We start from the raw sequence: 72,089 nt of genomic DNA, 5'->3' as shown, positions 1-72,089 counted from the left end.
TCAAATACGGTATAAGAAACTATTTGCACCCACTCGAAATGACCACATTATATTTTTTGGCATTTTACAGCCATAAAACTGCAAATCCGCGCGAGTCCCAAATTTTTGTGTGCTATAGCCCATGCCTTCCGCCTTGGGCCGGTTGGATTCGTCGTGGAATCGCCTAATATTTGTCCCGGACATCAAATACGGCATAAGAAACAATTTCCACCCACTCGAAATGACCACATTATATTTTTTGGCATTTTACAGCCATAAAACTGCAAATCCGCGCGAGTCCCAAATTTTTGTGTGCTATAGCCTATGCCTTCCGCCTTGGGCCCGGATGGATCCGTCGTGGAATCGCCTAATATTTGTCTCGGACATCAAATACGGCATAAGAAACAATTTCCACCCACTCGAAATGACCACATTATATTTTTTGGCATTTTACAGCCATAAAACTGCAAATCCGCGCGAGTCCCAAATTTTTGTGTGCTATAGCCCATGCCTTCCGCCTTGGGCCCGGATGGATCCATCGTGGAATCGCCTAATATTTGTCCCGGACATCAAATACGGCCTAAGAAACAATTTCCACCCACTCGAAATGACCACATTATATTTTTTGGCATTTTACAGCCATAAAACTGCAAATTCGCGCGAGTCCCAAATTTTGTGTGCGCCCATGCCTTCCGCCTTGGGCCCGGATGGATCCGTCGTGGAATCGCCTAATATTTGTCCCGGACATCAAATACGGCATAAGAAACAATTTCCACCCACTCGAAATGACCACATTATATTTTTTGGCATTTTACAGCCATAAAACTGCAAATTCGCGCGAGTCCCAAATTTTGTGTGCGCCCATGCCTTCCGCCTTGGGCCCGGATGGATCCGTCGTGGAATCGCCTAATATTTGTCCCGGACATCCAATACGGCATAAGAAACAATTTCCACCCACCCGAAATGACCACATTATATTTTTTGGCATTTTACAGCCATAAAACTGCAAATCCGCGCGAGTCCCAAATTTTTGTGTGCTATAGCCCATGCCTTCCGCCTTGGGCCTGGATGGATCCGTCGTGGAATCGCCTAATATTTGTTCCGGACATCAAATACGGTATAAGAAACTATTTGCACCCACTCGAAATGACCACATTATATTTTTTGGCATTTTACAGCCATAAAACTGCAAATCCGCGCGAGTCCCAAATTTTTGTGTGCTATAGCCTATGCCTTCCGCCTTGGGCCGGATGGATCCGTCGTGGAATCGCCTAATATTTGTCCCGGACATCAAATACGGCATAAGAAACAATTTCCACCCACTCGAAATGACCACATTATATTTTTTGGCATTTTACAGCCATAAAACTGCAAATTCGCGCGAGTCCCAAATTTTGTGTGCGCCCATGCCTTCCGCCTTGGGCCCGGATGGATCCGTCGTGGAATCGCCTAATATTTGTCCCGGACATCAAATACGGCATAAGAAACAATTTCCACCCACTCGAAATGACCACATTATATTTTTTGGCATTTTACAGCCATAAAACTGCAAATTCGCGCGAGTCCCAAATTTTGTGTGCGCCCATGCCTTCCGCCTTGGGCCCGGATGGATCCGTCGTGGAATCGCCTAATATTTGTCCCGGACATCCAATACGGCATAAGAAACAATTTCCACCCACCCGAAATGACCACATTATATTTTTTGGCATTTTACAGCCATAAAACTGCAAATTCGCGCGAGTCCCAAATTTTGTGTGCGCCCATGCCTTCCGCCTTGGGCCCGGATGGATCCGTCGTGGAATCGCCTAATATTTGTCCCGGACATCCAATACGGCATAAGAAATAATTTCCACCCACCCGAAATGACCACATTATATTTTTTGGCATTTTACAGCCATAAAACTGCAAATTCGCGCGAGTCCCAAATTTTTGTGTGCTATAGCCCATGCCTTTCGCCTTGGGCCCGGATGGATCTGTCGTGGAATCGCCTAATATTTGTCCCGGACATCAAATACGGCCTAAGAAACAATTTCCACCCACTCGAAATGACCACATTATATTTTTTGGCATTTTACAGCCATAAAACTGCAAATTCGCGCGAGTCCCAAATTTTGTGTGCGCCCATGCCTTCCGCCTTGGGCCCGGATGGATCCGTCGTGGAATCGCCTAATATTTGTCCCGGACATCAAATACGGCATAAGAAACAATTTCCACCCACTCGAAATGACCACATTATATTTTTTGGCATTTTACAGCCATAAAACTGCAAATTCGCGCGAGTCCCAAATTTTGTGTGCGCCCATGCCTTCCGCCTTGGGCCCGGATGGATCCGTCGTGGAATCGCCTAATATTTGTCCCGGACATCCAATACGGCATAAGAAACAATTTCCACCCACTCGAAATGACCACATTATATTTTTTGGCATTTTACAGCCATAAAAACTGCAAATCCGCGCGAGTCCCAAATTTTGTGTGCTATAGCCCATGCCTTTCGCCTTGGGCCCGGATGGATCTGTCGTGGAATCGCCTAATATTTGTCCCGGACATCAAATACGGCCTAAGAAACAATTTCCACCCACTCGAAATGACCACATTATATTTTTTGGCATTTTACAGCCATAAAACTGCAAATTCGCGCGAGTCCCAAATTTTGTGTGCGCCCATGCCTTCCGCCTTGGGCCCGGATGGATCCGTCGTGGAATCGCCTAATATTTGTCCCGGACATCCAATACGGCATAAGAAATAATTTCCACCCACCCGAAATGACCACATTATATTTTTTGGCATTTTACAGCCATAAAACTGCAAATTCGCGCGAGTCCCAAATTTTTGTGTGCTATAGCCCATGCCTTTCGCCTTGGGCCCGGATGGATCTGTCGTGGAATCGCCTAATATTTGTCCCGGACATCAAATACGGCCTAAGAAACAATTTCCACCCACTCGAAATGACCACATTATATTTTTTGGCATTTTACAGCCATAAAACTGCAAATTCGCGCGAGTCCCAAATTTTGTGTGCGCCCATGCCTTCCGCCTTGGGCCCGGATGGATCCGTCGTGGAATCGCCTAATATTTGTCCCGGACATCAAATACGGCATAAGAAACAATTTCCACCCACTCGAAATGACCACATTATATTTTTTGGCATTTTACAGCCATAAAACTGCAAATTCGCGCGAGTCCCAAATTTTGTGTGCGCCCATGCCTTCCGCCTTGGGCCCGGATGGATCCGTCGTGGAATCGCCTAATATTTGTCCCGGACATCCAATACGGCATAAGAAACAATTTCCACCCACCCGAAATGACCACATTATATTTTTTGGCATTTTACAGCCATAAAACTGCAAATCCGCGCGAGTCCCAAATTTTTGTGTGCTATAGCCCATGCCTTCCGCCTTGGGCCTGGATGGATCCGTCGTGGAATCGCCTAATATTTGTTCCGGACATCAAATACGGTATAAGAAACTATTTGCACCCACTCGAAATGACCACATTATATTTTTTGGCATTTTACAGCCATAAAACTGCAAATCCGCGCGAGTCCCAAATTTTTGTGTGCTATAGCCTATGCCTTCCGCCTTGGGCCGGATGGATCCGTCGTGGAATCGCCTAATATTTGTCCCGGACATCAAATACGGCATAAGAAACAATTTCCACCCACTCGAAATGACCACATTATATTTTTTGGCATTTTACAGCCATAAAACTGCAAATTCGCGCGAGTCCCAAATTTTGTGTGCGCCCATGCCTTCCGCCTTGGGCCCGGATGGATCCGTCGTGGAATCGCCTAATATTTGTCCCGGACATCAAATACGGCATAAGAAACAATTTCCACCCACTCGAAATGACCACATTATATTTTTTGGCATTTTACAGCCATAAAACTGCAAATTCGCGCGAGTCCCAAATTTTGTGTGCGCCCATGCCTTCCGCCTTGGGCCCGGATGGATCCGTCGTGGAATCGCCTAATATTTGTCCCGGACATCCAATACGGCATAAGAAACAATTTCCACCCACCCGAAATGACCACATTATATTTTTTGGCATTTTACAGCCATAAAACTGCAAATTCGCGCGAGTCCCAAATTTTGTGTGCGCCCATGCCTTCCGCCTTGGGCCCGGATGGATCCATCGTGGAATCGCCTAATATTTGTCCCGGACATCCAATACGGCATAAGAAATAATTTCCACCCACCCGAAATGACCACATTATATTTTTTGGCATTTTACAGCCATAAAACTGCAAATTCGCGCGAGTCCCAAATTTTTGTGTGCTATAGCCCATGCCTTTCGCCTTGGGCCCGGATGGATCTGTCGTGGAATCGCCTAATATTTGTCCCGGACATCAAATACGGCCTAAGAAACAATTTCCACCCACTCGAAATGACCACATTATATTTTTTGGCATTTTACAGCCATAAAACTGCAAATTCGCGCGAGTCCCAAATTTTGTGTGCGCCCATGCCTTCCGCCTTGGGCCCGGATGGATCCGTCGTGGAATCGCCTAATATTTGTCCCGGACATCAAATACGGCATAAGAAACAATTTCCACCCACTCGAAATGACCACATTATATTTTTTGGCATTTTACAGCCATAAAACTGCAAATTCGCGCGAGTCCCAAATTTTGTGTGCGCCCATGCCTTCCGCCTTGGGCCCGGATGGATCCGTCGTGGAATCGCCTAATATTTGTCCCGGACATCCAATACGGCATAAGAAACAATTTCCACCCACTCGAAATGACCACATTATATTTTTTGGCATTTTACAGCCATAAAAATGCAAATCCGCGCGAGTCCCAAATTTTTGTGTGCTATAGCCCATGCCTTCCGCCTTGGGCCTGGATGGATCCGTCGTGGAATCGCCTAATATTTGTCCCGGACATCAAATACGGCCTAAGAAACAATTTCCACCCACTCGAAATGACCACATTATATTTTTTGGCATTTTACAGCCATAAAACTGCAAATTCGCGCGAGTCCCAAATTTTGTGTGCGCCCATGCCTTCCGCCTTGGGCCCGGATGGATCCGTCGTGGAATCGCCTAATATTTGTCCCGGACATCCAATACGGCATAAGAAATAATTTCCACCCACCCGAAATGACCACATTATATTTTTTGGCATTTTACAGCCATAAAACTGCAAATTCGCGCGAGTCCCAAATTTTTGTGTGCTATAGCCCATGCCTTTCGCCTTGGGCCCGGATGGATCTGTCGTGGAATCGCCTAATATTTGTCCCGGACATCAAATACGGCCTAAGAAACAATTTCCACCCACTCGAAATGACCACATTATATTTTTTGGCATTTTACAGCCATAAAACTGCAAATTCGCGCGAGTCCCAAATTTTGTGTGCGCCCATGCCTTCCGCCTTGGGCCCGGATGGATCCGTCGTGGAATCGCCTAATATTTGTCCCGGACATCAAATACGGCATAAGAAACAATTTCCACCCACTCGAAATGACCACATTATATTTTTTGGCATTTTACAGCCATAAAACTGCAAATTCGCGCGAGTCCCAAATTTTGTGTGCGCCCATGCCTTCCGCCTTGGGCCCGGATGGATCCGTCGTGGAATCGCCTAATATTTGTCCCGGACATCCAATACGGCATAAGAAACAATTTCCACCCACCCGAAATGACCACATTATATTTTTTGGCATTTTACAGCCATAAAACTGCAAATCCGCGCGAGTCCCAAATTTTTGTGTGCTATAGCCCATGCCTTCCGCCTTGGGCCTGGATGGATCCGTCGTGGAATCGCCTAATATTTGTTCCGGACATCAAATACGGTATAAGAAACTATTTGCACCCACTCGAAATGACCACATTATATTTTTTGGCATTTTACAGCCATAAAACTGCAAATCCGCGCGAGTCCCAAATTTTTGTGTGCTATAGCCCATGCCTTCCGCCTTGGGCCGGTTGGATTCGTCGTGGAATCGCCTAATATTTGTCCCGGACATCAAATACGGCATAAGAAACAATTTCCACCCACTCGAAATGACCACATTATATTTTTTGGCATTTTACAGCCATAAAACTGCAAATCCGCGCGAGTCCCAAATTTTTGTGTGCTATAGCCTATGCCTTCCGCCTTGGGCCCGGATGGATCCGTCGTGGAATCGCCTAATATTTGTCTCGGACATCAAATACGGCATAAGAAACAATTTCCACCCACTCGAAATGACCACATTATATTTTTTGGCATTTTACAGCCATAAAAACTGCAAATCCGCGCGAGTCCCAAATTTTGTGTGCTATAGCCCATGCCTTTCGCCTTGGGCCCGGATGGATCTGTCGTGGAATCGCCTAATATTTGTCCCGGACATCAAATACGGCCTAAGAAACAATTTCCACCCACTCGAAATGACCACATTATATTTTTTGGCATTTTACAGCCATAAAACTGCAAATTCGCGCGAGTCCCAAATTTTGTGTGCGCCCATGCCTTCCGCCTTGGGCCCGGATGGATCCGTCGTGGAATCGCCTAATATTTGTCCCGGACATCAAATACGGCATAAGAAACAATTTCCACCCACTCGAAATGACCACATTATATTTTTTGGCATTTTACAGCCATAAAACTGCAAATTCGCGCGAGTCCCAAATTTTGTGTGCGCCCATGCCTTCCGCCTTGGGCCCGGATGGATCCGTCGTGGAATCGCCTAATATTTGTCCCGGACATCCAATACGGCATAAGAAACAATTTCCACCCACCCGAAATGACCACATTATATTTTTTGGCATTTTACAGCCATAAAACTGCAAATCCGCGCGAGTCCCAAATTTTTGTGTGCTATAGCCCATGCCTTCCGCCTTGGGCCTGGATGGATCCGTCGTGGAATCGCCTAATATTTGTTCCGGACATCAAATACGGTATAAGAAACTATTTGCACCCACTCGAAATGACCACATTATATTTTTTGGCATTTTACAGCCATAAAACTGCAAATCCGCGCGAGTCCCAAATTTTTGTGTGCTATAGCCTATGCCTTCCGCCTTGGGCCGGATGGATCCGTCGTGGAATCGCCTAATATTTGTCCCGGACATCAAATACGGCATAAGAAACAATTTCCACCCACTCGAAATGACCACATTATATTTTTTGGCATTTTACAGCCATAAAACTGCAAATTCGCGCGAGTCCCAAATTTTGTGTGCGCCCATGCCTTCCGCCTTGGGCCCGGATGGATCCGTCGTGGAATCGCCTAATATTTGTCCCGGACATCAAATACGGCATAAGAAACAATTTCCACCCACTCGAAATGACCACATTATATTTTTTGGCATTTTACAGCCATAAAACTGCAAATTCGCGCGAGTCCCAAATTTTGTGTGCGCCCATGCCTTCCGCCTTGGGCCCGGATGGATCCGTCGTGGAATCGCCTAATATTTGTCCCGGACATCCAATACGGCATAAGAAACAATTTCCACCCACCCGAAATGACCACATTATATTTTTTGGCATTTTACAGCCATAAAACTGCAAATTCGCGCGAGTCCCAAATTTTGTGTGCGCCCATGCCTTCCGCCTTGGGCCCGGATGGATCCGTCGTGGAATCGCCTAATATTTGTCCCGGACATCCAATACGGCATAAGAAATAATTTCCACCCACCCGAAATGACCACATTATATTTTTTGGCATTTTACAGCCATAAAACTGCAAATTCGCGCGAGTCCCAAATTTTTGTGTGCTATAGCCCATGCCTTTCGCCTTGGGCCCGGATGGATCTGTCGTGGAATCGCCTAATATTTGTCCCGGACATCAAATACGGCCTAAGAAACAATTTCCACCCACTCGAAATGACCACATTATATTTTTTGGCATTTTACAGCCATAAAACTGCAAATTCGCGCGAGTCCCAAATTTTGTGTGCGCCCATGCCTTCCGCCTTGGGCCCGGATGGATCCATCGTGGAATCGCCTAATATTTGTCCCGGACATCAAATACGGCATAAGAAACAATTTCCACCCACTCGAAATGACCACATTATATTTTTTGGCATTTTACAGCCATAAAACTGCAAATTCGCGCGAGTCCCAAATTTTGTGTGCGCCCATGCCTTCCGCCTTGGGCCCGGATGGATCCGTCGTGGAATCGCCTAATATTTGTCCCGGACATCCAATACGGCATAAGAAACAATTTCCACCCACCCGAAATGACCACATTATATTTTTTGGCATTTTACAGCCATAAAACTGCAAATCCGCGCGAGTCCCAAATTTTTGTGTGCTATAGCCCATGCCTTCCGCCTTGGGCCTGGATGGATCCGTCGTGGAATCGCCTAATATTTGTTCCGGACATCAAATACGGTATAAGAAACTATTTGCACCCACTCGAAATGACCACATTATATTTTTTGGCATTTTACAGCCATAAAACTGCAAATCCGCGCGAGTCCCAAATTTTTGTGTGCTATAGCCTATGCCTTCCGCCTTGGGCCGGATGGATCCGTCGTGGAATCGCCTAATATTTGTCCCGGACATCAAATACGGCAATAAGAAACAATTTCCACCCACTCGAAATGACCACATTATATTTTTTGGCATTTTACAGCCATAAAACTGCAAATTCGCGCGAGTCCCAAATTTTTGTGTGCGCCCATGCCTTCCGCCTTGGGCCCGGATGGATCCGTCGTGGAATCGCCTAATATTTGTCCCGGACATCCAATACGGCATAAGAAACAATTTCCACCCACCCGAAATGACCACATTATATTTTTTGGCATTTTACAGCCATAAAACTGCAAATCCGCGCGAGTCCCAAATTTTTGTGTGCTATAGCCCATGCCTTCCGCCTTGGGCCTGGATGGATCCGTCGTGGAATCGCCTAATATTTGTTCCGGACATCAAATACGGTATAAGAAACTATTTGCACCCACTCGAAATGACCACATTATATTTTTTGGCATTTTACAGCCATAAAACTGCAAATCCGCGCGAGTCCCAAATTTTTGTGTGCTATAGCCTATGCCTTCCGCCTTGGGCCCGGATGGATCCGTCGTGGAATCGCCTAATATTTGTCCAGGACATCAAATATGGCATAAGAAACAATTTCCACCCACTCGAAATGACCACATTATATTTTTTGGCATTTTACAGCCATAAACATGCAAATCCGCGCGAGTCCCAAATTTTTGTGTGCTATCGCCCATGCCTTCCGCCTTGGGCCCGGATGGATCCGTCGTGGAATCGCCTAATATTTGTCCAGGACATCAAGTATGGCCTAAGAAACCATTGTCGCCGCTTCGAAATGACCAAATTACATTTTTTGGCATTTTACAGCCATAAACCTGCAAATCCGCGCGAGTCCCAAATTTTTGTGTGCTATAGCCCATGCCTTCCGCCTTGGGCCCGGATGGATCCGTCATGGAATCGCCTAATATTTGTCCCGGACATCAAATACGGCAAAAGAAACAATTTCCACCCAATCGAAATGACCACATTATATTTTTTGGCATTTTACAGCCATAAAACTGCAAATCCGCGCGAGTCCCAAATTTTTGTGTGTTATAGCCCATGCCTTCTGCCTTGGGCCCGGATGGATCCGTTGTGGAATCGCCTAAAATTTGTCCCGGACATCAAATATGGCATAAGAAACAATTTCCACCCACTCGAAATGACCACATTATATTTTTTGGCATTTTACAGCCATAAAACTGCAAATCCGCGCGAGTCCCAAATTTTTGTGTGCTATAGCCCATGCCTTCCGCCTTGGGCCGGGATGGATCCGTCGTGGAATCGCCTAATATTTGTCCCGGACATCAAATATGGCATAAGAAACAATTTCCACCCACTCGAAATGACCACATTATATTTTTTGGCATTTTACAGCCATAAAACTGCAAATCCGCGCGAGTCCCAAATTTTTGTGTGCTATAGCCCATGCCTTCCACCTTGGGCCCGGATGGATCCGTCGTGGAATCGCCTAATATTTGTCCCGGACATCAAATATGGCATAAGAAACAATTTCCACCCACTCGAAATGACCACATTATATTTTTTGGCATTTTACAGCCATAAAACTGCAAATCCGCGCGAGTCCCAAATTTTTGTGTGCTATAGCCCGTGCCTTCCGCCTAGGGCCCGGATGGATCCGTCGTGGAATCGCCTAATATTTGTCCCGGACATCAAATATAGCATAAGAAACAATTTCCACCCACTCGAAATGACCACATTATATTTTTTGGCATTTTACATCCATAAAACTGCAAATCCGCGCGAGTCCCAAATTTTTGTGTGCTATAGCCCATGCCTTCCGCCTAGGGCCCGGATGGATCCGTCGTGGAATCGCCTAATATTTGTCTCGGACATCAAATACGGCATAAGAAACAATTTCCACCCACTCGAAATGACCACATTATATTTTTTGGCATTTTACAGCCATAAAACTGCAAATCTGCGCGAGTCCCAAATTTTTGTGTGCTATAGCCCATGCCTTCCGCCTTGGGCCCGGATGGATCCGTCGTGGAATCGCCTAATATTTGTCCCGGACATCAAATACGGCATAAGAAACAATTTCCACCCACTCGAAATGACCACATTATATTTTTTGGCATTTTACATCCTTAAAACTGCAAATCCGCGCGAGTCCCAAATTTTTGTGTGATATAGCCCATGCCTTCCGCCTTGGGCCCGGATGGATCCGTCGTGGAATCGCCTAATATTTGTCCCGGACATCAAATACGGCATAAGAAACAATTTCCACCCACTCGAAATGACCACATTATATTTTTTGGCATTTTACAGCCATAAAACTGCAAATCCGCGCGAGTCCCAAATTTTTGTGTGCTATAGCCCATGCCTTCCGCCTTGGGCCCGGATGGATCCGTCGTGGAATCGCCTAACATTTGTCCCGGACATCAAATATGGCATAAGAAACAATTTCCACCCACTCGAAATGACCACATTATATTTTTTGGCATTTTACAGCCATAAAACTGCAAATCCGCGCGAGTCCCAAATTTTTGTGTGCTATAGCCCGTGCCTTCCGCCTAGGGCCCGGATGGATCCGTCGTGGAATCGCCTAATATTTGTCCCGGACATCAAATATGGCATAAGAAACAATTTCCACCCACTCGAAATGACCACATTATATTTTTTGGCATTTTACAGCCATAAAACTGCAAATCCGCGCGAGTCCCAAATTTTTGTGTGCTATAGCCCATGCCTTCCGCCTTGGGCCGGGATGGATCCGTCATGGAATCGCCTAATATTTGTCCCGGACATCAAATACGGCAAAAGAAACAATTTCCACCCAATCGAAATGACCACATTATATTTTTTGGCATTTTACATCCATAAAACTGCAAATCCGCGCGAGTCCCAAATTTTTGTGTGCTATAGCCCATGCCTTCCGCCTTGGGCCCGGATGGATCCGTCGTGGAATCGCCTAATATTTGTCCCGGACATCAAATACGGCATAAGAAACAATTTCCACACACTCGAAATGACCACATTATATTTTTTGGCATTTTACAGCCATAAAACTGCAAATCCGCGCGAGTCCCAAATTTTTGTGTGCTATAGCCCATGCCTTCCGCCTTGGGCCCGGATGGATCCGTCGTGGAATCGCCTAATATTTGTCCCGGACATCAAATACGGCCTAATAAACCATTGTCGCCGCTTCAAAATGACCAAATAACATTTTTTGGCATTTTACATCCATAAACATGCAAATCCGCGCGAGTCCCAAATTTTTGTGTGCTATCGCCCATGCCTTCCGCCTTGGGCCCGGATGGATCAGTCGTGGAATCGCCTAATATTTGTCCAGGACATCAAGTACGGCCTAAGAAACCATTGTTGCCGCTTCGAAATGACCAAATTACATTTTACAGCCATAAACATGCAAATCCGCGCGAGTCCCAAATTTTTGTGTGTTATAGCCCATGCCTTCCGCCTTGGGCCCGGATGGATCCGTCGTGGAATCGCCTAATATTTGTCCCGGACATCAAATATGGCATAAGAAACAATTTCCACCCACTCGAAATGACCACATTATATTTTTTGGCATTTTACAGCCATAAAACTGCAAATCCGCGCGAGTCCCAAATTTTTGTGTGCTATAGCCCATGCCTTCCGCCTTGGGCCGGGATGGATCCGTCGTGGAATCGCCTAATATTGTCCCGGACATCAAATACGGCATAAGAAACAATTTCCACACACTCGAAATGACCACATTATATTTTTTGGCATTTTACAGCCATAAAACTGCAAATCCGCGCGAGTCCCAAATTTTTGTGTGCATAGCCCATGCCTTCCGCCTTGGGCCCGGATGGATCCGTCGTGAAATCGCCTAATATTTGTCCCGGACATCAAATACGGCCTAATAAACCATTGTCGCCGCTTCAAAATGACCAAATAACATTTTTTGGCATTTTACATCCATAAACATGCAAATCCGCGCGAGTCCCAAATTTTTGTGTGCTATCGCCCATGCCTTCCGCCTTGGGCCCGGATGGATCAGTCGTGGAATCGCCTAATATTTGTCCAGGACATCAAGTACGGCCTAAGAAACCATTGTTGCCGCTTCGAAATGACCAAATTACATTTTACAGCCATAAACATGCAAATCCGCGCGAGTCCCAAATTTTTGTGTGTTATAGCCCATGCCTTCCGCCTTGGGCCCGGATGGATCCGTCGTGGACTCGCCTAATATTTGTCCCGGACATCAAATATGGCATAAGAAACAATTTCCACCCACTCGAAATGACCACATTATATATTTTGGCATTTTACAGCCATAAAACTGCAAATCCGCGCGAGTCCCAAATTTTTGTGTGCTATAGCCCATGCCTTCCACCTTGGGCCCGGATGGATCCGTCGTGGAATCGCCTAATATTTGTCCCGGACATCAAATATGGCATAAGAAACAATTTCCACCCACTCGAAATGACCACATTATATTTTTTGGCATTTTACAGCCATAAAACTGCAAATCCGCGCGAGTCCCAAATTTTTGTGTGCTATAGCCCGTGCCTTCCGCCTAGGGCCCGGATGGATCCGTCGTGGAATCGCCTAATATTTGTCCCGGACATCAAATATGGCATAAGAAACAATTTCCACCCACTCGAAATGACCACATTATATTTTTTGGCATTTTACAGCCATAAAACTGCAAATCCGCGCGAGTCCCAAATTTTTGTGTGCTATAGCCCATGCCTTCCGCCTTGGGCCGGGATGGATCCGTCATGGAATCGCCTAATATTTGTCCCGGACATCAAATACGGCAAAAGAAACAATTTCCACCCAATCGAAATGACCACATTATATTTTTTGGCATTTTACATCCATAAAACTGCAAATCCGCGCGAGTCCCAAATTTTTGTGTGCATAGCCCATGCCTTCCGCCTTGGGCCGGGATGGATCCGTCGTGGAATCGCCTAATATTTGTCCCGGACATCAAATATGGCATAAGAAACAATTTCCACACACTCGAAATGACCACATTATATTTTTTGGCATTTTACAGCCATAAAACTGCAAATCCGCGCGAGTCCCAAATTTTTGTGTGCTATAGCCCGTGCCTTCCGCCTAGGGCCCGGATGGATCCGTCGTGGAATCGCCTAATATTTGTCCCGGACATCAAATATGGCATAAGAAACAATTTCCACCCACTCGAAATGACCACATTATATTTTTTGGCATTTTACAGCCATAAAACTGCAAATCCGCGCGAGTCCCAAATTTTTGTGTGCTATAGCCCATGCCTTCCACCTTGGGCCCGGATGGATCCGTCGTGGAATCGCCTAATATTTGTCCCGGACATCAAATACGGCATAAGAAACAATTTCCACCCACTCGAAATGACCACATTATATTTTTTGGCATTTTACAGCCATAAACATGCAAATCCGCGCGAGTCCCAAATTTTTGTGTGCTATCGCCCATGCCTTCCGCCTTGGGCCCGGATGGATCCGTCGTGGAATCGCCTAATATTTGTCCAGGACATCAAGTATGGCCTAAGAAACCATTGTCGCCGCTTCGAAATGACCAAATTACATTTTTTGGCATTTTACAGCCATAAACCTGCAAATCCGCGCGAGTCCCAAATTTTTGTGTGCTATAGCCCATGCCTTCCGCCTTGGGCCCGGATGGATCCGTCATGGAATCGCCTAATATTTGTCCCGGACATCAAATACGGCAAAAGAAACAATTTCCACCCAATCGAAATGACCACATTATATTTTTTGGCATTTTACAGCCATAAAACTGCAAATCCGCGCGAGTCCCAAATTTTTGTGTGTTATAGCCCATGCCTTCTGCCTTGGGCCCGGATGGATCCGTTGTGGAATCGCCTAAAATTTGTCCCGGACATCAAATATGGCATAAGAAACAATTTCCACCCACTCGAAATGACCACATTATATTTTTTGGCATTTTACAGCCATAAAACTGCAAATCCGCGCGAGTCCCAAATTTTTGTGTGCTATAGCCCATGCCTTCCGCCTTGGGCCGGGATGGATCCGTCGTGGAATCGCCTAATATTTGTCCCGGACATCAAATATGGCATAAGAAACAATTTCCACCCACTCGAAATGACCACATTATATTTTTTGGCATTTTACAGCCATAAAACTGCAAATCCGCGCGAGTCCCAAATTTTTGTGTGCTATAGCCCATGCCTTCCACCTTGGGCCCGGATGGATCCGTCGTGGAATCGCCTAATATTTGTCCCGGACATCAAATATGGCATAAGAAACAATTTCCACCCACTCGAAATGACCACATTATATTTTTTGGCATTTTACAGCCATAAAACTGCAAATCCGCGCGAGTCCCAAATTTTTGTGTGCTATAGCCCGTGCCTTCCGCCTAGGGCCCGGATGGATCCGTCGTGGAATCGCCTAATATTTGTCCCGGACATCAAATATAGCATAAGAAACAATTTCCACCCACTCGAAATGACCACATTATATTTTTTGGCATTTTACATCCATAAAACTGCAAATCCGCGCGAGTCCCAAATTTTTGTGTGCTATAGCCCATGCCTTCCGCCTAGGGCCCGGATGGATCCGTCGTGGAATCGCCTAATATTTGTCTCGGACATCAAATACGGCATAAGAAACAATTTCCACCCACTCGAAATGACCACATTATATTTTTTGGCATTTTACAGCCATAAAACTGCAAATCTGCGCGAGTCCCAAATTTTTGTGTGCTATAGCCCATGCCTTCCGCCTTGGGCCCGGATGGATCCGTCGTGGAATCGCCTAATATTTGTCCCGGACATCAAATACGGCATAAGAAACAATTTCCACCCACTCGAAATGACCACATTATATTTTTTGGCATTTTACATCCTTAAAACTGCAAATCCGCGCGAGTCCCAAATTTTTGTGTGATATAGCCCATGCCTTCCGCCTTGGGCCCGGATGGATCCGTCGTGGAATCGCCTAATATTTGTCCCGGACATCAAATACGGCATAAGAAACAATTTCCACCCACTCGAAATGACCACATTATATTTTTTGGCATTTTACAGCCATAAAACTGCAAATCCGCGCGAGTCCCAAATTTTTGTGTGCTATAGCCCATGCCTTCCGCCTTGGGCCCGGATGGATCCGTCGTGGAATCGCCTAACATTTGTCCCGGACATCAAATATGGCATAAGAAACAATTTCCACCCACTCGAAATGACCACATTATATTTTTTGGCATTTTACAGCCATAAAACTGCAAATCCGCGCGAGTCCCAAATTTTTGTGTGCTATAGCCCATGCCTTCCGCCTTGGGCCCGGATGGATCCGTCGTGGAATCGCCTAATATTTGTCCCGGACATCAAATATGGCATAAGAAACAATTTCCACCCACTCGAAATGACCACATTATATATTTTGGCATTTTACAGCCATAAAACTGCAAATCCGCGCGAGTCCCAAATTTTTGTGTGCTATAGCCCATGCCTTCCACCTTGGGCCCGGATGGATCCGTCGTGGAATCGCCTAATATTTGTCCCGGACATCAAATATGGCATAAGAAACAATTTCCACCCACTCGAAATGACCACATTATATTTTTTGGCATTTTACAGCCATAAAACTGCAAATCCGCGCGAGTCCCAAATTTTTGTGTGCTATAGCCCGTGCCTTCCGCCTAGGGCCCGGATGGATCCGTCGTGGAATCGCCTAATATTTGTCCCGGACATCAAATATGGCATAAGAAACAATTTCCACCCACTCGAAATGACCACATTATATTTTTTGGCATTTTACAGCCATAAAACTGCAAATCCGCGCGAGTCCCAAATTTTTGTGTGCTATAGCCCATGCCTTCCGCCTTGGGCCGGGATGGATCCGTCATGGAATCGCCTAATATTTGTCCCGGACATCAAATACGGCAAAAGAAACAATTTCCACCCAATCGAAATGACCACATTATATTTTTTGGCATTTTACATCCATAAAACTGCAAATCCGCGCGAGTCCCAAATTTTTGTGTGCATAGCCCATGCCTTCCGCCTTGGGCCGGGATGGATCCGTCGTGGAATCGCCTAATATTTGTCCCGGACATCAAATATGGCATAAGAAACAATTTCCACACACTCGAAATGACCACATTATATTTTTTGGCATTTTACAGCCATAAAACTGCAAATCCGCGCGAGTCCCAAATTTTTGTGTGCTATAGCCCGTGCCTTCCGCCTAGGGCCCGGATGGATCCGTCGTGGAATCGCCTAATATTTGTCCCGGACATCAAATATGGCATAAGAAACAATTTCCACCCACTCGAAATGACCACATTATATTTTTTGGCATTTTACAGCCATAAAACTGCAAATCCGCGCGAGTCCCAAATTTTTGTGTGCTATAGCCCATGCCTTCCACCTTGGGCCCGGATGGATCCGTCGTGGAATCGCCTAATATTTGTCCCGGACATCAAATACGGCATAAGAAACAATTTCCACCCACTCGAAATGACCACATTATATTTTTTGGCATTTTACAGCCATAAACATGCAAATCCGCGCGAGTCCCAAATTTTTGTGTGCTATCGCCCATGCCTTCCGCCTTGGGCCCGGATGGATCCGTCGTGGAATCGCCTAATATTTGTCCAGGACATCAAGTATGGCCTAAGAAACCATTGTCGCCGCTTCGAAATGACCAAATTACATTTTTTGGCATTTTACAGCCATAAACCTGCAAATCCGCGCGAGTCCCAAATTTTTGTGTGCTATAGCCCATGCCTTCCGCCTTGGGCCCGGATGGATCCGTCATGGAATCGCCTAATATTTGTCCCGGACATCAAATACGGCAAAAGAAACAATTTCCACCCAATCGAAATGACCACATTATATTTTTTGGCATTTTACAGCCATAAAACTGCAAATCCGCGCGAGTCCCAAATTTTTGTGTGTTATAGCCCATGCCTTCTGCCTTGGGCCCGGATGGATCCGTTGTGGAATCGCCTAAAATTTGTCCCGGACATCAAATATGGCATAAGAAACAATTTCCACCCACTCGAAATGACCACATTATATTTTTTGGCATTTTACAGCCATAAAACTGCAAATCCGCGCGAGTCCCAAATTTTTGTGTGCTATAGCCCATGCCTTCCGCCTTGGGCCGGGATGGATCCGTCGTGGAATCGCCTAATATTTGTCCCGGACATCAAATATGGCATAAGAAACAATTTCCACCCACTCGAAATGACCACATTATATTTTTTGGCATTTTACAGCCATAAAACTGCAAATCCGCGCGAGTCCCAAATTTTTGTGTGCTATAGCCCATGCCTTCCACCTTGGGCCCGGATGGATCCGTCGTGGAATCGCCTAATATTTGTCCCGGACATCAAATATGGCATAAGAAACAATTTCCACCCACTCGAAATGACCACATTATATTTTTTGGCATTTTACAGCCATAAAACTGCAAATCCGCGCGAGTCCCAAATTTTTGTGTGCTATAGCCCGTGCCTTCCGCCTAGGGCCCGGATGGATCCGTCGTGGAATCGCCTAATATTTGTCCCGGACATCAAATATAGCATAAGAAACAATTTCCACCCACTCGAAATGACCACATTATATTTTTTGGCATTTTACATCCATAAAACTGCAAATCCGCGCGAGTCCCAAATTTTTGTGTGCTATAGCCCATGCCTTCCGCCTAGGGCCCGGATGGATCCGTCGTGGAATCGCCTAATATTTGTCTCGGACATCAAATACGGCATAAGAAACAATTTCCACCCACTCGAAATGACCACATTATATTTTTTGGCATTTTACAGCCATAAAACTGCAAATCTGCGCGAGTCCCAAATTTTTGTGTGCTATAGCCCATGCCTTCCGCCTTGGGCCCGGATGGATCCGTCGTGGAATCGCCTAATATTTGTCCCGGACATCAAATACGGCATAAGAAACAATTTCCACCCACTCGAAATGACCACATTATATTTTTTGGCATTTTACATCCTTAAAACTGCAAATCCGCGCGAGTCCCAAATTTTTGTGTGATATAGCCCATGCCTTCCGCCTTGGGCCCGGATGGATCCGTCGTGGAATCGCCTAATATTTGTCCCGGACATCAAATACGGCATAAGAAACAATTTCCACCCACTCGAAATGACCACATTATATTTTTTGGCATTTTACAGCCATAAAACTGCAAATCCGCGCGAGTCCCAAATTTTTGTGTGCTATAGCCCATGCCTTCCGCCTTGGGCCCGGATGGATCCGTCGTGGAATCGCCTAACATTTGTCCCGGACATCAAATATGGCATAAGAAACAATTTCCACCCACTCGAAATGACCACATTATATTTTTTGGCATTTTACAGCCATAAAACTGCAAATCCGCGCGAGTCCCAAATTTTTGTGTGCTATAGCCCGTGCCTTCCGCCTAGGGCCCGGATGGATCCGTCGTGGAATCGCCTAATATTTGTCCCGGACATCAAATATGGCATAAGAAACAATTTCCACCCACTCGAAATGACCACATTATATTTTTTGGCATTTTACAGCCATAAAACTGCAAATCCGCGCGAGTCCCAAATTTTTGTGTGCTATAGCCCATGCCTTCCGCCTTGGGCCGGGATGGATCCGTCATGGAATCGCCTAATATTTGTCCCGGACATCAAATACGGCAAAAGAAACAATTTCCACCCAATCGAAATGACCACATTATATTTTTTGGCATTTTACATCCATAAAACTGCAAATCCGCGCGAGTCCCAAATTTTTGTGTGCTATAGCCCATGCCTTCCGCCTTGGGCCCGGATGGATCCGTCGTGGAATCGCCTAATATTTGTCCCGGACATCAAATACGGCATAAGAAACAATTTCCACACACTCGAAATGACCACATTATATTTTTTGGCATTTTACAGCCATAAAACTGCAAATCCGCGCGAGTCCCAAATTTTTGTGTGCTATAGCCCATGCCTTCCGCCTTGGGCCCGGATGGATCCGTCGTGGAATCGCCTAATATTTGTCCCGGACATCAAATACGGCCTAATAAACCATTGTCGCCGCTTCAAAATGACCAAATAACATTTTTTGGCATTTTACATCCATAAACATGCAAATCCGCGCGAGTCCCAAATTTTTGTGTGCTATCGCCCATGCCTTCCGCCTTGGGCCCGGATGGATCAGTCGTGGAATCGCCTAATATTTGTCCAGGACATCAAGTACGGCCTAAGAAACCATTGTTGCCGCTTCGAAATGACCAAATTACATTTTACAGCCATAAACATGCAAATCCGCGCGAGTCCCAAATTTTTGTGTGTTATAGCCCATGCCTTCCGCCTTGGGCCCGGATGGATCCGTCGTGGAATCGCCTAATATTTGTCCCGGACATCAAATATGGCATAAGAAACAATTTCCACCCACTCGAAATGACCACATTATATTTTTTGGCATTTTACAGCCATAAAACTGCAAATCCGCGCGAGTCCCAAATTTTTGTGTGCTATAGCCCATGCCTTCCGCCTTGGGCCGGGATGGATCCGTCGTGGAATCGCCTAATATTGTCCCGGACATCAAATACGGCATAAGAAACAATTTCCACACACTCGAAATGACCACATTATATTTTTTGGCATTTTACAGCCATAAAACTGCAAATCCGCGCGAGTCCCAAATTTTTGTGTGCATAGCCCATGCCTTCCGCCTTGGGCCCGGATGGATCCGTCGTGAAATCGCCTAATATTTGTCCCGGACATCAAATACGGCCTAATAAACCATTGTCGCCGCTTCAAAATGACCAAATAACATTTTTTGGCATTTTACATCCATAAACATGCAAATCCGCGCGAGTCCCAAATTTTTGTGTGCTATCGCCCATGCCTTCCGCCTTGGGCCCGGATGGATCAGTCGTGGAATCGCCTAATATTTGTCCAGGACATCAAGTACGGCCTAAGAAACCATTGTTGCCGCTTCGAAATGACCAAATTACATTTTACAGCCATAAACATGCAAATCCGCGCGAGTCCCAAATTTTTGTGTGTTATAGCCCATGCCTTCCGCCTTGGGCCCGGATGGATCCGTCGTGGACTCGCCTAATATTTGTCCCGGACATCAAATATGGCATAAGAAACAATTTCCACCCACTCGAAATGACCACATTATATATTTTGGCATTTTACAGCCATAAAACTGCAAATCCGCGCGAGTCCCAAATTTTTGTGTGCTATAGCCCATGCCTTCCACCTTGGGCCCGGATGGATCCGTCGTGGAATCGCCTAATATTTGTCCCGGACATCAAATATGGCATAAGAAACAATTTCCACCCACTCGAAATGACCACATTATATTTTTTGGCATTTTACAGCCATAAAACTGCAAATCCGCGCGAGTCCCAAATTTTTGTGTGCTATAGCCCGTGCCTTCCGCCTAGGGCCCGGATGGATCCGTCGTGGAATCGCCTAATATTTGTCCCGGACATCAAATATGGCATAAGAAACAATTTCCACCCACTCGAAATGACCACATTATATTTTTTGGCATTTTACAGCCATAAAACTGCAAATCCGCGCGAGTCCCAAATTTTTGTGTGCTATAGCCCATGCCTTCCGCCTTGGGCCGGGATGGATCCGTCATGGAATCGCCTAATATTTGTCCCGGACATCAAATACGGCAAAAGAAACAATTTCCACCCAATCGAAATGACCACATTATATTTTTTGGCATTTTACATCCATAAAACTGCAAATCCGCGCGAGTCCCAAATTTTTGTGTGCTATAGCCCATGCCTTCCGCCTTGGGCCCGGATGGATCCGTCGTGGAATCGCCTAATATTTGTCCCGGACATCAAATACGGCATAAGAAACAATTTCCACACACTCGAAATGACCACATTATATTTTTTGGCATTTTACAGCCATAAAACTGCAAATCCGCGCGAGTCCCAAATTTTTGTGTGCTATAGCCCATGCCTTCCGCCTTGGGCCCGGATGGATCCATCGTGGAATCGCCTAATATTTGTCCCGGACATCAAATACGGCCTAAGAAACAATTTCCACCCACTTCAAAATGACCAAATAACATTTTTTGGCATTTTACATCCATAAACATGCAAATCCGCGCGAGTCCCAAATTTTTGTGTGCTATCGCCCATGCCTTCCGCCTTGGGCCCGGATGGATCAGTCGTGGAATCGCCTAATATTTGTCCAGGACATCAAGTACGGCCTAAGAAACCATTGTTGCCGCTTCGAAATGACCAAATTACATTTTACAGCCATAAACATGCAAATCCGCGCGAGTCCCAAATTTTTGTGTGTTATAGCCCATGCCTTCCGCCTTGGGCCCGGATGGATCCGTCGTGGAATCGCCTAATATTTGTCCCGGACATCAAATATGGCATAAGAAACAATTTCCACCCACTCGAAATGACCACATTATATTTTTTGGCATTTTACAGCCATAAAACTGCAAATCCGCGCGAGTCCCAAATTTTTGTGTGCTATAGCCCATGCCTTCCGCCTTGGGCCGGGATGGATCCGTCGTGGAATCGCCTAATATTGTCCCGGACATCAAATACGGCATAAGAAACAATTTCCACACACTCGAAATGACCACATTATATTTTTTGGCATTTTACAGCCATAAAACTGCAAATCCGCGCGAGTCCCAAATTTTTGTGTGCATAGCCCATGCCTTCCGCCTTGGGCCCGGATGGATCCGTCGTGAAATCGCCTAATATTTGTCCCGGACATCAAATACGGCCTAATAAACCATTGTCGCCGCTTCAAAATGACCAAATAACATTTTTTGGCATTTTACATCCATAAACATGCAAATCCGCGCGAGTCCCAAATTTTTGTGTGCTATCGCCCATGCCTTCCGCCTTGGGCCCGGATGGATCAGTCGTGGAATCGCCTAATATTTGTCCAGGACATCAAGTACGGCCTAAGAAACCATTGTTGCCGCTTCGAAATGACCAAATTACATTTTACAGCCATAAACATGCAAATCCGCGCGAGTCCCAAATTTTTGTGTGTTATAGCCCATGCCTTCCGCCTTGGGCCCGGATGGATCCGTCGTGGAATCGCCTAATATTTGTCCCGGACATCAAATATGGCATAAGAAACAATTTCCACCCACTCGAAATGACCACATTATATTTTTTGGCATTTTACAGCCATAAAACTGCAAATCCGCGCGAGTCCCAAATTTTTGTGTGCTATAGCCCATGCCTTCCGCCTTGGGCCGGGATGGATCCGTCGTGGAATCGCCTAATATTGTCCCGGACATCAAATACGGCATAAGAAACAATTTCCACACACTCGAAATGACCACATTATATTTTTTGGCATTTTACAGCCATAAAACTGCAAATCCGCGCGAGTCCCAAATTTTTGTGTGCATAGCCCATGCCTTCCGCCTTGGGCCCGGATGGATCCGTCGTGAAATCGCCTAATATTTGTCCCGGACATCAAATACGGCCTAATAAACCATTGTCGCCGCTTCAAAATGACCAAATAACATTTTTTGGCATTTTACATCCATAAACATGCAAATCCGCGCGAGTCCCAAATTTTTGTGTGCTATCGCCCATGCCTTCCGCCTTGGGCCCGGATGGATCAGTCGTGGAATCGCCTAATATTTGTCCAGGACATCAAGTACGGCCTAAGAAACCATTGTTGCCGCTTCGAAATGACCAAATTACATTTTACAGCCATAAACATGCAAATCCGCGCGAGTCCCAAATTTTTGTGTGTTATAGCCCATGCCTTCCGCCTTGGGCCCGGATGGATCCGTCGTGGACTCGCCTAATATTTGTCCCGGACATCAAATATGGCATAAGAAACAATTTCCACCCACTCGAAATGACCACATTATATATTTTGGCATTTTACAGCCATAAAACTGCAAATCCGCGCGAGTCCCAAATTTTTGTGTGCTATAGCCCATGCCTTCCACCTTGGGCCCGGATGGATCCGTCGTGGAATCGCCTAATATTTGTCCCGGACATCAAATATGGCATAAGAAACAATTTCCACCCACTCGAAATGACCACATTATATTTTTTGGCATTTTACAGCCATAAAACTGCAAATCCGCGCGAGTCCCAAATTTTTGTGTGCTATAGCCCGTGCCTTCCGCCTAGGGCCCGGATGGATCCGTCGTGGAATCGCCTAATATTTGTCCCGGACATCAAATATGGCATAAGAAACAATTTCCACCCACTCGAAATGACCACATTATATTTTTTGGCATTTTACAGCCATAAACATGCAAATCCGCGCGAGTCCCAAATTTTTGTGTGCTATCGCCCATGCCTTCCGCCTTGGGCCCGGATGGATCCGTCGTGGAATCGCCTAATATTTGTCCAGGACATCAAGTATGGCCTAAGAAACCATTGTCGCCGCTTCGAAATGACCAAATTACATTTTTTGGCATTTTACAGCCATAAACCTGCAAATCCGCGCGAGTCCCAAATTTTTGTGTGCTATAGCCCATGCCTTCCGCCTTGGGCCCGGATGGATCCGTCATGGAATCGCCTAATATTTGTCCCGGACATCAAATACGGCAAAAGAAACAATTTCCACCCAATCGAAATGACCACATTATATTTTTTGGCATTTTACAGCCATAAAACTGCAAATCCGCGCGAGTCCCAAATTTTTGTGTGCTATCGCCCATTCTTTCCGCCTTGGGCCCAGATGGATCCGTCGTGGAATCACCTAATATTTGTCCCGGACATCAAATACGGCCTAAGAAACCATTGTCGCCGCTTCGAAATGATCAAATTACATTTGTTGGCATTTTACAGCCATAAACATGCAAATCCGTGCGACTCCCAAATTTTTGTGTGCTATCGCCCATGCCTTCCGCCTTAGGCCCGGATGGATCCGTCGTGAAATCGCCTAATATTTGTACAGGACATCAAGTACGGCCTAAGAAACTATTGTCGCCGCTTCGAAATGACCAAATTATATTTTACAGCCATAAACATGCAAATCCGCAAGGTTCCAAAATTTTTGTGCGCTATCGCCCATGCCTTCCCCCTTGGGCCTGGATGGATCCGTCGTGGAATCGCCTAATATTTGTCCAGGACAACAAGTACGGCCTAAGAAACCATTGTCGCCGCTTCAAAATGACCAAATTACATTTGTTGGCATTTTACAGCCATAAACATGCAAATCCGCGCGGTTACCAAATTTTTGTGTGCTATCGCCCATGCCTTCCGCCTTGGGCCCGGATGGATCCGTCGTGAAATCGCCTAATATTTGTCCAGGACATCAAGTACGGCCTAAGAAACCATTGTCGCCGCTTCGAAATGACCAAATTACATTTTATAGCCATAAACATGCAAATTCGCGCGGTTCCCAAATTTTTGTATGCTATCGCCCATTCTTTCCGCCTTGGGCCCGGATGGATCCGTCGTGGAATCACCTAATATTTGTCCTGGACATCAAATACGGCCTAAGAAACCATTGTCGCCGCTTCAAAATGACCAAATTACATTTTTTGGCATTTTACAGCCATAAACATGCAAATCCGCGCGAGTCCCAAATTTTTGTGTGCGAACCTTCCGCCTTGGACCCGGATGGATCCATCGTGGAATCGCCTAATATTTGTCTAGGACATCAAGTACGGCCTAAGAAACCATTGTTACCGCTTCGAAATGACCAAATTACATTTTTTGGCATTTTACATCCATAAACATGCAAATCCGCGCGAGTCCCAAATTTTTGTGTGCTATCGCCCATTCTTTCCGCCTTGGGCCCAGATGGATCCGTCGTGGAATCACCTAATATTTGTCCCGGACATCAAATACGGCCTAAGAAACCATTGTCGCCGCTTCGAAATGATCAAATTACATTTGTTGGCATTTTACAGCCATAAACATGCAAATCCGTGCGACTCCCAAATTTTTGTGTGCTATCGCCCATGCCTTCCGCCTTAGGCCCGGATGGATCCGTCGTGAAATCGCCTAATATTTGTACAGGACATCAAGTACGGCCTAAGAAACTATTGTCGCCGCTTCGAAATGACCAAATTATATTTTACAGCCATAAACATGCAAATCCGCAAGGTTCCAAAATTTTTGTGCGCTATCGCCCATGCCTTCCCCCTTGGGCCTGGATGGATCCGTCGTGGAATCGCCTAATATTTGTCCAGGACAACAAGTACGGCCTAAGAAACCATTGTCGCCGCTTCAAAATGACCAAATTACATTTGTTGGCATTTTACAGCCATAAACATGCAAATCCGCGCGGTTACCAAATTTTTGTGTGCTATCGCCCATGCCTTCCGCCTTGGGCCCGGATGGATCCGTCGTGAAATCGCCTAATATTTGTCCAGGACATCAAGTACGGCCTAAGAAACCATTGTCGCCGCTTCGAAATGACCAAATTACATTTTATAGCCATAAACATGCAAATTCGCGCGGTTCCCAAATTTTTGTATGCTATCGCCCATTCTTTCCGCCTTGGGCCCGGATGGATCCGTCGTGGAATCACCTAATATTTGTCCTGGACATCAAATACGGCCTAAGAAACCATTGTCGCCGCTTCAAAATGACCAAATTACATTTTTTGGCATTTTACAGCCATAAACATGCAAATCCGCGCGAGTCCCAAATTTTTGTGTGCGAACCTTCCGCCTTGGACCCGGATGGATCCATCGTGGAATCGCCTAATATTTGTCTAGGACATCAAGTACGGCCTAAGAAACCATTGTTACCGCTTCGAAATGACCAAATTACATTTGTTGGCATTTTACAGCCATAAACCTGCAAATCCGCGCGAGTCCCAAATTTTTGTGTGCTATCGCCCATTCTTTCCGCCTTGGGCCCGGATGGATCCGTCGTGGAATCACCTAATATTTGTCCCGGACATCAAATACGGCCTAAGAAACCATTGTCGCCGCTTCGAAATGATCAAATTACATTTGTTGGCATTTTACAGCCATAAACATGCAAATCCGCGCGGTTCCCAAATTTTTGTGTGCTATCGCCCATTCTTTCCGCCTTGGGCCCGGATGGATCCGTCGTGGAATCACCTAATATTTGTCCCGGACATCAAATACGGCCTAAGAAACCATTGTCGCCGCTTCAAAATGACCAAATTACATTTTTTGGCATTTTACAGCCATAAACATGCAAATCCGCGCGAGTTCCAAATTTTTGTGTGCTATCGCCCATGCCTTCCGCCTTGGGCCCGGATGGATCCGTCGTGGAATCGCCTAATATTTGTCCAGGACATCAAGTACGGCCTAAGAAACCATTGTCGCCGCTTCGAAATGACCAAATTACATTTTTTGGCATTTTACAGCCATAAACCTGGTCGATCCGCGCGAGTCCCAAATTTTTGTGTGCGAACCTTCCGCCTTGGACCCGGATGGATCCATCGTGGAATCGCCTAATATTTGTCCAGGACATCAAGTACGGCCTAAGAAACCATTGTTGCCGCTTCGAAATGACCAAATTACATTTGTTGGCATTTTACAGCCATAAACCTGCAAATCCGCGCGAGTCCCAAATTTTTGTGTGCTATCGCCCATTCTTTCCGCCTTGGGCCCGGATGGATCCGTCGTGGAATCACCTAATATTTGTCCCGGACATCAAATACGGCCTAAGAAACCATTGTCGCCGCTTCGAAATGATCAAATTACATTTGTTGGCATTTTACAGCCATAAACATGCAAATCCGTGCGACTCCCAAATTTTTGTGTGCTATCGCCCATGCCTTCCGCCTTGGGCCCGGATGGATCCGTCGTGGAATCGCCTAATATTTGTCCAGGACATCAAGTACGGCCTAAGAAACCATTGTCGCCGCTTCGAAATGACCAAATTACATTTTATAGCCATAAACATGCAAATCCGCGCGGTTCCCAAATTTTTGTATGCTATCGCCCATTCTTTCCGCCTTGGGCCCGGATGGATCCGTCGTGGAATCACCTAATATTTGTCCTGGACATCAAATACGGCCTAAGAAACCATTGTCGCCGCTTCAAAATGACCAAATTACATTTTTTGGCATTTTACAGCCATAAACATGCAAATCCGCGCGAGTCCCAAATTTTTGTGTGCTATCGCCCATGCCTTCCGCCTTGGACCCGGATGGATCCATCGTGGAAACGCGTAATATTTGTCCAGGACATCAAGTACGGCCTAAGAAACCATTGTTGCCGCTTCGAAATGTCCAAATTACATTTGTTGGCATTTTACAGCCATAAACATGCAAATCCGCGCGGTTACCAAATTTTTGTGTGCTATCGCCCATGCCTTCCGCCTTGGGCCCGGATGGATCCGTCGTGAAATCGCCTAATATTTGTCCAGGACATCAAGTACGGCCTAAGAAACCATTGTCGCCGCTTCGAAATGACCAAATTACATTTTATAGCCATAAACATGCAAATCCGCGCGGTTCCCAAATTTTTGTATGCTATCGCCCATTCTTTCCGCCTTGGGCCCGGATGGATCCGTCGTGGAATCACCTAATATTTGTCCCTGACATCAAATACGGCCTAAGAAACCATTGTCGCCGCTTCAAAATGACCAAATTACATTTTTTGGCATTTTACAGCCATAAATATGCAAATCCGCGCGAGTCCCAAATTTTTGTGTGCTATCGCCCATGCCTTCCGCCTTGGGCCCGGATGGATCCGTCGTGGAATCGCCTAATATTTGTCCAGGACATCAAGTACGGCCTAAGAAACCATTGTCGCCGCTTCGAAATGACCAAATTACATTTTTTGGCATTTTACAGCCATAAACCTGCAAATCCGCGCGAGTCCCAAATTTTTGTGTGCTATCGCCCATGCCTTCCGCCTTGGGCCCGGATGGATCCGTCGTGGAATCGCCTAATATTTGTCCAGGACATCAAGTGCGGCCTAAGAAACCATTGTTTCCGCTTCGAAATGACCAAATTACATTTTATAGCCATAAACATGCAAATCCGCGCGGTTCCCAAATTTTTGTATGCTATCGCCCATTCTTTCCGCCTTGGGCCCGGATGGATTCGTCGTGGAATCACCTAATATTTGTCCCGGACATCAAATACGGCCTAAGAAACCATTGTCGCCGCTTCGAAATGATCAAATTACATTTGTTGGCATTTTACAGCCATAAACATGCAAATCCGTGCGACTCCCAAATTTTTGTGTGCTATCGCCCATGCCTTCCGCCTTGGGCCCGGATGGATCCGTCGTGGAATCGCCTAATATTTGTCCAGGACATCAAGTACGGCCTAAGAAACCATTGTCGCCGCTTCGAAATGACCAAATTACATTTTATAGCCATAAACATGCAAATCCGCGCGGTTCCCAAATTTTTGTATGCTATCGCCCATTCTTTCCGCCTTGGGCCCGGATGGATCCGTCGTGGAATCACCTAATATTTGTCCTGGACATCAAATACGGCCTAAGAAACCATTGTCGCCGCTTCAAAATGACCAAATTACATTTTTTGGCATTTTACAGCCATAAACATGCAAATCCGCGCGAGTCCCAAATTTTTGTGTGCGAACCTTCCGCCTTGGACCCGGATGGATCCATCGTGGAATCGCCTAATATTTGTCCAGGACATCAAGTACGGCCTAAGAAACCATTGTTGCCGCTTCAAAATGACCAAATTACATTTGTTGGCATTTTACAGCCATAAACCTGCAAATCCGCGCGAGTCCCAAATTTTTGTGTGCTATCGCCCATTCTTTCCGCCTTGGGCCCGGATGGATCCGTCGTGGAATCACCTAATATTTGTCCCGGACATCAAATACGGCCTAAGAAACCATTGTCGCCGCTTCGAAATGATCAAATTACATTTGTTGGCATTTTACAGCCATAAACATGCAAATCCGTGCGACTCCCAAATTTTTGTGTGCTATCGCCCATGCCTTCCGCCTTGGGCCCGGATGGATCCGTCGTGGAATCGCCTAATATTTGTCCAGGACATCAAGTACGGCCTAAGAAACCATTGTCGCCACTTCGAAATGACCAAATTACATTTTACAGCCATAAACATGCAAATCCGCGCGGTTCCCAAATTTTTGTGTGCTATCGCCCATTCTTTCCGCCTTGGGCCCGGATGGATCCGTCGTGGAATCACCTAATATTTGTCCCTGACATCAAATACGGCCTAAGAAACCATTGTTGCCGCTTCAAAATGACCAAATTACATTTTTTGGCATTTTACAGCCATAAACATGCAAATCCGCGCGAGTCCCAAATTTTTGTGTGCTATCGCCCATGCCTTCCGCCTTGGGCCCGGATGGATCCGTCGTGGAATCGCCTAATATTTGTCCAGGACATCAAGTACGGCCTAAGAAACCATTGTCGCCGCTTCGAAATGACCAAATTACATTTTTTGGCATTTTACAGCCATAAACCTGCAAATCCGCGCGAGTCCCAAATTTTTGTGTGCGAACCTTCCGCCTTGGACCCGGATGGATCCATCGTGGAATCGCCTAATATTTGTCCAGGACATCAAGTACGGCCTAAGAAACCATTGTCGCCGCTTCAAAATGACCAAATTACATTTGTTGGCATTTTACAGCCATAAACATGCAAATCCGCGCGGTTCCCAAATTTTTGTATGCTATCGCCCATTCTTTCCGCCTTGGGCCCGGATGGATCCGTCGTGGAATCACCTAATATTTGTCCTGGACATCAAATACGGCCTAAGAAACCATTGTCGCCGCTTCAAAATGACCAAATTACATTTTTTGGCATTTTACAGCCATAAACATGCAAATCCGCGCGAGTCCCAAATTTTTGTGTGCGAACCTTCCGCCTTGGACCCGGATGGATCCATCGTGGAATCGCCTAATATTTGTCCAGGACATCAAGTACGGCCTAAGAAACCATTGTTGCCGCTTCAAAATGACCAAATTACATTTGTTGGCATTTTACAGCCATAAACCTGCAAATCCGCGCGAGTCCCAAATTTTTGTGTGCTATCGCCCATTCTTTCCGCCTTGGGCCCGGATGGATCCGTCGTGGAATCACCTAATATTTGTCCCGGACATCAAATACGGCCTAAGAAACCATTGTCGCCGCTTCGAAATGATCAAATTACATTTGTTGGCATTTTACAGCCATAAACATGCAAATCCGTGCGACTCCCAAATTTTTGTGTGCTATCGCCCATGCCTTCCGCCTTGGGCCCGGATGGATCCGTCGTGGAATCGCCTAATATTTGTCCAGGACATCAAGTACGGCCTAAGAAACCATTGTCGCCGCTTCGAAATGACCAAATTACATTTTACAGCCATAAACATGCAAATCCGCGCGGTTCCCAAATTTTTGTGTGCTATCGCCCATTCTTTCCGCCTTGGGCCCGGATGGATCCGTCGTGGAATCACCTAATATTTGTCCCTGACATCAAATACGGCCTAAGAAACCATTGTTGCCGCTTCAAAACGACCAAATTACATTTTTTGGCATTTTACAGCCATAAACATGCAAATCCGCGCGAGTCCCAAATTTTTGTGTGCTATCGCCCATGCCTTCCGCCTTGGGCCCGGATGGATCCGTCGTGGAATCGCCTAATATTTGTCCAGGACATCAAGTACGGCCTAAGAAACCATTGTCGCCGCTTCGAAATGACCAAATTACATTTTTTGGCATTTTACAGCCATAAACCTGCAAATCCGCGCGAGTCCCAAATTTTTGTGTGCGAACCTTCCGCCTTGGACCCGGATGGATCCATCGTGGAATCGCCTAATATTTGTCCAGGACATCAAGTACGGCCTAAGAAACCATTGTCGCCGCTTCAAAATGACCAAATTACATTTGTTGGCATTTTACAGCCATAAACATGCAAATCCGCGCGGTTCCCAAATTTTTGTATGTTATCGCCCATTCTTTCCGCCTTGGGCCCGGATGGATCCGTCGTGGAATCACCTAATATTTGTCCTGGACATCAAATACGGCCTAAGAAACCATTGTCACCGCTTCAAAATGACCAAATTACATTTTTTGGCATTTTACAGCCATAAACATGCAAATCCGCGCGAGTCCCAAATTTTTGTGTGCGAACCTTCCGCCTTGGACCCGGATGGATCCATCGTGGAATCGCCTAATATTTGTCCAGGACATCAAGTACGGCCTAAGAAACCATTGTTGCCGCTTCAAAATGACCAAATTACATTTGTTGGCATTTTACAGCCATAAACCTGCAAATCCGCGCGAGTCCCAAATTTTTGTGTGCTATCGCCCATTCTTTCCGCCTTGGGCCCGGATGGATCCGTCGTGGAATCACCTAATATTTGTCCCGGACATCAAATACGGCCTAAGAAACCATTGTCGCCGCTTCGAAATGATCAAATTACATTTGTTGGCATTTTACAGCCATAAACATGCAAATCCGTGCGACTCCCAAATTTTTGTGTGCTATCGCCCATGCCTTCCGCCTTGGGCCCGGATGGATCCGTCGTGGAATCGCCTAATATTTGTCCAGGACATCAAGTACGGCCTAAGAAACCATTGTCGCCGCTTCGAAATGACCAAATTACATTTTACAGCCATAAACATGCAAATCCGCGCGGTTCCCAAATTTTTGTGTGCTATCGCCCATTCTTTCCGCCTTGGGCCCGGATGGATCCGTCGTGGAATCACCTAATATTTGTCCCTGACATCAAATACGGCCTAAGAAACCATTGTCGCCGCTTCAAAATGACCAAATTACATTTTTTGGCATTTTACAGCCATAAACATGCAAATCCGCGCGAGTCCCAAATTTTTGTGTGCTATCGCCCATGCCTTCCGCCTTGGGCCCGGATGGATCCGTCGTGGAATCGCCTAATATTTGTCCAGGACATCAAGTACGGCCTAAGAAACCATTGTCGCCGCTTCGAAATGACCAAATTACATTTTTTGGCATTTTACAGCCATAAACCTGCAAATCCGCGCGAGTCCCAAATTTTTGTGTGCTAACCTTCCGCCTTGGACCCGGATGGATCCATCGTGGAATCGCCTAATATTTGTCCAGGACATCAAGTACGGCCTAAGAAACCATTGTCGCCGCTTCAAAATGACCAAATTACATTTGTTGGCATTTTACAGCCATAAACATGCAAATCCGTGCGGTTACCAAATTTTTGTGTGCTATCGCCCATGCCTTCCGCCTTGGGCCCGGATGGATCCGTCGTGAAATCGCCTAATATTTGTCCAGGACATCAAGTACGGCCTAAGAAACCATTGTCGCCGCTTCGAAATGACCAAATTACATTTTATAGCCATAAACATGCAAATCCGCGCGGTTCCCAAATTTTTGTATGCTATCGCCCATTCTTTCCGCCTTGGGCCCGGATGGATCCGTCGTGGAATCACCTAATATTTGTCCCTGACATCAAATACGGCCTAAGAAACCATTGTCGCCGCTTCAAAATGACCAAATTACATTTTTTGGCATTTTACAGCCATAAACATGCAAATCCGCGCGAGTCCCAAATTTTTGTGTGCTATCGCCCATGCCTTCCGCCTTGGGCCCGGATGGATCCGTCGTGGAATCGCCTAATATTTGTCCAGGACATCAAGTACGGCCTAAGAAACCATTGTCGCCGCTTCGAAATGACCAAATTACATTTTTTGGCATTTTACAGCCATAAACCTGGTCGATCCGCGCGAGTCCCAAATTTTTGTGTGCGAACCTTCCGCCTTGGACCCGGATGGATCCATCGTGGAATCGCCTAATATTTGTCCAGGACATCAAGTACGGCCTAAGAAACCATTGTTGCCGCTTCAAAATGACCAAATTACATTTGTTGGCATTTTACAGCCATAAACCTGCAAATCCGCGCGAGTCCCAAATTTTTGTGTGCTATCGCCCATTCTTTCCGCCTTGGGCCCGGATGGATCCGTCGTGGAATCACCTAATATTTGTCCCGGACATCAAATACGGCCTAAGAAACCATTGTCGCCGCTTCGAAATGATCAAATTACATTTGTTGGCATTTTACAGCCATAAACATGCAAATCCGTGCGACTCCCAAATTTTTGTGTGCTATCGCCCATGCCTTCCGCCTTGGGCCCGGATGGATCCGTCGTGGAATCGCCTAATATTTGTCCAGGACATCAAGTACGGCCTAAGAAACCATTGTCGCCGCTTCGAAATGACCAAATTACATTTTTTGGCATTTTACAGCCATAAACCTGTAAATCCGCGCGAGTCCCAAATTTTTGTGTGCGAACCTTCCGCCTTGGACCCGGATGGATCCATCGTGGAATCGCCTAATATTTGTCCAGGACATCAAGTACGGCCTAAGAAACCATTTTTGCCGCTTCGAAATGACCAAATTACATTTGTTGGCATTTTACAGCCATAAACCTGCAAATCCGCGCGAGTCCCAAATTTTTGTGTGCTATCGCCCATTCTTTCCGCCTTGGGCCCGGATGGATCCGTCGTGGAATCACCTAATATTTGTCCCGGACATCAAATACGGCCTAAGAAACCATTGTCGCCGCTTCGAAATGATCAAATTACATTTGTTGGCATTTTACAGCCATAAACATGTAAATCTGTGCGACTCCCAAATTTTTTTGTGCTATCGCCCATGCCTTCCGCCTTAGGCCTGGATGGATCCGTCGTGAAATCGCCTAATATTTGTCCAGGACATCAAGTACGGCCTAAGAAACTATTGTCGCCTCTTCGAAATGACCAAATTATATTTTACAGCCATAAACATGCAAATCCGCGCGGTTCCCAAATTTTTGTGCGCTATCGCCCATGCCTTCCCCCTTGGGCCCGGATGGATCCGTCGTGGAATCGCCTAATATTTGTCCAGGACAACAAGTACGGCCTAAGAAACCATTGTCGCCGCTTCAAAATGACCAAATTACATTTGTTGACATTTTACAGCCATAAACATGCAAATCCGCGCGGTTACCAAATTTTTGTGTGCTATCGCCCAGGCCTTCCGCCTTGGGCCCGGATGGATCCGTCGTGAAATCGCCTAATATTTGTCCAGGACATCAAGTACGGCCTAAGAAACCATTGTCGCCGCTTCGAAATGACCAAATTACATTTTATAGCCATAAACATGCAAATCCGCGCGGTTCCCAAATTTTTGTATGCTATCGCCCATTCTTTCCGCCTTGGGCCCGGATGGATCCGTCGTGGAATCACCTAATATTTGTCCTGGACATCAAATACGGCCTAAGAAACCATTGTCGCCGCTTCAAAATGACCAAATTACATTTTTTGGCATTTTACAGCCATAAACATGCAAATCCGCGCGAGTCCCAAATTTTTGTGTGCGAACCTTCCGCCTTGGACCCGGATGGATCCATCGTGGAATCGCCTAATATTTGTCCAGGACATCAAGTACGGCCTAAGAAACCATTGTCGCCGCTTCGAAATGACCAAATTACATTTGTTGGCATTTTACAGCCATAAACCTGCAAATCCGCGCGAGTCCCAAATTTTTGTGTGCTATCGCCCATGCCTTCCGCCTTGGGCCCGGATGGATCCGTCGTGGAATCACCTAATATTTGTCCCGGACATCAAATACGGCCTAAGAAACCATTGTCGCCGCTTCGAAATGATCAAATTACATTTGTTGGCATTTTACAGCCATAAACATGCAAATCCGTGCGACTCCCAAATTTTTGTGTGCTATCGCCCATGCCTTCCGCCTTGGGCCCGGATGGATCCGTCGTGGAATCGCCTAATATTTGTCCAGGACATCAAGTACGGCCTAAGAAACCATTGTCGCCGCTTCGAAATGACCAAATTACATTTTTTGGCATTTTACAGCCATAAACCTGTAAATCCGCGCGAGTCCCAAATTTTTGTGTGCGAACCTTCCGCCTTGGACCCGGATGGATCCATCGTGGAATCGCCTAATATTTGTCCAGGACATCAAGTACGGCCTAAGAAACCATTGTTGCCGCTTCGAAATGACCAAATTACATTTGTTGGCATTTTACAGCCATAAACCTGCAAATCCGCGCGAGTCCCAAATTTTTGTGTGCTATCGCCCATTCTTTCCGCCTTGGGCCCGGATGGATCCGTCGTGGAATCACCTAATATTTGTCCCGGACATCAAATACGGCCTAAGAAACCATTGTCGCCGCTTCGAAATGATCAAATTACATTTGTTGGCATTTTACAGCCATAAACATGCAAATCCGTGCGACTCCCAAATTTTTGTGTGCTATCGCCCATGCCTTCCGCCTTAGGCCCGGATGGATCCGTCGTGAAATCGCCTAATATTTGTCCAGGACATCAAGTACGGCCTAAGAAACTATTGTCGCCTCTTCGAAATGACCAAATTATATTTTACAGCCATAAACATGCAAATCCGCGCGGTTCCCAAATTTTTGTGCGCTATCGCCCATGCCTTCCCCCTTGGGCCCGGATGGATCCGTCGTGGAATTGCCTAATATTTGTCCCTGACATCAAATACGGCCTAAGAAACCATTGCCGCCGCTTCAAAATGACCAAATTACATTTTTTGGCATTTTACAGCCATAAACATGCAAATCCGCGCGAGTCCCAAATTTTTGTGTGCTATCGCCCATGCCTTCCGCCTTGGGCCCGGATGGATCCGTCGTGAAATCGCCTAATATTTGTCCAGGACATCAAGTACGGCCTAAGAAACCATTGTCGCCGCTTCGAAATGACCAAATTACATTTTATAGCCATAAACATGCAAATCCGCGCGGTTCCCAAATTTTTGTATGCTATCGCCCATTCTTTCCGCCTTGGGCCCGGATGGATCCGTCGTGGAATCACCTAATATTTGTCCTGGACATCAAATACGGCCTAAGAAACCATTGTCGCCGCTTCAAAATGACCAAATTACATTTTTTGGCATTTTACAGCCATAAACATGCAAATCCGCGCGAGTCCCAAATTTTTGTGTGCGAACCTTCCGCCTTGGACCCGGATGGATCCATCGTGGAATCGCCTAATATTTGTCCAGGACATCAAGTACGGCCTAAGAAACCATTGTCGCCGCTTCGAAATGACCAAATTACATTTGTTGGCATTTTACAGCCATAAACCTGCAAATCCGCGCGAGTCCCAAATTTTTGTGTGCTATCGCCCATTCTTTCCGCCTTGGGCCCGGATGGATCCGTCGTGGAATCACCTAATATTTGTCCCGGACATCAAATACGGCCTAAGAAACCATTGTCGCCGCTTCGAAATGATCAAATTACATTTGTTGGCATTTTACAGCCATAAACATGCAAATCCGTGCGACTCCCAAATTTTTGTGTGCTATCGCCCATGCCTTCCGCCTTGGGCCCGGATGGATCCGTCGTGGAATCGCCTAATATTTGTCCAGGACATCAAGTACGGCCTAAGAAACCATTGTCGCCGCTTCGAAATGACCAAATTACATTTTACAGCCATAAACATGCAAATCCGCGCGGTTCCCAAATTTTTGTGTGCTATCGCCCATGCCTTCCGCCTTGGGCCCGGATGGATCCGTCGTGGAATCGCCTAATATTTGTCCAGGACATCAAGTACGGCCTAAGAAACCATTGTCGCCGCTTCGAAATGACCAAATTACATTTTTTGGCATTTTACAGTCATAAACCTGCAAATCCGCGCGAGTCCCAAATTTTTATGTGCTATCGCCCATTCTTTCCGCCTTGGGCCCGGATGGATCCGTCGTGGAATCACCTAATATTTGTCCCGGACATCAAATACGGCCTAAGAAACCATTGTCGCCGCTTCGAAATGATCAAATTACATTTGTTGGCATTTTACAGCCATAAACATGCAAATCCGTGCGACTCCCAAATTTTTGTGTGCTATCGCCCATGCCTTCCGCCTTGGGCCCGGATGGATCCGTCGTGGAATCGCCTAATATTTGTCCAGGACATCAAGTACGGCCTAAGAAACCATTGTCGCCGCTTCGAAATGACCAAATTACATTTTACAGCCATAAACATGCAAATTCCGCGCGGTTCCCAAATTTTTGTGTGCTATCGCCCATTCTTTCCGCCTTGGGCCCGGATGGATCCGTCGTGGAATCACCTAATATTTGTCCCTGACATCAAATACGGCCTAAGAAACCATTGTCGCCGCTTCAAAATGACCCAATTACATTTTTTGGCATTTTACAGCCATAAACATGCAAATCCGCGCGAGTCCCAAATTTTTGTGTGCTATCGCCCATGCCTTCCGCCTTGGGCCCGGATGGATCCGTCGTGGAGTCGCCTAATATTTGTCCAGGACATCAAGTACGGCCTAAGAAACCATTGTCGCCGCTTCGAAATGACCAAATTACATTTTTTGGCATTTTACAGCCATAAACCTGCAAATCCGCGCGAGTCCCAAATTTTTGTGTGCGAACCTTCCGCCTTGGACCCGGATGGATCCATCGTGGAATCGCCTAATATTTGTCTAGGACATCAAGTACGGCCTAAGAAACCATTGTTGCCGCTTCGAAATGACCAAATTACATTTGTTGGCATTTTACAGCCATAAACCTGCAAATCCGCGCGAGTCCCAAATTTTTGTGTGCTATCGCCCATTCTTTCCGCCTTGGGCCCGGATGGATCCGTCGTGGAATCACCTAATATTTGTCCCGGACATCAAATACGGCCTAAGAAACCATTGTCGCCGCTTCGAAATGATCAAATTACATTTGTTGGCATTTTACAGCCATAAACATGCAAATCCGTGCGACTCCCAAATTTTTGTGTGTTATCGCCCATGCCTTCCGCCTTGGGCCCGGATGGATCCGTCGTGGAATCGCCTAATATTTGTCCAGGACATCAAGTACGGCCTAAGAAACCATTGTCGCCGCTTCGAAATGACAAAATTAAATTTTATAGCCATAAACATGCAAATCCGCGCGGTTCCCAAATTTTTGTATGCTATCGCCCATTCTTTCCGCCTTGGGCCCGGATGGATCCGTCGTGGAATCACCTAATATTTGTCCTGGACATCAAATACGGCCTAAGAAACCATTGTCGCCGCTTCAAAATGACCAAATTACATTTTTTGGCATTTTACAGCCATAAACATGCAAATCCGCGCGAGTCCCAAATTTTTGTGTGCGAACCTTCCGCCGTGGACCCGGATGGATCCATCGTGGAATCGCCTAATATTTGTCCAGGACATCAAGTACGGCCTAAGAAACCATTGTTGCCGCTTCGAAATGACCAAATTACATTTGTTGGCATTTTACAGCCATAAACCTGCAAATCCGCGCGAGTCCCAAATTTTTGTGTGCTATCGCCCATTCTTTCCGCCTTGGGCCCGGATGGATCCGTCGTGGAATCACCTAATATTTGTCCCGGACATCAAATACGGCCTAAGAAACCATTGTCGCCGCTTCGAAATGATCAAATTACATTTGTTGGCATTTTACAGCCATAAACATGCAAATCCGTGCGACTCCCAAATTTTTGTGTGCTATCGCCCATGCCTTCCGCCTTGGGCCCGGATGGATCCGTCGTGGAATCGCCTAATATTTGTCCAGGACATCAAGTACGGCCTAAGAAACTATTGTCGCCGCTTCGAAATGACCAAATTATATTTTACAGCCATAAACATGCAAATCCGCGCGGTTCCCAAATTTTTGTATGCTATCGCCCATGCCTTCCGCCTTGGGCCCGGATGGATCCGTCGTGGAATCGCCTAATATTTGTCCAGGACATCAAGTACGGCCTAAGAAACCATTGTCGCCGCTTCGAAATGACAAAATTAAATTTTATAGCCATAAACATGCAAATCCGCGCGGTTCCCAAATTTTTGTATGCTATCGCCCATTCTTTCCGCCTTGGGCCCGGATGGATCCGTCGTGGAATCACCTAATATTTGTCCTGGACATCAAATACGGCCTAAGAAACCATTGTCGCCGCTTCAAAATGACCAAATTACATTTTTGGCATTTTACAGCCATAAACATGCAAATCCGCGCGAGTCCCAAATTTTTGTGTGCGAACCTTCCGCCGTGGATCCGGATGGATCCATCGTGGAATCGCCTAATATTTGTCCAGGACATCAAGTACGGCCTAAGAAACCATTGTTGCCGCTTCGAAATGACCAAATTACATTTGTTGGCATTTTACAGCCATAAACCTGCAAATCCGCGCGAGTCCCAAATTTTTGTGTGCTATCGCCCATGCCTTCCGCCTTGGGCCAGGATGGATCCGTCGTGGAATCGCCTAATATTTGTCCAGGACATCAAGTACGGCCTAAGAAACCATTTTCGCCACTTCAAAATGACCAAATTACATTTGTTGGCATTTTACAGCCATAAACATGCAAATCCGCGCGGTTACCAAATTTTTGTGTGCTATCGCCCATGCCTTCCGCCTTGGGCCCGGATGGATCCGTCGTGGAATCGCCTAATATTTGTCCAGGACATCAAGTACGGCCTAAGAAACCATTGTCGCCGCTTCAAAATGACCAAATTACATTTTACAGCCATAAACATGCAAATCCGCGCGGTTCCCAAATTTTTGTGTGCTATCGCCCATTCTTTCCGCCTTGGGCCCGGATGGATCCGTCGTGGAATCACCTAATATTTGTCCCTGACATCAAATACGGCCTAAGAAACCATTGTCGCCGCTTCAAAATGACCAAATTACATTTTTTGGCATTTTACAGCCATAAACATGCAAATCCGCGCGAGTCCCAAATTTTTGTGTGCTATCGCCCATGCCTTCCGCCTTGGGCCCGGATGGATCCGTCGTGGAATCGCCTAATATTTGTCCAGGACATCAAGTACGGCCTAAGAAACCATTGTCGCCGCTTCGAAATGACCAAATTACATTTTTTGGCATTTTACAGCCATAAACCTGCAAATCCGCGCGAGTCCCAAATTTTTGTGTGCTATCGCCCATGCCTTCCGCCTTGGGCCCGGATGGATCCATCGTGGAATCGCCTAATATTTGTCCAGGACATCAAGTACGGCCTAAGAAACCATTGTCGCCGCTTCCAAATGACCAAATTACATTTTACAGCCATAAACATGCAAATCCGCGCGGTTCCCAAATTTTTGTGTGCTATCGCCCATGCCTTCCGCCTTGGGCCCGGATGGATCCGTCGTGGAATCGCCTAATATTTGTCCAGGACATCAAGTACGGCCTAAGAAACCATTGTCGCCGCTTCGAAATGACCAAATTACATTTTTTGGCATTTTACAGCCATAAACCTGCAAATCCGCGCGAGTCCCAAATTTTTGTGTGCTATCGCCCATGCCTTCCGCCTTGGACCCGGATGGATCCATCGTGGAATCGCCTAATATTTGTCCAGGATATCAAGTACGGCCTAAGAAACCATTGTTGCTGCTTCGAAATGACCAAATTACATTTGTTGGCATTTTACAGCCATAAACATGCAAATCCGCGCGGTTCCCAAATTTTTGTGTGCTATCGTTCATGCCTTCCGCCTTGGGCCCGGATGGATCCGTCGTGGAATCGCCTAATATTTGTCCAGGACATCAAGTACGGCCTAAGAAACCATTTTCGCCCCTTCGAAATGACCAAATTACATTTGTTGGCATTTTACAGCCATAAACCTGCAAATCCGCGCGAGTCCCAAATTTTTGTGTGCTATCGCCCATGCCTTCCGCCTTGGGCCCGGATGGATCCATCGTGGAATCACCTAATATTTGTCCCGGACATCAAATATGGCCTAAGAAACCATTGTCGCCGCTTCGAAATGACCAAATTACATTTTTTGGCATTTTACAGCCATAAACATGCAAATCCGCGCGAGTCCCAAATTTTTGTGTGCTATCGCCCAAGCCTTCCGCCTTGGACCCGGATGGATCCATCGTGGAATCGCGTAATATTTGTCCAGGACATCAAGTACGGCCTAAGAAACCATTGTTGCCGCTTCGAAATGTCCAAATTACATTTGTTGGCATTTTACAGCCATAAACATGCAAATCCGCGCGGTTCCCAAATTTTTGTGTGCTATCGCCCATGCCTTCCGCCTTGGGCCTGGATGGATCCATCGTGGAATCACCTAATATTTGTCCCGGACATCAAATACGGCCTAAGAAACCATTGTCGCCGCTTCGAAATGACCAAATTACATTTGTTGGCATTTTACAGCCATAAACATGCAAATCCGTGCGAGTCCCAAATTTTTGTGTGCTATCGCCCATGCCTTCCGCCTTGGGCCCGGATGGATCCATCGTGGAATCACCTAATATTTGTCCCGGACATCAAATACGGCCTAAGAAACCATTGTCGCCGCTTCGAAATGACCAAATTACATTTTACAGCCATAAACATGCAAATCCGCGCGGTTCCCAAATTTTTGTGTGTTATCGCCCATGCCTTTCGCCTTGGACCCGGATGGATCCGTCGTGAAATCGCCTACTATTTGTCCAGGACATCAAGTACGGCCTAAGAAACCATTGTTGCCGCTTCGAAATGTCCAAATTACATTTGTTGGCATTTTACAGCCATAAACATGCAAATCCGCGCCGTTCCCAAATTTTTGTGTGATATCGCCCATGCCTTCCGCCTTGGGCCCGGATGGATCCATCATGGAATAACCTAATATTTGTCCCAGACATCAAATACGACCTAAGAAACCATTGTCGCCGCTTCGAAATGACCAAATTACATTTGTTGGAATTTTACAGCCATAAACATGCAAATCCGTGCGATTCCCAAATTTTTGTGTGCTATCGCCCATGCCTTCCGCCTTGGGCCCGGATGGATCCATCGTGGAATCACCTAATATTTGTCCCGGACATCAAATACGGCCTAAGAAACCATTGTCGCCGCTTCGAAATGACCAAATTACATTTTACAGCCATAAACATGCATATCCGCGCGGTTCCCAAATTTTTGTGTGTTATCGCCCATGCCTTCCGCCTTGGGCCCGGATGGATCCGTCGTGGAATCGCCTAATATTTGTCCATGACAACAAGTACGGCCTAAGAAACCATTGTCGCCGCTTCGAAATGACCAAATTACATTTTTTGGCATTTTACAACCATAAACATGCAAATCCGCACGAGTCCCAAATTTTTGTGTGCTATCGTCCATGCCTTCCGCCTTGGACCCGGATGGATCCGTCGTGGAATCGCCTAATATTTGTCCAGGATATCAAGTACGGCCTAAGAAACCATTGTTGCCGCTTTGAAATGACCAAATTATATTTGTTGGCATTTTACAGCCATAAACATGCAAATCCGCGCGGTTCCCAAATTTTTGTGTGCTATCGTCCATGCCTTCAGCCTTGGGCCCGGATGGATCCATCGTGGAATCGCGTAATATTTGTCCAGGACATCAAGTACGGCCTAAGAAACCATTTTCGCCCCTTCAAAATGACCAAATTACATTTGTTGGCATTTTACAGCCATAAACATGCAAATCCGCGCGGTTCCCAAATTTTTGTGTGCTATCGCCCATGCCTTCCGCCTTGGGCCTGGATGGATCCATCGTGGAATCACCTAATATTTGTCCCGGACATCAAATACGGCCTAAGAAACCATTGTCGCCGCTTCGAAATGACCAAATTACATTTGTTGGCATTTTACAGCCATAAACATGCAAATCCGTGCGAGTCCCAAATTTTTGTGTGCTATCGCCCATGCCTTCCGCCTTGGGCCCGGATGGATCCATCGTGGAATCACCTAATATTTGTCCCGGACATCAAATACGGCCTAAGAAACCATTGTCGCCGCTTCGAAATGACCAAATTACATTTTACAGCCATAAACATGCAAATCCGCGCGGTTCCCAAATTTTTGTGTGTTATCGCCCATGCCTTTCGCCTTGGACCCGGATGGATCCGTCGTGAAATCGCCTACTATTTGTCCAGGACATCAAGTACGGCCTAAGAAACCATTGTTGCCGCTTCGAAATGTCCAAATTACATTTGTTGGCATTTTACAGCCATAAACATGCAAATCCGCGCGGTTCCCAAATTTTTGTGTGCTATCGCCCATGCCTTCCGCCTTGGGCCCGGATGGATCCATCATGGAATAACCTAATATTTGTCCCAGACATCAAATACGACCTAAGAAACCATTGTCGCCGCTTCGAAATGACCAAATTACATTTTACAGCCATAAACATGCAAATCCGCGCGGTTCCCAAATTTTTGTGTGCTATCGCCCATGCCTTCCGCCTTGGGCCCGGATGGATCCGTCGTGGAATCACCTAATATTTGTCCCGGACATCAAATACGGCCTAAGAAACCATTGTCGCCGCTTCAAAATGACCAAATTACATTTTTTGGCATTTTACAGCCATAAACCTGCAAATCCGCGCGAGTCCCAAATTTTTGTGTGCTATCGCCCATGCCTTCCGCCTTGGACCCGGATGGATCCATCGTGGAATCGCGTAATATTTGTCCAGGACATCAAGTACGGCCTAAGAAACCATTGTTGCCGCTTCGAAATGTCCAAATTACATTTGTTGGCATTTTACAGCCATAAACATGCAAATCCGCGCGGTTCCCAAATTTTTGTGTGCTATCGCCCATGCCTTCCGCCTTGGGCCTGGATGGATCCATCGTGGAATCACCTAATATTTATCCCGGACATCAAATACGGCCTAAGAAACCATTGTCGCCGCTTCGAAATGACCAAATTACATTTGTTGGCATTTTACAGCCATAAACATGCAAATCCGTGCGAGTCCCAAATTTTTGTGTGCTATCGCCCATGCCTTCCGCCTTGGACCCAGATGGATCCGTCGTGGAATCGCCTAATATTTGTCCAGGATATCAAGTACGGCCTAAGAAACCATTGTCGCCGCTTCGAAATGACCAAATTACATTTGTTGGCATTTTACAGCCATAAACCTGCAAATCCGCGCGAGTCCCAAATTTTTGTGTGCTATCGCCCATGCCTTCCGCCTTGGGCCCGGATGGATCCATCGTGGAATCACCTAATATTTGTCCCGGACATTAAATACGGCCTAAGAAACCATTGTTGCCGCTTCGAAATGACCAAATTACATTTTTTGGCATTTTACAGCCATAAACATGCAAATCCGCGCGAGTCCCAAATTTTTGTGTGCTATCGCGCATGCCTTCCGCCTTGGACCCGGATGGATCCATCGTGGAATCGCGTAATATTTGTCCAGGACATCAAGTACGGCCTAAGAAACCATTGTTGCCGCTTCGAAATGTCCAAATTACATTTGTTGGCATTTTACAGCCATAAACATGCAAATCCGCGCGGTTCCCAAATTTTTGTGTGCTATCGCCCATGCATTCCGCCTTGGGCCTGGATGGATCCATCGTGGAATCACCTAATATTTGTCCCGGACATCAAATACGGCCTAAGAAACCATTGTCGCCGCTTCGAAATGACCAAACTACATTTGTTGGCATTTTACAGCCATAAACATGCAAATCCGTGCGAGTCCCAAATTTTTGTGTGCTATCGCCCATGCCTTCCGCCTTGGGCCCGGATGGATCCATCGTGGAATCACCTAATATTTGTCCCGGACATCAAATACGGCCTAAGAAACCATTGTCGCCGCTTCGAAATGACCAAATTACATTTTACAGCCATAAACATGCAAATCCGCGCGGTTCCCAAATTTTTGTGTGTTATCGCCCATGCCTTTCGCCTTGGACCCGGATGGATCCGTCGTGAAATCGCCTACTATTTGTCCAGGACATCAAGTACGGCCTAAGAAACCATTGTTGCCGCTTCGAAATGTCCAAATTACATTTGTTGGCATTTTACAGCCATAAACATGCAAATCCGCGCGGTTCCCAAATTTTTGTGTGCTATCGCCCATGCCTTCCGCCTTGGGCCCGGATGGATCCATCATGGAATAACCTAATATTTGTCCCAGACATCAAATACGACCTAAGAAACCATTGTCGCCGCTTCGAAATGACCAAATTACATTTTACAGCCATAAACATGCAAATCCGCGCGGTTCCCAAATTTTTGTGTGCTATCGCCCATGCCTTCCGCCTTGGGCCCGGATGGATCCGTCGTGGAATCACCTAATATTTGTCCCGGACATCAAATACGGCCTAAGAAACCATTGTCGCCGCTTCAAAATGACCAAATTACATTTTTTGGCATTTTACAGCCATAAACCTGCAAATCCGCGCGAGTCCCAAATTTTTGTGTGCTATCGCCCATGCCTTCCGCCTTGGACCCGGATGGATCCATCGTGGAATCGCGTAATATTTGTCCAGGACATCAAGTACGGCCTAAGAAACCATTGTTGCCGCTTCGAAATGTCCAAATTACATTTGTTGGCATTTTACAGCCATAAACATGCAAATCCGCGCGGTTCCCAAATTTTTGTGTGCTATCGCCCATGCCTTCCGCCTTGGGCCTGGATGGATCCATCGTGGAATCACCTAATATTTATCCCGGACATCAAATACGGCCTAAGAAACCATTGTCTCCGCTTCGAAATGACCAAATTACATTTGTTGGCATTTTACAGCCATAAACATGCAAATCCGTGCGAGTCCCAAATTTTTGTGTGCTATCGCCCATGCCTTCCGCCTTGGGCCCGGATGGATCCATCGTGGAATCACCTAATATTTGTCCCGGACATCAAATACAGCCTAAGAAACCATTGTCGCCGCTTCGAAATGACCAAATTACATTTTACAGCCATAAACATGCAAATCCGCGCGGTTCCCAAATTTTTGTGTGTTATCGCCCATGCCTTTCGCCTTGGACCCGGATGGATCCGTCGTGAAATCGCCTACTATTTGTCCAGGACATCAAGTACGGCCTAAGAAACCATTGTTGCCGCTTCGAAATGTCCAAATTACATTTGTTGGCATTTTACAGCCATAAACATGCAAATCCGCGCGGTTCCCAAATTTTTGTGTGCTATCGCCCATGCCTTCCGCCTTGGGCCCGGATGGATCCATCATGGAATAACCTAATATTTGTCCCAGATATCAAATACGACCTAAGAAACCATTGTCGCCGCTTCGAAATGACCAAATTACATTTGTTGGAATTTTACAGCCATAAACATGCAAATCCGTGCGACTCCCAAATTTTTGTGTGCTATCGCCCATGCCTTCCGCCTTGGGCGCGGATGGATCCATCGTGGAATCGCCTAATATTTGTCCAGGACATCAAGTACGGCCTAAGAAACCATTGTCGCCGCTTCGAAATGACCAAATTACATTTTACATCCATAAACATGCATATCCGCGCGGTTCCCAAATTTTTGTGTGTTATCGCCCATGTCTTACGCCTTGGGCCCGGATGGATCCGTCGTGGAATCGCCTAATATTTGTCCATGACAACAAGTACGGCCTAAGAAACCATTGTCGCCGCTTCGAAATGACCAAATTACATTTTTTGGCATTTTACAACCATAAACATGCAAATCCGCACGAGTCCCAAATTTTTGTGTGCTATCGTCCATGCCTTCCGCCTTGGACCCGGATGGATCCGTCGTGGAATCGCCTAATATTTGTCCAGGATATCAAGTACGGCCTAAGAAACCATTGTTGCCGCTTTGAAATGACCAAATTATATTTGTTGGCATTTTACAGCCATAAACATGCAAATCCGCGCGGTTCCCAAATTTTTGTGTGCTATCGTCCATGCCTTCCGCCTTGGGCCCGGATGGATCCATCGTGGAATCGCCTAATATTTGTCCAGGACATCAAGTACGGCCTAAGAAACCATTTTCGCCCCTTCGAAATGACCAAATTACATTTGTTGGCATTTTACGGCCATAAACCTGCAAATCCGCACGAGCCCCAAATTTTTGTGTGCTATCGCCCATGCCTTCCGCCTTGGGCCCGGATGGATCCGTCGTGGAATCACCTAATATTTGTCCCGGACATCAAATACGGCCTAAGAAACCATTGTCGCCGCTTCAAAATGACCAAATTACATTTTTTGGCATTTTACAGCCATAAACCTGCAAATCCGCGCGAGTCCCAAATTTTTGTGTGCTATCGCCCATGCCTTCCGCCTTGGGCCCGGATGGATCCATCGTGGAATCACCTAATATTTGTCCCGGACATCAAATACGGCCTAAGAAACCATTGTCGCCGCTTCGAAATGACCAAATTACATTTTTTGGCATTTTACAGCCATAAACATGCAAATCCGCGCGAGTCCCAAATTTTTGTGTGCTATCGCCCATGCCTTCCGCCTTGGACCCGGATGGATCCATCGTGGAATCGCGTAATATTTGTCCAGGACATCAAGTACGGCCTAAGAAACCATTGTTGCCGCTTCGAAATGTCCAAATTACATTTGTTGGCATTTTACAGCCATAAACATGCAAATCCACGCGGTTCCCAAATTTTTGTGTGCTATCGCCCATGCCTTCCGCCTTGGGCCTGGATGGATCCATCGTGGAATCACCTAATATTTGTCCCGGACATCAAATACGGCCTAAGAAACCATTGTCGCCGCTTCGAAATGACCAAATTACATTTGTTGGCATTTTACAGCCATAAACATGCAAATCCGTGCGAGTCCCAAATTTTTGTGTGCTATCGCCCATGCCTTCCGCCTTGGGCCCGGATGGATCCATCGTGGAATCACCTAATATTTGTCCCGGACATCAAATACGGCCTAAGAAACCATTGTCGCCGCTTCGAAATGACCAAATTACATTTTACAGCCATAAACATGCAAATCCGCGCGGTTCCCAAATTTTTGTGTGTTATCGCCCATGCCTTTCGCCTTGGACCCGGATGGATCCGTCGTGAAATCGCCTACTATTTGTCCAGGACATCAAGTACGGCCTAAGAAACCATTGTTGCCGCTTCGAAATGTCCAAATTACATTTGTTGGCATTTTACAGCCATAAACATGCAAATCCGCGCGGTTCCCAAATTTTTGTGTGCTATCGCCCATGCCTTCCGCCTTGGGCCCAGATGGATCCATCATGGAATAACCTAATATTTGTCCCAGACATCAAATACGACCTAAGAAACCATTGTCGCCGCTTCGAAATGACCAAATTACATTTGTTGGAATTTTACAGCCATAAACATGCAAATCCGTGCGAGTCCCAAATTTTTGTGTGCTATCGCCCATGCCTTCCGCCTTGGGCCCGGATGGATCCATCGTGGAATCGCCTAATATTTGTCCAGGACATCAAGTACGGCCTAAGAAACCATTGTCGCCGCTTCGAAATGACCAAATTACATTTTACAGCCATAAACATGCATATCCGCGCGGTTCCCAAATTTTTGTGTGTTATCGCCCATGCCTTCCGCCTTGGGCCCGGATGGATCCGTCGTGGAATCGCCTAATATTTGTCCATGACAACAAGTACGGCCTAAGAAACCATTGTCGCCGCTTCGAAATGACCAAATTACATTTTTTGGCATTTTACAACCATAAACATGCAAATCCGCACGAGTCCCAAATTTTTGTGTGCTATCGTCCATGCCTTCCGCCTTGGACCCGGATGGATCCGTCGTGGAATCGCCTAATATTTGTCCAGGATATCAAGTACGGCCTAAGAAACCATTGTTGCCGCTTTGAAATGACCAAATTATATTTGTTGGCATTTTACAGCCATAAACATGCAAATCCGCGCGGTTCCCAAATTTTTGTGTGCTATCGTCCATGCCTTCAGCCTTGGGCCCGGATGGATCCATCGTGGAATCGCCTAATATTTGTCCAGGACATCAAGTACAGCCTAAGAAACCATTTTCGCCCCTTCGAAATGACCAAATTACATTTGTTGGCATTTTACAGCCATAAACCTGCAAATCCGCACGAGTCCCAAATTTTTGTGAGCTATCGCCCATGCCTTCCGCGTTGGGCCCGGATGGATCCGTCGTGGAATCACCTAATATTTGTCCCGGACATCAAATACGGCCTAAGAAACCATTGTCGCCGCTTCAAAATGACCAAATTACATTTTTTGGCATTTTACAGCCATAAACCTGCAAATCCGCGCGAGTCCCAAATTTTTGTGTGCTATCGCCCATGCCTTCCGCCTTGGACCCGGATGGATCCATCGTGGAATCGCGTAATATTTGTCCAGGACATCAAGTACGGCCTAAGAAACCATTGTTGCCGCTTCGAAATGTCCAAATTACATTTGTTGGCATTTTACAGCCATAAACATGCAAATCCACGCGGTTCCCAAATTTTTGTGTGCTATCGCCCATGCCTTCCGCCTTGGGCCTGGATGGATCCATCGTGGAATCACCTAATATTTGTCCCGGACATCAAATACGGCCTAAGAAACCATTGTCGCCGCTTCGAAATGACCAAATTACATTTGTTGGCATTTTACAGCCATAAACATGCAAATCCGTGCGAGTCCCAAATTTTTGTGTGCTATCGCCCATGCCTTCCGCCTTGGGCCCGGATGGATCCATCGTGGAATCACCTAATATTTGTCCCGGACATCAAATACGGCCTAAGAAACCATTGTCGCCGCTTCGAAATGACCAAATTACATTTTACAGCCATAAACATGCAAATCCGCGCGGTTCCCAAATTTTTGTGTGTTATCGCCCATGCCTTTCGCCTTGGACCCAGATGGATCCGTCGTGAAATCGCCTACTATTTGTCCAGGACATCAAGTACGGCCTAAGAAACCATTGTTGCCGCTTCGAAATGTCCAATTTACATTTGTTGGCATTTTACAGCCATAAACATGCAAATCCGCGCGGTTCCCAAATTTTTGTGTGCTATCGCCCATGCCTTCCGCCTTGGGCCCAGATGGATCCATCATGGAATAACCTAATATTTGTCCCAGACATCAAATACGACCTAAGAAACCATTGTCGCCGCTTCGAAATGACCAAATTACATTTGTTGGAATTTTACAGCCATAAACATGCAAATCCGTGCGAGTCCCAAATTTTTGTGTGCTATCGCCCATGCCTTCCGCCTTGGGCCCGGATGGATCCATCGTGGAATCGCCTAATATTTGTCCAGGACATCAAGTACGGCCTAAGAAACCATTGTCGCCGCTTCGAAATGACCAAATTACATTTTACAGCCATAAACATGCATATCCGCGCGGTTCCCAAATTTTTGTGTGTTATCGCCCATGCCTTCCGCCTTGGGCCCGGATGGATCCGTCGTGGAATCGCCTAATATTTGTCCATGACAACAAGTACGGCCTAAGAAACCATTGTCGCCGCTTCGAAATGACCAAATTACATTTTTTGGCATTTTACAACCATAAACATGCAAATCCGCACGAGTCCCAAATTTTTGTGTGCTATCGTCCATGCCTTCCGCCTTGGACCCGGATGGATCCGTCGTGGAATCGCCTAATATTTGTCCAGGATATCAAGTACGGCCTAAGAAACCATTGTTGCCGCTTTGAAATGACCAAATTATATTTGTTGGCATTTTACAGCCATAAACATGCAAATCCGCGCGGTTCCCAAATTTTTGTGTGCTATCGTCCATGCCTTCCGCCTTGGGCCCGGATGGATCCATCGTGGAATCGCCTAATATTTGTCCAGGACATCAAGTACGGCCTAAGAAACCATTTTCGCCCCTTCGAAATGACCAAATTACATTTGTTGGCATTTTACAGCCATAAACCTGCAAATCCGCACGAGTCCCAAATTTTTGTGTGCTATCGCCCATGCCTTCCGCCTTGGGCCCGGATGGATCCGTCGTGGAATCACCTAATATTTGTCCCGGACATCAAATACGGCCTAAGAAACCATTGTCGCCGCTTCAAAATGACCAAATTACATTTTTTGGCATTTTACAGCCATAAACCTGCAAATCCGCGCGAGTCCCAAATTTTTGTGTGCTATCGCCCATGCCTTCCGCCTTGGGCCCGGATGGATCCGTCGTGGAATCGCCTAATATTTGTCACGGACATCAAATACGGCATAAGAAACAATTTCCACCCACTCGAAATGACCACATTATATTTTTTGTCATTTTACAGCCATAAAACTGCAAATCCGCGCGAGTCCCAATTTTTTGTGTGCTATCGCCCATGCCTTCCGCCTTGGACCCGGATGGATCCATCGTGGAATCGCGTAATATTTGTCCAGGACATCAAGTACGGCCTAAGAAACCATTGTTGCCGCTTCGAAATGTCCAAATTACATTTGTTGGCATTTTACAGCCATAAACATGCAAATCCACGCGGTTCCCAAATTTTTGTGTGCTATCGCCCATGCCATCCGCCTTGGGCCTGGATGTATCCATCGTGGAATTACCTAATATTTGTCCCGGACATCAAATACGGCCTAAGAAACCATTGTCGCCGCTTCGAAATGACCAAATTACATTTGTTGGCATTTTACAGCCATAAACATGCAAATCCGTGCGAGTCCCAAATTTTTGTGTGCTATCGCCCATGCCTTCCGCCTTGGGCCCGGATGGATCCATCGTGGAATCACCTAATATTTGTCTCGGACATCAAATACGGCCTAAGAAACCATTGTCGCCGCTTCGAAATGACCAAATTACATTTTACAGCCATAAACATGCAAATCCGCGCGGTTCCCAAATTTTTGTGTGTTATCGCCCATGCCTTTCACCTTGGACCCGGATGGATCCGTCATGAAATCGCCTACTATTTGTCCAGGACATCAAGTACGGCCTAAGAAACCATTGTTGCCGCTTCGAAATGTCCAAATTACATTTGTTGGCATTTTACAGCCATAAACATGCAAATCCGCGCGGTTCCCAAATTTTTGTGTGCTATCGCCCATGCCTTCCGCCTTGGGCCCGGATGGATCCATCATGGAATAACCTAATATTTGTCCCAGACATCAAATACGACCTAAGAAACCATTGTCGCCGCTTCGAAATGACCAAATTACATTTGTTGGAATTTTACAGCCATAAACATGCAAATCCGCGCGAGTCCCAAATTTTTGTGTGCTATCGCCCATGCCTTCCGCCTTGGGCCCGGATGGATCCATCGTGGAATCGCCTAATATTTGTCCAGGACATCAAGTACGGCCTAAGAAACCATTGTCGCCGCTTCGAAATGACCAAATTACATTTTACAGCCATAAACATGCATATCCGCGCGGTTCCCAAATTTTTGTGTGTTATCGCCCATGCCTTCCGCCTTGGGCCCGGATGGATCCGTCGTGGAATCGCCTAATATTTGTCCATGACAACAAGTACGGCCTAAGAAACCATTGTCGCCGCTTCGAAATGACCAAATTACATTTTTTGGCATTTTACAACCATAAACATGCAAATCCGCACGAGTCCCAAATTTTTGTGTGCTATCGTCCATGCCTTCCGCCTTGGACCCGGATGGATCCGTCGTGGAATCGCCTAATATTTGTCCAGGATATCAAGTACGGCCTAAGAAACCATTGTTGCCGCTTTGAAATGACCAAATTATATTTGTTGGCATTTTACAACCATAAACATGCAAATCCGCGCGGTTCCCAAATTTTTGTGTGCTATCGTCCATGCCTTCAGCCTTGGGCCCGGATGGATCCATCGTGGAATCGCCTAATATTTGTCCAGGACATCAAGTACGGCCTAAGAAACCATTTTCGCCCCTTCGAAATGACCAAATTACATTTGTTGGCATTTTACAGCCATAAACCTGCAAATCCGCGCGAGTCCCAAATTTTTGTGTGCTATCGCCCATGCCTTCCGCCTTGGCCCGGATGGATCCGTCGTGGAATCACCTAATATTTGTCCCGGACATCAAATACGGCCTAAGAAACCATTGTCGCCGCTTCAAAATGACCAAATTACATTTTTTGGCATTTTACAGCCATAAACCTGCAAATCCGCGCGAGTCCCAAATTTTTGTGTGCTATCGCCCATGCCTTCCGCCTTGGGCCCGGATGGATCCATCGTGGAATCACCTAATATTTGTCCCGGACATCAAATACGGCCTAAGAAACCATTGTCGCCGCTTCGAAATGACCAAATTACATTTTTTGGCATTTTACAGCCATAAACATGCAAATCCGCGCGAGTCCCAAATTTTTGTGTGCTATCGCCCATGCCTTCCGCCTTGGACCCGGATGGATCCATCGTGGAATCGCGTAATATTTGTCCAGGACATCAAGTACGGCCTAAGAAACCATTGTTGCCGCTTCGAAATGTCCAAATTACATTTGTTGGCATTTTACAGCCATAAACATGCAAATCCGCGCGGTTCCCAAATTTTTGTGTGCTATCGCCCATGCCTTCCGCCTTGGGCCTGGATGGATCCATCGTGGAATCACCTAATATTTGTCCCGGACATCAAATACGGCCTAAGAAACCATTGTCGCCGCTTCGAAATGACCAAACTACATTTGTTGGCATTTTACAGCCATAAACATGCAAATCCGTGCGAGTCCCAAATTTTTGTGTGCTATCGCCCATGCCTTCCGCCTTGGGCCCGAATGGATCCATCGTGGAATCACCTAATATTTGTCCCAGACATCAAATACGGCCTAAGAAACCATTGTCGCCGCTTCGAAATGACCAAATTACATTTTACAGCCATAAACATGCAAATCCGCGCGGTTCCCAAATTTTTGTGTGTTATCGCCCATGCCTTCCGCCTTGGACCCGGATGGATCCATCGTGAAATCGCCAACTATTTGTCCAGGACATCAAGTACGGCCTAAGAAACCATTGTTGCCGCTTCGAAATGTCCAAATTACATTTGTTGGCATTTTACAGCCATAAACATGCAAATCCGCGCGGTTCACAAATTTTTGTGTGCTATCGCCCATGCCATCCGCCTTGGGTCCGGATGGATCCATCATGGAATAACCTAATATTTGTCCCGGACATCAAATACGACCTAAGAAACCATTGTCGCCGCTTCGAAATGACCAAATTACATTTGTTGGAATTTTACAGCCATAAACATGCAAATCCGTGCGAGTCCCAAATTTTTGTGTGCTATCGCCCATGCCTTCCGCCTTGGGCCCGGATGGATCCATCGTGGAATCGCCTAATATTTGTCCAGGACATCAAGTACGGCCTAAGAAACCATTGTCGCCGCTTCGAAATGACCAAATTACATTTTACAGCCATAAACATGCATATCCGCGCGGTTCCCAAATTTTTGTGTGTTATCGCCCATGCCTTCCGCCTTGGGCCTGGATGTATCCATCGTGGAATCACCTAATATTTGTCCCGGACATCAAATACGGCCTAAGAAACCATTGTCGCCGCTTCGAAATGACCAAATTACATTTGTTGGCATTTTACAGCCATAAACATGCAAATCCGTGCGAGTCCCAAATTTTTGTGTGCTATCGCCCATGCCTTCCGCCTTGGGCCCGGATGGATCCATCGTGGAATCACCTAATATTTGTCCCGGACATCAAATACGGCCTAAGAAACCATTGTCGCCGCTTCGAAATGACCAAATTACATTTGTTGGCATTTTACAGCCATAAACATGCAAATCCGTGCGAGTCCCAAATTTTTGTGTGCTATCGCCCATGCCTTCCGCCTTGGGCCCGGATGGATCCATCGTGGAATCACCTAATATTTGTCCCGGACATCAAATACGGCCTAAGAAACCATTGTCGCCGCTTCGAAATGACCAAATTACATTTTACAGCCATAAACATGCAAATCCGCGCGGTTCCCAAATTTTTGTGTGCTATCGCCCATGCCATCCGCCTTGGGCCCGGATGTATCCATCGTGGAATCACATAATATTTGTCCCGGACATCAAATACGGCCTAAGAAACCATTGTCGCCGCTTCGAAATGTCCAAATTACATTTGTTGGCATTTTACAGCCATACACATGCAAATCCGCGCGGTTCCCAAATTTTTATGTGTTATCGCCCATGCCTTCCGCCTTGGACCCGGATGAATCCGTCGTGAAATCGCCTACTATTTGTCCAGGACATCAAGTACGGCCTAAGAAACCATTGTTGCCGCTTCGAAATGTCCAAATTACATTTGTTGGCATTTTACAGCCATAAACATGCAAATCCGCGCGGTTCCCAAATTTTTGTGTGCTATCGCCCATGCCATCCGCCTTGGGCCTGGATGTATCCATCGTGGAATCACCTATTATTTGTCCCGGACATCAAATACGGCCTAAGAAACCATTGTCGCCGCTTCAAAATGACCAAATTACATTTTTTGGCATTTTACAGCCATAAACATGCAAATCCGCGCGAGTCCCAAATTTTTGTGTGCTATCGCCCATGCCTTCCGCCTTGGGCCCGGATGGATCTGTCGTGGAATCGCCTAATATTTGTCCAGGACATCAAGTACGGCCTAAGAAACCATTGTCGCCGCTTCGAAATGACCAAATTACATTTTTTTGGCATTTTACAGCCATAAACCTGCAAATCCGCGCGAGTCCCAAATTTTTGTGTGCGAACCTTCCGCCTTGGACCCAGATGGATCCATCGTGGAATCGCCTAATATTTGTCCAGGACATCAAGTACGGCCTAAGAAACCATTGTTGCCGCTTCGAAATGACCAAATTACATTTGTTGGCATTTTACAGCCATAAACCTGCAAATCCGCGCGAGTCCCAAATTTTTGTGTGTTATCGCCTATTCTTTCCGCTTTGGGCCCGGATGGATCCGTTGTGGAATCACCTAATATTTGTCCCGGACATCAAATACGGCCTAAGAAACCATTGTCGCCGCTTCGAAATGACCAAATTACATTTTTTGGCATTTTAAAGCCATAAACATGCAAATCCGCGCGAGTCCCAAATTTTTGTGTGCTATCGCCCATGCCTTCCGCCTTGGACCCGGTTGGATCCATCGTGGAATCGCGTAATATTTGTCCAGGACATCAAGTACGGCCTAAGAAACCATTGTTGCCGCTTCAAAATGTCCAAATTACATTTGTTGGCATTTTACAGCCATAAACATGCAAATCCACGCGGTTCCCAAATTTTTGTGTACTATCGCCCATGCCTTCCGCCTTGGGCCTGGATGGATCCATCGTGGAATCACCTAATATTTGTCCCGGACATCAAATACGGCCTAAGAAACCATTGTCGCCGCTTCGAAATGACCAAATTACATTTGTTGGCATTTTACAGCCATAAACATGCAAATCCGTGCGAGTCCCAAATTTTTGTGTGCTATCGCCCATGCCTTCCGCCTTGGGCCCGGATGGATCCATCGTGGAATCACCTAATATTTGTCCCGGACATCAAATACGGCCTAAGAAACCATTGTCGCCGCTTCGAAATGACCAAATTACATTTTACAGCCATAAACATGCAAATCCGCGCGGTTCCCAAATTTTTGTGTGTTATCGCCCATGCCTTCCGCCTTGGGCCCGGATGGATCCATCGTGGAAATCGCCTACTATTTGTCCAGTACATCAAGTACGGCCTAAGAAACCATTGTTGCCGCTTCGAAATGTCCAAATTACATTTGTTGGCATTTTACAGCCATAAACATGCAAATCCGCGCGGTTCCCAAATTTTTGTGTGCTATCGCCCATGCCTTCCGCCTTGGGTCCGGATGGATCCATCATGGAATAACCTAATATTTGTCCCGGACATCAAATACGACCTAAGAAACCATTGTCGCCGCTTCGAAATGACCAAATTACATTTGTTGGAATTTTACAGCCATAAACATGCAAATCCGTGCGAGTCCCAAATTTTTGTGTGCTATCGCCCATGCCTTCCGCCTTGGGCCCGGATGGATCCATCGTGGAATCGCCTAATATTTGTCCAGGACATCAAGTACGGCCTAAGAAACCATTGTCGCCGCTTCGAAATGACCAAATTACATTTTACAGCCATAAACATGCATATCCGCGCGGTTCCCAAATTTTTGTGTGTTATCGCCCATGCCTTCCGCCTTGGGCCCGGATGGATCCGTCGTGGAATCGCCTAATATTTGTCCATGACAACAAGTACGGCCTAAGAAACCATTGTCGCCGCTTCGAAATGACCAAATTACATTTTTTGGCATTTTACAACCATAAACATGCAAATCCGCACGAGTCCCAAATTTTTGTGTGCTATCGTCCATGCCTTCCGCCTTGGACCCGGATGGATCCGTCGTGGAATCGCCTAATATTTGTCCAGGATATCAAGTACGGCCTAAGAAACCATTGTTGCCGCTTTGAAATGACCAAATTATATTTGTTGGCATTTTACAGCCATAAACATGCAAATCCGCGCGGTTCCCAAATTTTTGTGTGCTATCGTCCATGCCTTCCGCCTTGGGCCCGGATGGATCCATCGTGGAATCGCCTAATATTTGTCCAGGACATCAAGTACGGCCTAAGAAACCATTTTCGCCCCTTCGAAATGACCAAATTACATTTGTTGGCATTTTACAGCCATAAACCTGCAAATCCGCACGAGTCCCAAATTTTTGTGTGCTATCGCCCATGCCTTCCGCCTTGGGCCCGGATGGATCCGTGGTGGAATCGCCTAATATTTGTCCAGGACAACAAGTACGGCCTAAGAAACCATTGTCGCCGCTTCGAAATGACCAAATTACATTTTTTGGCATTTTACAACCATAAACATGCAAATCCGCACGAGTCCCAAATTTTTGTGTGCTATCGTCCATGCCTTCCGCCTTGGACCCGGATGGATCCGTCGTGGAATCGGCTAATATTTGTCCAGGATATCAAGTACGGCCTAAGAAACCATTGTTGCCGCTTTGAAATGACCAAATTATATTTGTTGGCATTTTACAGCCATAAACATGCAAATCCGCGCGGTTCCCAAATTTTTGTGTGCTATCGTCCATGCCTTCCGCCTTGGGCCCGGATGGATCCATCGTGGAATCGCCTAATATTTGTCCAGGACATCAAGTACGGCCTAAGAAACCATTTTCGCCCCTTCGAAATGACCAAATTACATTTGTTGGCATTTTACAGCCATAAACCTGCAAATCCGCACGAGTCCCAAATTTTTGTGTGCTATCGCCCATGCCTTCCGCCTTGGGCACGGATGGATCCGTGGTGGAATCGCCTAATATTTGTCCAGGACAACAAGTACGGCCTAAGAAACCATTGTCGCCGCTTTGAAATGACCAAATTACATTTTTTTGCATTTTACAGCCATAAACATGCAAATCCGTGCGAGTCCCAAATTTTTGTGTGCTATCGCCCATGCCTTCCGCCTTGGGCCCGGATGGATCCATCGTGGAATCGCCTAATATTTGTCCAGGACATCAAGTACGGCCTAAGAAACCATTGTCGCCGCTTCGAAATGACCAAATTACATTTTACAGCCATAAACATGCATATCCGCGCGGTTCCCAAATTTTTGTGTGTTATCGCCCATGCCTTCCGCCTTGGGCCCGGATGGATCCGTCGTGGAATCGCCTAATATTTGTCCATGACAACAAGTACGGCCTAAGAAACCATTGTCGCCGCTTCGAAATGACCAAATTACATTTTTTGGCATTTTACAACCATAAACATGCAAATCCGCACGAGTCCCAAATTTTTGTGTGCTATCGTCCATGCCTTCCGCCTTGGACCCGGATGGATCCGTCGTGGAATCGCCTAATATTTGTCCAGGATATCAAGTACGGCCTAAGAAACCATTATTGCCGCTTTGAAATGACCAAATTATATTTGTTGGCATTTTACAGCCATAAACATGCAAATCCGCGCGGTTCCCAAATTTTTGTGTGCTATCGTCCATGCCTTCCGCCTTGGGCCCGGATGGATCCATCGTGGAATCGCCTAATATTTGTCCAGGACATCAAGTACGGCCTAAGAAACCATTTTCGCCCCTTCGAAATGACCAAATTACATTTGTTGGCATTTTACAGCCATAAACCTGCAAATCCGCACGAGTCCCAAATTTTTGTGTGCTATCGCCCATGCCTTCCGCCTTGGGCACGGATGGATCCGTGGTGGAATCGCCTAATATTTGTCCAGGACAACAAGTACGGCCTAAGAAACCATTGTCGCCGCTTTGAAATGACCAAATTACATTTTTTTGCATTTTACAGCCATAAACATGCAAATCCGTGCGAGTCCCAAATTTTTGTGTGCTATCGCCCATGCCTTCCGCCTTGGGCCCGGATGGATCCATCGTGGAATCGCCTAATATTTGTCCAGGACATCAAGTACGGCCTAAGAAACCATTGTCGCCGCTTCGAAATGACCAAATTACATTTTACAGCCATAAACATGCATATCCGCGCGGTTCCCAAATTTTTGTGTGTTATCGCCCATGCCTTCCGCCTTGGGCCCGGATGGATCCGTCGTGGAATCGCCTAATATTTGTCCATGACAACAAGTACGGCCTAAGAAACCATTGTCGCCGCTTCGAAATGACCAAATTACATTTTTTGGCATTTTACAACCATAAACATGCAAATCCGCACGAGTCCCAAATTTTTGTGTGCTATCGTCCATGCCTTCCGCCTTGGACCCGGATGGATCCGTCGTGGAATCGCCTAATATTTGTCCAGGATATCAAGTACGGCCTAAGAAACCATTATTGCCGCTTTGAAATGACCAAATTATATTTGTTGGCATTTTACAGCCATAAACATGCAAATCCGCGCGGTTCCCAAATTTTTGTGTGCTATCGTCCATGCCTTCCGCCTTGGGCCCGGATGGATCCATCGTGGAATCGCCTAATATTTGTCCAGGACATCAAGTACGGCCTAAGAAACCATTTTCGCCCCTTCGAAATGACCAAATTACATTTGTTGGCATTTTACAGCCATAAACCTGCAAATCCGCACGAGTCCCAAATTTTTGTGTGCTATCGCCCAAGCCTTCCGCCTTGGGCCCGGATGGATCCGTGGTGGAATCGCCTAATATTTGTCCAGGACAACAAGTACGGCCTAAGAAACCATTGTCGCCTCTTCGAAATGACCAAATTACATTTTTTTGCATTTTACAACCATAAACATGCAAATCCGCGCGAGTCCCAAATTTTTGTGTGCTATCGCCCATGCCTTCCGCCTTGAACCCGGATGGATCCGTCGTGGAATCGCCTAATATTTGTCCAAGATATCAAGTACGGCCTAAGAAACCATTATTGCTGCTTTGAAATGACCAAATTACATTTGTTGGCATTTTACAGCCATAAACATGCAAATCCGCGCGGTTCCCAAATTTTTGTGTGCTATCGTCCATTCCTTCCGCCTGGGGCCCGGATGGATCCGTCGTGGAATCGCCTAATATTTGTCCAGGACATCAAGTACGGCCTAAGAAACCATTTTCGCCCCTTCGAAATGACCAAATTACATTTGTTGGCATTTTACAGCCATAAACCTGCAAATCCGCGCGAGTCCCAAATTTTTGTGTGCTATCGCCCATGCCTTCCGCCTTGGGCCCGGATGGATCCATCGTGGAATCACCTAATATTTTTCCCGGACATCAAATACGGCCTAAGAAACCATTGTCGCCGCTTCAAAATGACCAAATTACATTTTTTGGCATTTTAGATCCACAAACATGCAAATCCGCGCGAGTCCCAAATTTTTGTGTGCTATCGCCCATGCCTTATGCCTTGGACCCGGATGGATCCGTCGTGGAATCGCCTAATATTTGTCCAGGACATCAAGTACGGCCTAGGAAACCATTGTTGCCGCTTCGAAATGTCCAAATTACATTTGTAGGCATTTTACAGCCATAAACATGCAAATCCGCGCGGTTCCCAAATTTTTGTGTGTTATCGCCCATGCCTTCCGCCTTGGGCCTGGATGGATCCATCGTGAAATCACCTAATATTTGTCCCGGACATCAAATATGTCCTAAGAAACCATTTTCGCCGCTTCGAAATGACCAAATTACATTTGTTGGCATTTTACAGCCATAAACATGCAAATCCGTGCGACTCCCAAATTTTTGTGTGCTATCGCCCATGCCTTCCGCCTTGGGCCCGGATGGATCCATCGTGGAATCGCCTAATATTTGTCCAGGACATCAAGTACGGCCTAAGAAACCATTGTCGCCGCTTCAAAATGACCAAATTACATTTTACAACCATAAACATGCAAATCCACGCGGTTCCCAAATTTTTGTGTGCTATCGCCCATGCCTTCCGCCTTGGGCCCGGATGGATCCATCGTGGAATCACCTAATATTTTTCCCGGACATCAAATACGGCCTAAGAAACCATTGTCGCCGCTTCAAAATGAACAAATTACATTTTTTGGCATTTTACATCCATAAACATGCAAATCCGCGCGAGTCCCAAATTTTTGTGTGCTATCGCCCATGCCTTACGCCTTGGACCCGGATGGATCCGTCGTGGAATCGCCTAATATTTGTCCAGGACATCAAGTACGGCCTAGGAAACCATTGTTGCCGCTTCGAAATGTCCAAATTACATTTGTAGGCATTTTACAGCCATAAACATGCAAATCCGCGCGGTTCCCAAATTTTTGTGTGTTATCGCCCATGCCTTCCGCCTTGGGCCTGGATGGATCCATCGTGGAATCACCTAATATTTGTCCCGGACATCAAATATGTCCTAAGAAACCATTGTCGCCGCTTCAAAATGACCAAATTACATTTGTTGGCATTTTACAGCCATAAACATGCAAATCCGTGCGACTCCCAAATTTTTGTGTGCTATCGCCCATGCCTTCCGCCTTGGGCCCGGATGGATCCATCGTGGAATCGCCTAATATTTGTCCAGGACATCAAGTACGGCCTAAGAAACCATTGTCGCCGCTTCGAAATGACCAAATTACATTTTACAGCCATAAACATGCAAATCCGCGCGGTTCCCAAATTTTTGTGTGTTATCGCCCATGCCTTCCGCCTTGGGCCCGGATGGATCCGTCGTGGAATCGCCTAATATTTGTCCAGGACAACAAGTACGGCCTAAGAAACCATTGTCGCCGCTTCGAAATGACCAAATTACATTTTTTGGCATTTTACAATCATAAACATGCAAATCCGCGCGAGTCCCAAATTTTTGTGTGCTATCGCCCATGCCTTCCGCCTTGGACCCGGATGGATCCGTCGTGGAATCGCCTAATATTTGTCCAGGATATCAAGTACGGCCTAAGAAACCATTGTTGCCGCTTTGAAATGACCAAATTACATTTGTTGGCATTTTACAGCCATAAACATGCAAATCCGCGCGGTTCCCAAATTTTTGTGTGTTATCGTCCATGCCTTCCGCCTTGGGCCCGGATGGATCCGTCGTGGAATCGCCTAATATTTGTCCAGAACATCAAGTACGGCCTAAGAAACCATTTTCGCCCCTTCGAAATGACCAAATTACATTTGTTGGCATTTTACAGCCATAAACCTGCAAATCCGCGCGAGTCCCAAATTTTTGTGTGCTATCGCCCATGCCTTCCGCCTTGGGCCCGGATGGATCCATCGTGGAATCACCTAATATTTGTCCCGGACATCAAATACGGCCTAAGAAACCATTGTCGCCGCTTCAAAATGACCAAATTACATTTTTTGGCATTTTACATCCATAAACATGCAAATCCGCGCGGTTCCCAAATTTTTGTGTGTTATCGCCCATGCCTTCCGCCTTGGGCCTGGATGGATCCATCGTGGAATCACCTAATATTTGTCCCGGACATCAAATATGTCCTAAGAAACCATTGTCGCCGCTTCGAAATGACCAAATTACATTTGTTGGCATTTTACAGCCATAAACATGCAAATCCGTGCGACTCCCAAATTTTTGTGTGCTATCGCCCATGCCTTCCGCCTTGGGCCCGGATGGATCCATCGTGGAATCGCCTAATATTTGTCCAGGACATCAAGTACGGCCTAAGAAACCATTGTCGCCGCTTCAAAATGACCAAATTACATTTTACAACCATAAACATGCAAATCCACGCGGTTCCCAAATTTTTGTGTGCTATCGCCCATGCCTTCCGCCTTGGGCCCGGATGGATCCATCGTGGAATCACCTAATATTTTTCCCGGACATCAAATACGGCCTAAGAAACCATTGTCGCCGCTTCAAAATGAACAAATTACATTTTTTGGCATTTTACATCCATAAACATGCAAATCCGCGCGAGTCCCAAATTTTTGTGTGCTATCGCCCATGCCTTACGCCTTGGACCCGGATGGATCCGTCGTGGAATCGCCTAATATTTGTCCAGGACATCAAGTACGGCCTAGGAAACCATTGTTGCCGCTTCGAAATGACCAAATTACATTTGTTGGCATTTTACAGCCATAAACCTGCAAATCCGCGCGAGTCCCAAATTTTGTGTGTTATCGCCCATGCCTTCCGCCTTGGGCCTGGATGGATCCATCGTGGAATCACCTAATATTTGTCCCGGACATCAAATATGTCCTAAGAAACCATTTTCGCCGCTTCAAAATGACCAAATTACATTTGTTGGCATTTTACAGCCATAAACATGCAAATCCGTGCGACTCCCAAATTTTTGTGTGCTATCGCCCATGCCTTCCGCCTTGGGCCCGGATGGATCCATCGTGGAATCGCCTAATATTTGTCCAGGACATCAAGTACGGCCTAAGAAACCATTGTCGCCGCTTCGAAATGACCAAATTACATTTTACAGCCATAAACATGCAAATCCGCGCGGTTCCCAAATTTTTTGTGTGTTATCGCCCATGCCTTCCGCCTTGGGCCCGGATGGATCCGTCGTGGAATCGCCTAATATTTGTCCAGGACAACAAGTACGGCCTAAGAAACCATTGTCGCCGCTTCGAAATGACCAAATTACATTTTTTGGCATTTTACAATCATAAACATGCAAATCCGCGCGAGTCCCAAATTTTTGTGTGCTATCGCCCATGCCTTCCGCCTTGGACCCGGATGGATCCGTCGTGGAATCGCCTAATTTTTTTCCAGGATATCAAGTACGGCCTAAGAAACCATTGTTGCCGCTTTGAAATGACCAAATTACATTTGTTGGCATTTTACAGCCATAAACATGCAAATCCGCGCGGTTCCCAAATTTTTGTGTGCTATCGTCCATGCCTTCCGCCTTGGGCCCGGATGGATCCGTCGTGAAATCGCCTAATATTTGTCCAGAACATCAAGTACGGCCTAAGAAACCATTTTCGCCCCTTCGAAATGACCAAATTACATTTGTTGGCATTTTACAGCCATAAACCTGCAAATCCGCGCGAGTCCCAAATTTTTGTGTGCTATCGCCCATGCCTTCCGCCTTGGGCCCGGATGGATCCATCGTGGAATCACCTAATATTTGTCCCGGACATCAAATACGGCCTAAGAAACCATTGTCGCCGCTTGAAAATGACCAAATTACATTTTTTGGCATTTTACATCCATAAACATGCAAATCCGCGCGAGTCCCAAATTTTTGTGTGCTATCGCCCATGCCTTCCGCCTTGGGCCCGGATGGATCAGTCGTGGAATCGCCTAATATTTGTCCAGGACATCAAGTACGGCCTAAGAAACCATTGTCGCCGCTTCGAAATGACCAAATTACATTTTTTGGCATTTTACAGCCATAAACCTGCAAATCCGCGCGAGTCCCAAATTTTTGTGTGCTATCGCCCATGCCTTCCGCCTTGGGCCCGGATGGATCCGTCGTGGAATCGCCTAATATTTTTTCAGGACATCAAGTACGGCCTAAGAAACCATTTTCGCTGCTTCGAAATGACCAAATTACATTTGTTGGCATTTTACAGCCATAAACCTGCAAATCCGCGCGAGTCCCAAATTTTTGTGTGCTATCGCCCATGCCTTCTGCCTTGGGCCCGGATGGATCCGTCGTGGAATCGCCTAATATTTTTCCAGGACATCAAGTACGGCCTAAGAAACCATTGTTGCCACTTCGAAATGACCAAATTACATTTGTTGGCATTTTACAGCCATAAACATGCAAATCCGCGCGAGTTTCCCAAATTTTTGTGTGTTATCGCCCATGCCTTCCGCCTTGGGCCCGGATGGATCCGTCGTGGAATCGCCTAATATTTGTCCAGGACAACAAGTACGGCCTAAGAAACCATTGTCGCCGCTTCGAAATGACCAAATTACATTTTTTGGCATTTTACAATCATAAACATGCAAATCCGCGCGAGTCCCAAATTTTTGTGTGCTATCGCCCATGCCTTACGCCTTGGACCCGGATGGATCCGTCGTGGAATTGCCTAATATTTGTCCAGGACATCAAGTACGGCCTAGGAAACCATTGTTGCCGCTTTGAAATGACCAAATTACATTTGTTGGCATTTTACATCCATAAACATGCAAATCCGCGCGAGCCCCAAATTTTTGTGTGCTATCGCCCATGCCTTCCGCCTTGGGCCCGGATGGATCAGTCGTGGAATCGCCTAATATTTGTCCAGGACATCAAGTACGGCCTAAGAAACCATTGTCGCCGCTTCGAAATGACCAAATTACATTTTTTGGCATTTTACAGCCATAAACCTGCAAATCCGCGCGAGTCCCAAATTTTTGTGTGCTATCGCCCATGCCTTCCGCCTTGGGCCCGGATGGATCCGTCGTGGAATCGCCTAATATTTTTTCAGGACATCAAGTACGGCCTAAGAAACCATTTTCGCTGCTTCGAAATGACCAAATTACATTTGTTGGCATTTTACAGCCATAAACCTGCAAATCCGCGCGAGTCCCAAATTTTTGTGTGCTATCGCCCATGCCTTCCGCCTTGGACCCGGATGGATCCATCGTGGAATCACCTAATATTTGTCCCGGACATCAAATACGGCCTAAGAAACCATTGTCGCCGCTTCAAAATGACCAAATTACATTTTTTGGCATTTTACATCCATAAACATGCAAATCCGCGCGAGTCCCAAATTTTTGTGTGCTATCGCCCATGCCTTCCGCCTTGGGCCCGGATGGATCAGTCGTGGAATTGCCTAATATTTGTCCAGGACATCAAGTACGGCCTAAGAAACCATTGTCGCCGCTTCGAAATGACCAAATTACATTTTTTGGCATTTTACAGCCATAAACCTGCAAATCCGCGCGAGTCCCAAATTTTTGTGTGCTATCGCCCATGCCTTCCGCCTTGGGCCCGGATGGATCCGTCGTGGAATCGCCTAATATTTTTTCAGGACATCAAGTACGGCCTAAGAAACCATTTTCGCTGCTTCGAAATGACCAAATTACATTTGTTGGCATTTTACAGCCATAAACCTGCAAATCCGCGCGAGTCTCAAATTTTTGTGTGCTATCGCCCATGCCTTCTGCCTTGGGCCCGGATGGATCCGTCGTGGAATCGCCTAATATTTTTCCAGGACATCAAGTACGGCCTAAGAAACCATTGACGCCGCTTCGAAATGACCAAATTACATTTTTTGGCAATTTACAGCCATAAACATGCAAATCCGCGCGAGTCCCAAATTTTTGTGTGCGAACCTTCTGCCTTGGGCCCGGATGGATCCGTCGTGGAATCGCCTAATATTTTTTCAGGACATCAAGTACGACCTAAGAAACCATTGTCGCCGCTTCGAAATGACCAAATTACATTTGTTGGCATTTTACAGCCATAAACCTGCAAATCCGCGCGAGTCCCAAATTTTTGTGTGCTATCGCCCATGCCTTCCGCCTTGGGCCCGGATGGATCCATCGTGGAATCACCTAATATTTGTCCCGGACATCAAATACGGCCTAAGAAACCATTGTCGACGCTTCAAAATGACCAAATTACATTTTTTGGCATTTTACATCCATAAACATGCAAATCCGCGCGAGTCCCAAATTTTTGTGTGCTATCGCCCATGCCTTTCGCCTTGGGCCCAGATGGATCAGTCGTGGAATTGCCTAATATTTGTCCAGAACATCAAGTACGGCCTAAGAAACCATTGTCGCCGCTTCGAAATGACCAAATTACATTTTTTGGCATTTTACAGCCATAAACCTGCAAATCCGCGCGAGTCCCAAATTTTTGTGTGCTATCGCCCATGCCTTCCGCCTTGGGCCCGGATGGATCCGTCGTGGAATCGCCTAATATTTTTTCAGGAGATCAAGTACGGCCTAAGAAACCATTTTCGCTGCTTCGAAATGACCAAATTACATTTGTTGGCATTTTACAGCCATAAACCTGCAAATCCGCGCGAGTCCCAAATTTTTGTGTGCGAACCTTCTGCCTTGGGCCCGGATGGATCCGTCGTGGAATCGCCTAATATTTTTTCAGGACATCAAGTACGACCTAAGAAACCATTGTCGCCGCTTCGAAATGACCAAATTACATTTTTTGGCAATTTACAGCCATAAACATGCAAATCCGCGCGAGTCCCAAATTTTTGTGTGCGAACCTTCTGCCTTGGGCCCGGATGGATCCGTCGTGGAATCGCCTAATATTTTTTCAGGACATCAAGTACGACCTAAGAAACCATTGTCGCCGCTTCGAAATGACCAAATTACATTTGTTGGCATTTTACAGCCATAAACCTGCAAATCCGCGCGAGTCCCAAATTTTTGTGTGCTATCGCCCATGCCTTCCGCCTTGGGCCCGGATGGATCCATCGTGGAATCACCTAATATTTGTCCCGGACATCAAATACGGCCTAAGAAACCATTGTCGCCGCTTCAAAATGACCAAATTACATTTTTTGGCATTTTACATCCATAAACATGCAAATCCGCGCGAGTCCCAAATTTTTGTGTGCTATCGCCCATGCCTTCCGCCTTGGGCCCGGATGGATCAGTCGTGGAATTGCCTAATATTTGTCCAGGACATCAAGTACGGCCTAAGAAACCATTGTCGCCGCTTCGAAATGACCAAATTACATTTTTTGGCATTTTACAGCCATAAACCTGCAAATCCGCGCGAGTCCCAAATTTTTGTGTGCTATCGCCCATGCCTTCCGCCTTGGGCCCGGATGGATCCGTCGTGGAATCGCCTAATATTTGTCCAGAACATCAAGTACGGCCTAAGAAACCATTTTCGCCCCTTCGAAATGACCAAATTACATTTGTTGGCATTTTACAGCCATAAACCTGCAAATCCGCGCGAGTCCCAAATTTTTGTGTGCTATCGCCCATGCCTTTCCGCCTTGGGCCCGGATGGATCCGTCGTGGAATCGCCTAATATTTGTCCCGGACATCAAATACGGCCTAAGAAACCATTGTCGCCGCTTCAAAATGACCAAATTACATTTTTTGGCATTTTACAGCCATAAACCTGCAAATCCGCGCGAGTCCCAAATTTTTGTGTGCTATCGCCCATGCCTTCCGCCTTGGGCCCGGATGGATCCGTCGTGGAATCGCCTAATATTTTTTCAGGACATCAAGTACGGCCTAAGAAACCATTGTCGCCGCTTCGAAATGACCAAATTACATTTGTTGGCATTTTACAGCCATAAACCTGCAAATCCGCGCGAGTCCCAAATTTTTGTGTGCTATCGCCCATGCCTTCCGCCTTGGGCCCGGATGGATCCGTCGTGGAATCGCCTAATATTTTTCCAGGACATCAAGTACGGCCTAAGAAACCATTGACGCCGCTTCGAAATGACCAAATTACATTTTTTGGCAATTTACAGCCATAAACCTGCAAATCCGCGCGAGTCCCAAATTTTTGTGTGCTATCGCCCATGCCTTCTGCCTTGGGCCCGGATGGATCCGTCGTGGAATCGCCTAATATTTTTCCAGGACATCAAGTACGGCCTAAGAAACCATTGACGCCGCTTCGAAATGACCAAATTACATTTTTTGGCAATTTACAGCCATAAACATGCAAATCCGCGCGAGTCCCAAATTTTTGTGTGCGAACCTTCTGCCTTGGACCCGGATGGATCCATCGTGGAATCGCCTAATATTTGTCCAGGACATCAAGTACGGCCTAAGAAACCATTGTTGCCACTTTGAAATGACCAAATTACATTTGTTGGCATTTTACAGCCATAAACCTGCAAATCCGCGCGAGTCCCAAATTTTTGTGTGCTATCGCCCATGCCTTCTGCCTTGGGCCCGGATGGATCCGTCGTGGAATCGCCTAATATTTTTCCAGGACATCAAGTACGGCCTAAGAAACCATTGACGCCGCTTCGAAATGACCAAATTACATTTTTTGGCAATTTACAGCCATAAACATGCAAATCCGCGCGAGTCCCAAATTTTTGTGTGCGAACCTTCTGCCTTGGACCCGGATTGATCCATCGTGGAATCGCCTAATATTTGTCCAGGACATCAAGTACGGCCTAAGAAACCATTGTTGCCACTTCGAAATGACCAAATTACATTTGTTGGCATTTTACAGCCATAAACATGCAAATCCGCGCGAGTCCCAAATTTTTGTGTGCTATCGCCCATGCCTTCCGCCTTGGGCCCGGATGGATCCATCATGGAATCGCCTAATATTTGTCCAGGACATCAAGTACGGCCTAAGAAACCATTGTCGCCGCTTCGAAATGACCAAATTACATTTTTTGGCATTTTACAGCCATAAACCTGCAAATCCGCGCGGTTCCCAAATTTTTATGTGCTATCGCCCATGCCTTCCGCCTTGGGCCCGGATGGATCCGTCGTGGAATCGCCTAATATTTGTCCCGGACATCAAATACGGCCTAAGAAACCATTGTCGCCGCTTCAAAATGACCAAATTACATTTTTTGGCATTTTACAGCCATAAACCTGCAAATCCGCGCGAGTCCCAAATTTTTGTGTGCTATCGCCCATGCCTTCTGCCTTGGGCCCGGATGGATCCGTCGTGGAATCGCCTAATATTTTTCCAGGACATCAAGTACGGCCTAAGAAACCATTGACGCCGCTTCGAAATGACCAAATTACATTTTTTGGCAATTTACAGCCATAAACATGCAAATCCGCGCGAGTCCCAAATTTTTGTGTGCGAACCTTCTGCCTTGGACCCGGATGGATCCATCGTGGAATCGCCTAATATTTGTCCAGGACATCAAGTACGGCCTAAGAAACCATTGTTGCCACTTTGAAATGACCAAATTACATTTGTTGGCATTTTACAGCCATAAACATGCAAATCCGCGCGAGTCCCAAATTTTTGTGTGCTATCGCCCATGCCTTCCGCCTTGGGCCCGGATGGATCCATCATGGAATCGCCTAATATTTGTCCAGGACATCAAGTACGGCCTAAGAAACCATTGTCGCCGCTTCGAAATGACCAAATTACATTTTTTGGCATTTTACAGCCATAAACCTGCAAATCCGCGCGGTTCCCAAATTTTTATGTGCTATCGCCCATGCCTTCCGCCTTGGGCCCGGATGGATCCGTCGTGGAATCGCCTAATATTTGTCCCGGACATCAAATACGGCCTAAGAAACCATTGTCGCCGCTTCAAAATGACCAAATTACATTTTTTGGCATTTTACATCCATAAACATGCAAATCCGCGCGAGTCCCAAATTTTTGTGTGCTATCGCCCATGCCTTCCGCCTTGGGCCCGGATGGATCAGTCGTGGAATCGCCTAATATTTGTCCAGGACATCAAGTACGGCCTAAGAAACCATTGTCGCCGCTTCGAAATGACCAAATTACATTTTTTGGCATTTTACAGCCATAAACCTGCAAATCCGCGCGAGTCCCAAATTTTTGTGTGCTATCGCCCATGCCTTCCGCCTTGGGCCCGGATGGATCCATCGTGGAATCGCCTAATATTTTTTCAGGACATCAAGTACGGCCTAAGAAACCATTTTCGCTGCTTCGAAATGACCAAATTACATTTGTTGGCATTTTACAGCCATAAACCTGCAAATCCGCGCGAGTCCCAAATTTTTGTGTGCTATCGCCCATGCCTTCTGCCTTGGGCCCGGATGGATCCGTCGTGGAATCGCCTAATATTTTTCCAGGACATCAAGTACGGCCTAAGAAACCATTGACGCCGCTTCGAAATGACCAAATTACATTTTTTGGCAATTTACAGCCATAAACATGCAAATCCGCGCGAGTCCCAAATTTTTGTGTGCGAACCTTCTGCCTTGGACCCGGATTGATCCATCGTGGAATCGCCTAATATTTGTCCAGGACATCAAGTACGGCCTAAGAAACCATTGTTGCCACTTCGAAATGACCAAATTACATTTGTTGGCATTTTACAGCCATAAACATGCAAATCCGCGCGAGTCCCAAATTTTTGTGTGCTATCGCCCATGCCTTCCGCCTTGGGCCCGGATGGATCCATCATGGAATCGCCTAATATTTGTCCAGGACATCAAGTACGGCCTAAGAAACCATTGTCGCCGCTTCGAAATGACCAAATTACATTTTTTGGCATTTTACAGCCATAAACCTGCAAATCCGCGCGGTTCCCAAATTTTTATGTGCTATCGCCCATGCCTTCCGCCTTGGGCCCGGATGGATCCGTCGTGGAATCGCCTAATATTTGTCCCGGACATCAAATACGGCCTAAGAAACCATTGTCGCCGCTTCAAAATGACCAAATTACATTTTTTGGCATTTTACAGCCATAAACCTGCAAATCCGCGCGAGTCCCAAATTTTTGTGTGCTATCGCCCATGCCTTCTGCCTTGGGCCCGGATGGATCCGTCGTGGAATCGCCTAATATTTTTCCAGGACATCAAGTACGGCCTAAGAAACCATTGACGCCGCTTCGAAATGACCAAATTACATTTTTTGGCAATTTACAGCCATAAACATGCAAATCCGCGCGAGTCCCAAATTTTTGTGTGCGAACCTTCTGCCTTGGACCCGGATGGATCCATCGTGGAATCGCCTAATATTTGTCCAGGACATCAAGTACGGCCTAAGAAACCATTGTTGCCACTTTGAAATGACCAAATTACATTTGTTGGCATTTTACAGCCATAAACATGCAAATCCGCGCGAGTCCCAAATTTTTGTGTGCTATCGCCCATGCCTTCCGCCTTGGGCCCGGATGGATCCATCATGGAATCGCCTAATATTTGTCCAGGACATCAAGTACGGCCTAAGAAACCATTGTCGCCGCTTCGAAATGACCAAATTACATTTTTTGGCATTTTACAGCCATAAACCTGCAAATCCGCGCGGTTCCCAAATTTTTATGTGCTATCGCCCATGCCTTCCGCCTTGGGCCCGGATGGATC

Source organism: Nicotiana sylvestris, chromosome 1 (assembly GCF_000393655.2).
Source record: "Nicotiana sylvestris chromosome 1, ASM39365v2, whole genome shotgun sequence".
Lineage (NCBI taxonomy): Eukaryota > Viridiplantae > Streptophyta > Magnoliopsida > Solanales > Solanaceae > Nicotiana > Nicotiana sylvestris.
This window is presented reverse-complemented; position numbering follows the sequence as displayed.